Here is a 69313-nt window from a genome sequence, read left to right as displayed (position 1 = left end):
CTGGGAAACCATCATGACAAGCAGCTTACAGGCCACCGTGTAGGTGTGGGGACAGGGGCTTTTTTTCTGCTATAAATGTGGGGATTGCTTAACCCACAAGGGATTGCTGTAGTCCAGGTGTTGCTTCCCCACCTGTAAATCTGACAGCATTCCCTCCCTCCAGCCAGGAGATGGGCAAAGGGGGCTCAGATCCATGCAGCCGCTTATCCCATTCAGGAAGATGTCTTCAGGGCCTTGGGACAAATTGCTGAGCAGAATGCTGGAATGACCAAATGCCCATCTCCAGGGGAAAATCAAGGCCAGGTTTCATGCCGTGTCCCATTCACTGCGATGAGCTGCAAGATGTTCAGGTGCTTGTATCCATGCAGGGCTGGCCCAGGCCGATAGGTTCAGAGAACCCACCTTAGACCATTAAAATGAATCATTTCTACCCCACTGGCAGAACTCAGTGCTTCCACAAGAAGGGTCCATCCTTCAGCCCCACATCCCACTCCTGCGGGTGACAGGGGAATGGCCGGGTCACTCAGCACCGTGTGCCTTGGCAAGAAGGCTGAGGCAGAGCCTGTAATTAATCTTTAATTGTGAAATAGGTGAGTGTGCAACTGTATTTGGTTTGTGTGGTAAGATTTTGGTAGTGGGGGGGTTACAGGCGTGGCTTCTGTGAGAAGCTGCTGGAAGCTTCCCCTATGTCCAACAGAGCCAATGCCAGCCGGCTCTAAGACAGACCCACCACCGGCCAAGGCCGAGCCCATCAGTGATAGTGGTAGCACCTCTGTGATAACAGATTTAAGAAGGAAAAAAAGTTGCAGGGCACACAGAAACGGCAGCCGGAGAGAGGAGTGAGAATGTGTAAGAGAAACAACCCTGCAGACACCAAGGTCAGTGAAGAAGGAGGGGGAGGAGGTGCTCCAGGCGCCGGAGCAGAGATTCCCCTGCAGCCCGTGGTGAAGACCATGGTGAGGCAGGCTGTCCCCCTGCAGCCCAGGGAGGTCCACGGTGGAGCAGATATCCACCTGCAGCCCGGGGAGGACCCCACGCCGGAGCAAGTGGGTGCCTGAAGGAGGCTGTGACCCCGTGGGAAGCCTGCGCTGGAGCAGGTTCCTGGCAGGACCTGCAGATCTGTGGAGAGAGGAGTCCATGGAGCAGGTTTTCTGGCAGGACTTGTGACCCCGTGGGGGACCCACGCTGGAGCAGTGTGCTTCTGAAGGACTGCACGCCATGGAAGGGACCCATGCTGGAGCAGTTCGTGAAGAACTGCAGCCCGTGGGAAGGACCCACATTGGAGAAGTTCGTGGAGGACTGTCTCCCGTGGGAGGGACCCCACGCTGGAGCAGGGGAAGAGTGTGATGAGTCCTGCCCCTGAAGAGGATGAAGCAGCAGAGATAATGTGTGATGAACTGACCGTAAACCCCATTCCCCGTCCCCCTGCACCGCTGCGGGGTGTAGGTAGAGAATCCGGGAGTGAAGTTGTGCCCGGGGAAAAAGGGAGGGGTGGAGGGAAGGTGTTTTGAGATTGGATTTATTTCTCATTACCCTACTCTGGTTGATTGGTAATAAATTGAGTTATTTTTCCCCAAGTTGAGTCTGTTTTGCCCATGACAGTAACTGGTGAGTGATCTCTCCTGTCCTTATCTTGACCCACGAGCCCTTTGTTATATTTTCTCTCCCCTGTCCAGCTGAGGTGGGGGAGTGATAGAATGGCTTTGGTGGGCACCTGGCATCCAGCCAGGGTGAACCCACCACAGCAACCAGCTGAGGAATGGGATTACGAGGAAGGGAGAAGGACTGGATGGACCCAGGCTGCCAACACGCTTTCCAACAGCAATCAGTCTGCACCAATACATTTCAGGAGTGCCTCATTCCAGTACAAATGCCATAATGGACCCATTACACTTATATTTCCATTGCTGTACTGCCGCAGACCTGAAGCCACGCTTCCCAAAAAACCTCCATGCTGTCCCCAATTTCATCATCGTTGTAGTGGTATGAGATCATGTAGGAGGAATTCAGCTCAGTTTGTTAGTCTGCTGTCAGCAAATAACCCCAGCAACAGACTAAAACAAAGGAGCTGAGGCTCCTTCCCCTTGGGAAACCCAAACCTTCCAGCTCCCTCATAACCACCCAAGGGCACCAGGCAAGGACGTGGTCCCATCAGAGCATTGGGTGATGCAGGCAACAGGCCAAGAGCAGGAGAGACCATTTACAAGGAGCTGGAGTGGTTTGCTCTGATATTGAAAAGAGATAGAAGGTCAACAGAGAGCAATAGCCCTTCTCGGTGGCTTTATGTCAGGACAGGGACTGCAGATGTTTGCAATCACAGCTATTGAAGACACAAAGGATGTGAGAATTGATCTGATTTCTTCCTCCAGAAAAGATTTAAGCTACATGGGAACAAAACCTACTTCCACTGGAAGCTGCTGCTTTGATCTTGAAGAGACACAAAAGGCTTGATGAGTTCAGGATTTGACACAAAGCAATTTGGGATTAAAGTTGCAACTTTTAACATGCTAGAAGCCTTGTAGGGCTGGGATAGATGGGTAGGCTCTCCATCACAGGGGCCCTTTAATCAAATGCTGACATCCCTCTAGGAGATTTGCTACAAGTCAAGAGGAAGGAGCAGTCTGAAGCACAAACTAAGGGGCAAAAATGTTGTATCTGGGAGATCCAGTAGGTCAGATGAATTGTAAGAAGGATCTGTTGCGGTCACAAAACACATTACTCTCTCACCCAAATGAGTCACTGAAACATTTCATATGCCTACCTCCATTTCTGGATTACATTCTGCCCCCTGGAGAGACCCAGCAATGGCAGGCCATGAGGTTCTGGGAGAGGAGACCTGCAAACCAAAGCCAGTGCCCTGGCACGGCTGCATAGCCCAGACTTTCTTGATTGCAGCCCTGGACATTTCTGTGCAATGTTGGTGCCTGCTTCGGTGGAGTGACTTGATCCTACTGCAGGAGTAGCATTCCCAGGGATCCTTTTGCAGGCACATGAGGAGTCTCCTGTGGGCTGCAGCAGCCAGCAGAGCACCAGAGAGCCAGTGGCGTTTGCACCAGCATCCTGGGGAGGAGGTTGTCCTGCTGCTGCTGCTGGAGCCAGCTCAGCTCCACGAACCCATGGCCTGATCAGGGCTCTGGCTAGACAAAGTCACTCTGCAGACAGCACCGTCTCACTCATCCTCCTGGTTCCCCACTTGGTGGTACCCACCTCTTTCTTCGTACCAGCAGCTGAGATTGGAAACATCCTGCTGAGACCGTCTCTTTAGCCTGTTAACGCAAGATTTATGCCATGAACAGCCTGATTCTTTAACTGCTGAGCCCTCTCTCTTGCACCTCTCATTGTCTGGGCTGGTAATATTTCTCTCCAAGAAATACAGATTGGTTGCGGCTGAGCTGTCACTTGACCCCCTTGGTCCCCAGACCGCTCTGATAACTTGCATGTGAGATTTCACTTTACCCTTACCCGAAGCAGCCAAATACACCTGTGAGGAGAAATTAGCTGCTTGAGTGATGGAGCTCAGTTGCTTGGAAGATTCCCAGTGCCTCCAGCACAATGGGTAGATGAAGCAGCTCACCCCGCCAGCACCTTCCCCGAGGAGCATGGCTCAGGGCAGATGTGCCCACAGCTCGCTGCTCTGCCTCCCCAGCCATCCCACCAGAACTGAGGGCTGCGCCAAGCGGGGCTCACCTGGGCTTTATCCTACAGTGCTAATGCTTTCTCCTCGCTGCAGAAAACAATGCACTCCAGCAGGTTTGCTATGCATTCCCCTTCCTTCCTTTCTACCAAACCCGAACTGTTTCTGACTCTTCCCAGCTTTTCTTCCCATTTTGTATATTAGCAAGGAGTCTCAGCATCACCCTGAATGTCTGGGGAAAACACTGCTTGGCTGGCACAGCTGCGGGGTGTGGAAGTGTAGCCTGGTTCCTGCTACATCCCTGCGTGCTCACCTAGCCCCTAAAACAGCCCTTTTGTCCCCAACACTGACCAAAAGTCTTTGTGGCACAAGGACAGCAGGGTCACCCTGTGAGGACCCACCCAGGGCATCTGCCACTCACGTGGTGGCAGGTGTGAAACCCACCTTCAGGTTCCCATCCCAGGCTGGCAGGGATGGCTGCCAGCTCTCCTCTACCTCAGGGAAATCCCATTTTGGGCAGGGCAGTGAGGAGGACACAGGCAGGGAGGGCAGAGCTCAGCCTGAGCTTGAGGAGGGCCAAGGGAGCAGCCAAAATTTGGCCAAAATTGGGCGAGAGAGGACAAAAATTATTAGACAAAGATGATAGATACACACATCCACAGATTCATCTGAATGCATCCGCACATGCAAGTGCACTCAAAAGTGCACACTGTCCTTTTTTTTTTTTTTTAAATAGGCTAAAAAGAGAAAACAAAGAAGAAAAGGTTCACAGCTGGTAGGCCATCCAGAGGACATTTATCCCAAATTTCAGCATATCTTTCTAGACCACATTTTGGCCTCTGCCCTCTGGGCACCATTTCACTGCAAAATGCACTGTGGAATAAATGCCAAGTGATGGTGGAACACGAATAAGCCCTTCTCAGAGAGAATTACTTTTCTGGCAAATACTGGGAATAAATGCAGCTTTAAAGAGCAATAACTTGTTAAACAGACACACACAGTCACACGAGCAGACCCCATTAAAGTCATTTGATGTGAGCCAGGGAAAAGTGTCTCTAAATCACGTAATTATTTTAAGAGATGAAGACACATTTGCTTAAACCGGTTCAAATCACCTTTGGGGAGGGAGGGGAGAGGGTTTGTGTCTGCACCATTAAGTGCTTTCATTTCCTGCAGCTCACCCCAGACTCTTGTTTTAATAGCATTAAACATATGAATATGTCATAATAAGATACAGGTGGTTTCCTTGTGCTTTATTGACTTCCTATGCCACAAAGAGAAAAATCATTGCTTCCTTGTTTATCTGTTTTAGCATTTCTTGGGTTTATATTTTTTCTGTTTTGATTAATGCAAGCACCTTCCTGGCTGTCCTAGAGAGCTGCTGCAACCACCTGCTTTCACCAAAGCTCATCCCTCTCTGTTCTTAAAAAATTCCCGCTGCTTGACCACAGTACTTACTGCACCCCACGAACCAGGAGGTAGGGGTGGGTGGGCAGGAGAGGGGTGGAGGCAGATCCCTTTCTCCGTGCCTTGCGGGAGCTCAGGGAGTCAGGGGCTTGCAGGGGTCTCGGCTTTGTGTCCTCGGTGTGGCTGCAATCCCTGAGCAGCGGTCCCGCACACATTCACACTCGCCATCCTGACACTGCCCAGCCCACCCAAACATCCTTCAGACCTGCCCATCGCATGAAGCATCGGAAGATGGGACACGCCACGGAAAGTCTCACTTCTAAATACCGGTGGGGAATACTGGATTCAGAGGAATCCGCCCCCTAAATTTCTCAGGGCTGGCTTTATCTGAGACCCCTTCGGCTACATGCCGCGCCCCGAAGGACGCACTCGGGGCTGGGCTGCGCCGCCCTTCTTCCTGAGCTGCCTCCCCAGTGCTCCCAGTCTGAGCCACCCCCTGGCTAGCCTGGGGCTTGGCTGCCCGTGAGCATCCCCACCCGCGTAGGTGAGGCGGGAGGGAAGGACGTGTCGCCGGTGCCGGGTGGGGGGACCTGTTGCGCGGGCGGCGCCGGGCGCTCTCTGGCCCCTAGATGGAGCTCGGTACCCACCATTTGCTCCCGGGTGCCCCCGAAGGGCTGGCGGGGGGGCAGGCAGGGATGCCCGCCTGCAGCTTTCCCCCGCCACCACCCCGCACAGGGGCGAGTAGAGGGGCAGGGTGTTCGTCCGTCCCCCGCTCCGCCCCGGTCCTGCTTGTCTAACTCACCCATGGGTGCTCGTACCTGGCGGGAGATGTGGCCACCGGGACATCGTTTCGCTCCAGCTGGTGTGCACCATCCTGCAGCTCTGGGACCTATAGGTCACGGTGCACCAGGTTCACCTGTGAAGGGGTAGTGCCATGCGTTTTGGGGGGGGAACACCGATGGCTTTGACTCCTTTTTGTCTCAAGGTACTTGTGTGAGGGGTTATCTTGCCCTAGACTCTCTCCTTCAGGGGAAACCAGACGGCCAAGCGCCCCTCTCTCCCCCTGCTGCAGAGAGGCCTGAGGTCCCCTGGCTTCCACCCAGAAAACATCCATAGGCCCTTAAAATAAAGGCAAATAAGGAGGGCGTTGCTGAGACTGAAATGGGGGCGGGCACAAGGAAGGAAATGCAGACCGTGGGGTCAGAGCCACGCAAGGCAGCATCTCTAGCACTGCCAGGCAATACTCACCCAGTCCCCAGCACCCCATCTCTTGTATGGGGGGATCTCCACTCCTGGCATCCCACCAGGGCCAGTTTGGGCCAAGGTATCAGCCACAGTTGAGGTTTCCCCTGGGAAGGCAAGCAGGGCTGGAGCCGGGATCTACCTCCTGCAATCCCACTTGTCAGCAGGGGAGGGAGAGAAACTGGCTCCCGAATTGCAGATGTTCAGCAACAGGACACTGTTCCTCACTCCTCGACTCTTCTGGCAGCGTCTGCAGCCACAAGCTCTCTCAGGAAACCCTTACCGCTGGATAACATTAGAGGTGTGTCTGCCTGTCCCTGGGCTTTCTCTGCCGTGGCTGTGGTGTGTTTCCCCAGGAGCTGGCACACACGTGCACCCTGAGGTCCCAGCATGGGCTCTGCGCTCCCTCGCCTGACTGCTATGAGCCTTGCCTCTGCCCGTGGTGTGTGGCACAGCTCTGCTCGAGGGTATATGTGCCCACAGATCCTCAAAGGACCAGGCCTGGAGGGAAACTGCATGGGAAGTGTTGCAGGTCCACCAACAGATCCCTCTTGCCTTGCTCCCTGGAGTGCAACGCTCCCCTCTGCATCCCACCTCCTGCCTCTGGACAGGGTGGTATGAGCCATGGCCAAGGCAGCTTTCAGACCTGTCATAACAATCAATAAGGTTTCAACATTTGTTTTCACTCCTTCCCGAAATGAAAGCCAGATCTCTTCAAGTATTTTTGTGAGGACAGGGGGTGGTAAGGAATGCCCCCTCCACAGATCCCTCGCTTGCCTCTTCAAGCAGCCATGCTGGTGGGCAGGGCACTGGGGACGTGTCCCTCTGTGGTCACAGGTGTCCCTCCAACGGCAGGAGAGCACAGCCTGGCAGTGGCAGAAGCCCAACAGTGTCCTAAGTGTGCATGAAACTTCCTGGAGCTTAATCCTGGAAGGAGAGCAGTGCCCTGGATGTGGCCCAGCAGCTACCACTGTGTTCCATGCCTGTGTCACCAGGGGATGCCATAGCCAGGACATGCATTTCAGCAGCAGCCTCGTGACGTGACGTCTCCGGACCCTGCGAGCTCCTCCACCACATGCCACCCACAGCAGGGCCAGACGGGCCGGGTATAGTCCCTGCTGGGGGACAGCCTTCCTCTGCCCAACCCAGGCTCCCGCTGGACCAGGACCCCAAGTCCCAGGTGCCCCCCACTGCTCACCCCCATAGCCCACAGTCCTGCAGAGACTTGGTGCCTTTTTTTCTGCAGCTTTCAAAAGAGCATCCTTCTGGTACATCATGGCTCCCGGTGACCTGCCGACACTTCTCTTCTCCCTCGGTCTGGCCTCGAAGGACCCCTCTTCTCCCCCAGGGTCTCGGGGCTCTCCTGTGAAAACAGCCAGATCAACTGGGGAGGGTCTTACCCCTGGAGAGGTGGAACTGTGCAGAGGCCTGGCCACAACTCTGCACTTGTGCTCACTCCCTCATCATGACCCTGAGCAAGCCCCTTCCCTGCCTATACCTCTTTTTTCCCCTTTGCCACTTTAGATGGGGAGATCTTGGGGTCAAGCCCTGCCTCTCAGCACATTTACATCCAATGTACCTGATAGCCCAGGCTTGGTCTTGCTCCCACTGACCACCAGCATGGCAAACCAAATGCTTTCTAGATGAAAACCCAGAGATGAGGAATCCGGCCAGCCCTGACATGTGCCCAAAAGCCAAGCATCAGCAACTGCAGGTACTGATTAAACAAAGCGACCTTCCAAAAAATTGCTCTTGCTGAGACAGGAGACTCCCTGGGAAACGGAGCTTTTCTCCATGTTTTCATCTATCCCCATCTTTGTACTGCTTCCCAACTGTAGTTTAAAGAAGTATATATTGATTGATATTTTTTAATCACTGTTTTGTTATTTTTAGGCGGCTGCAGTCTAGAAAAGACAGACAGTTAACCGCAGCTCTCAGACCAGCGGGTTTACATTCTTTGCAGGCAACAAGAAAACGAGTTTCCTCAAGCCTTGCTCCTTCCTGCTCAAAAATTAGAGCGGGGACTCCCCATCTATTTCTGCTCGTTTTATTTTTGCTCCAGAAGCAGAAAGGCAAAGGGCAGCTGAGCTGAGGGTAAATACTGAATTCCCAGCCCCAAGGAAGTGTTTGCAGCTCTCTGCAACAGGGGATTCACACACCTTCAGCATACAGAATTTTGGCTGGAGGTTTGGCGTGTAATTAGGCGTTACACAGTTAAGAGCTACCAGAGCCAGCCCCATGCTTACCACAACTAGCTGGAAAAAAAAGGTGGGGGGGAGACCAAAAATTAATTTCTAGACTTGGAAAATTAAGATTTTTTTGGTGCCTTTGGAAAAAAAACAAAACTCTTTGAATACAGTTTTAAGTTTGACTTGACTAAATGTATAGAATCCATTTAAAACTACCAAAATAACAAGGAGGTTTTGATCAATGAAAAGGAATAGGGGCAAAGAACCTCTGTCCTAATCTTGGGCAAGCGCTGACATATCAAACAGAAATTTCCTACTGTAACAATGGCGAAAATAATAATAATAACAATAATTACAAAAAAAAAAATCAAAGTCCCAGCTAGCTTCACAAACAAAAGGTCTGCAAAAACAGAGACAATCTGCTTTGACTCCAGCAGAAGCTTGTTGTGATAATCTATAGCTTTATGTGCTTTTCTTCTTCCCTTAATATTTGTTTAAAAAAAGTTTTTTAAAATCTAATTTTTCTTCACAAATTAGACCTTTTCATTTAGAAATTTTCCACCTGAGATATTTTGATAATTCCAAATCTTATTTCACAAATGTTTTTCAAATAAGTGGCCATCAAAGCTCACTGTTGCACAAAGAAATCAGTGTCACTCAGCCAGTCTTCTGGCAGGGAAAAAAAAAAAAAAGATTAATTCAAAAAGTTCCAGCTGTCCCAGAAGCACAGACAGGGCTGGTGTTTTACTATAACCCAAACAGTTTTCAGCAAAGCCATTTTCAGTTTTGTCAGTAAATCGGCTTGTGTTTTCTACCCCATCTAGCCCTAGACTGTGCGTAAGCTGTCCTCGGCGGTGAGGAGGGGGCTGCCTCCCCCCGGGGTGGGCTCCCGCCGGCCCTGTGCCGAGTCAGTAGCCCCAGTTTTAAGCTTTTTTTTTTTGGTGGGTTGGTTAATTAGGAGCACATCCGAAAATACTGGTATACAGTCCCAGTGAGGTAATTAAAATGATCCTATATATGGGTATTTGTGGGGTCAGAGCCTCCTTTTATTATCAATTATACAAACTGTATTAGAGGACACATACAATCGCCAGGTTCTTCCTCTAGCAAATGCCACATACAGGTCACTCTTGCAGATGTTGCTGCAGGAAAAATAGCATTAAACATACAACAAACGTCCCATAGATGGGATAATGCAGCCCAAAAAAAGCTGCATGTGGTCTCTACAAGTACTCACACAGAAATTGGGGTATGCACGTACGGCAAGGGGCCAAACATGCTGGCCCGTGCCCAGGAAAAAGCACAACTGCAGGCTCCATTCAAGACAGGAGGCTCCAGCAAAGACCCTTCAGCCTTTCCCTGGGCCCGTCCCTCCTCAGAGATAAACTAACTGATCCTCATTTGGATGACTCATGTGCTTAACTAATTGGCTAAATGGGGGCCAGACCTCTGGTTCCCTCCTGCCCACATAGTTTGCTGAGCTGGGACCAAACCCAGACAACCGCAGCCCATCCAGCTGGGCTTCGTCTCTTCCAGCTCCACACAGATGTTTAATACTCTGCTTGCTCGCGCAACGATGGTGCTTTTCTGCCCCCACCCCTGATTCTGCCTTCAAAAGCTCAGCACGTCCATAGCCAACCCAACGTGATCAATAGCTCTTGGTCCCTGGCAGCATTGCGGGCAACAGAGATGTGCACGACCACGGCGCGCTCTCCTGCGATGCCCTTGTGCCCTCGGCTGCAGGTATCACACAGGCTTTCCCCCTCCAGCCCAAGTTCATTCTACCTTGGTCCATATTTCCTAGATACAGGCAAACAGTGGAAAAACATTTCTTCCTAACTCCCATTTCACATGTGGGATTCGCTGTATTTTGAGATAGAAGGAAGGGGGAAATGACTTTCAAGGTGTCTTAATGCAATTTTGTTCCTGTTGCCAAATAGATATAATAGGAAGAATTAAATCAGCCTTCAGTGAGGTATGGATGGCCCCAGGATATGGCTGAGGTGATGTCAGTCTACAAAACATACCATTATATGTCATTGTTTCATGTCATTGCTTATTGATTTAATTCCATCATATTTCAGGCAACTTTTATTGTCTAGGTACAGATCATCATATTAATAACTGGAAGCACATATGCAGATATCAAAAACACCTCCTGCCACTAAATCAATTTTTAAAATGAATCCAGGAGAAATATTTTAACAGAAAGCCCTTCCAGAAGCAATTGTTCCAGGGACAAGAAAGACCGGACGACTATTTTTCTGGTTCCAATGTTACATATATTGTCATTTCATATCAAGATTTACTTTTTTTCTTTCAGTCTTTTTTTTTTTTTTTAACAGGAAAGATTGATAAGAAAAGGAGGAAGTTAACAGTTTTGAGAACAAGGTGTAGCTAAATATTGTATCTAAACACATGCCCTCAAATGTGCATTATCATACATTCAACTTTGCTGGGGAACATTTTGGAATATGAACTGAATAATGTGGATATTATAAAATGGCTGTCTTGGAATTAAATTTTAAGATATTGATGTGTCATAATAATAAAATAGAAAACACTTTTAATATCAACAGTGAGCTCCATCATCCTTTTTTTTTATTATTTTGTGGTTGGTGCTTTTTCCTACGCAGAAACCTTGAAAACAAAAACGTACACTGCAACAAACTGTAAACCATTAAAGATTTGTACACAGCAATGTCTCCCAAAGGAGTAAGCCCTAAGCCCCGAATTATCTTTGTAGCCGAAGTTGAGCACATATTAAATAATTAGGTTAATCAGCTCCTAAAAATCTGTCTGTGGTATGAAACAGAATTCAAACAAAAGAATTCTGTGAAATTTATCTTGCAAAAAAAATACAAGGTATTTTATTTTAGTGTTTTTGAGGGGCATCTTTTCAAGATATTTCCCAAAATGTGTGTTTTCTGTATTTACTTATTTTCCTGTGGTTTATCTTTTTTTTTTCTTTTTGGCTTTTCATCTCTCCATCGCTGCAAATGTTTCTCTGTGTTCGCTCATGTATTGGACTGCAGGATGGGAAAGTCCTGCAGCACCATAAATTTTCAGCCCTACCCTGCGATAAGAGATTTTGCGTAAAGCAGGCTACTCACACACTGCCTTAAGCTCCCAGCCATGCTGCACCCAGAGGACCCAGCTTCCAGGAGCGCTATCGACCGCCGGCTATCAAAGGCTCAGGGTATTCTGTCGCCCACGTCCCACACGGCAGCCTGGCCCCCAGGGCCACGTCAGGCGGTCCCTGCCAGCGGCTCGTGGCTGGCCGCCCCTTTCAGTCCTCTCCTCCAACATCCTTTACCCAGTAATTCCCAGTGCTGGAAGGAAACACCAGGCTGAAGTCAACCCAGCTTCCCTGGCTGTGAGGCTGGGAGTCTCCCCCAAGGAAGCAGACGGGAGTTTTCCCACTGGTTTGATTTTCCTCTGAGAAAGGCATGCCTAGCTGGGGATGACGTCCCTGAGTAAGGCTGAGCATGGGTCCCTAGCATAATTCCCTGCAAGGTTGTTTCTAAAATATACTCTTCCATGTTTCTTTATAACCAAATTCCCCTTTCCATATAAAGTCTCAGACACGAACATCCCTAGACCCTCCCAGCCCAGGCAAGACCCCACTCCAAGGTCTCGTTCAAGAAATTATTCAACATGAGTTTAAGACCAAGCCCCTGCGCAATTCCTGCCACCCCCAGCAAGCCCCCCAGAAGGGCTTTGATTAAAGCGGGTGCTAAATGCACTGCTGGGTTGAAGCCTGAAAATGTTTACAGGATTGGGGATTAGAATACAGCAAATCACCTCTGGAGCTTCCAAAGCCAAGTGGACCTGAGCAAAGTCAAATGGAAACACTAACTCTATTTTCATTTTAAAAAAATAGCAGAGGCTTCAGCAGTAGTTGTAGATACGCTGTCTCCTCTCAGGGAACTAATGGGCAGGGAAGAGCAAGGCTTTAAATGATTTATTCAGTACCCTGGAGATTATTTTTTTTTTATTTTCTTTTTCATTTCCACATAAATTACACAAGCACTTTATAAAATGAATACACATAAAACACCTTATAAGTGCATAACTTAAAAAAACCAAATGAACGAATGCCTTTAAAAATCTCACTGAAAATAGGTTTTCTGATTGCTTGTTTGTACTAGCTGCTTAAATTGGCAGTGCTGTTTTAGATTATAAGTAACTGAAAAATATATACTGTATATATATATATCTATATATTCCTGGCATTTGCTATAAGAAGTGCTTTGTTTAATTTTGTCTCATTCCCTTGGTACAATTAAAGAAACAACTAAGTTAAACAGTTGAGAGTGAAACCAATTTTTTGCCATCAGGAACTGCCTTCTAAAGGGAAACAGGTAAAATAAAACATTGGACAACATTTTGCAAATGATACGGAAATAGTCCATGGAAAGAAACTGCATTACCCTCGCAAACTGCCACCAAGGTCTTCTCGTTATTAAAATACACGCTGATGGGCACGGAGTCTGTGGCAGCCGGGGACAGTTTGGGCTCTTCATACAATTGAGATATCATATTTACCGTCCTCAGGAGTCTGTCAGATCCTTCTCTTATTCCCCCTTTGCAAGAAAAAAATTAATGAAAAAGGGGAGGAGAGACAGCGAGGTGAGATCCGAAGGGTTCCCATCTGGCGCAAGCAGAAATTGCTGCTATTTCCTCCATTTGTTGCATCCCCGAGCGTCTCCGGCGCGGACGACCTGAGGAGGTTCGCGGCGGAGACGCACTTTCCAGGGAGCCTCCTCCTTTTGTTTCAAGCCGTCAGTCCAAAGTATACATATATATATATACACACACACTTTATATATATATATATGGATATATAAGGGTGACCCCAGGCTTTGCACTGCCACCAGCAGAATCCAAAGGAAGTTTTCTCTCCCCCAGCTGGGTGAACGCCGGCGGTCGTGCCTGTCAGGGCTGGGCTTTTGTCTGGCAGCACGTCAGCAAGTTCACGGTCAGCACCGGAGACTTTCAAGAGAACAAAAGGGTTGGGGGGAGGTGAGACACCACCGCTGCTCCAGCAGCCCCACGGGTGGGGAGAGTTTTTGGGGTGGTTTCCCTTCCTTTCGGTCTTCGTGGAGGCTTTCCCCGGCCAGACACGTGGGATGCACACGTGGCCGAAGGACCGTGGGGTGCCAGCCTTCCCCAGGGAGAAACAGGGATGCCACGCATCCCACCAGAGATGCCACGTGTCCCCCCGGGGACAGCCCCGCCGGCAGAAGGTGCACGTACCGCCGGCGGGTGCCAGCCTTATTCGCAAGCGGAGGCGACGGTGGTGACACTGGTGATCTTGGTGGAGTCGTCAGACCAAGGCTGGAGGTTCTGGAGGGCGAAGAGAGAGGAGTTGTGGACACAGATGGGGTCGGCTTGGATGGGCTGGTTGATGGTTTTTTGGAAGGCCTCCTGCTGCAGCTGCATGAGGATGCGGTTCGCTTGCTGCCGCTCGGCCTCCCGCTCCTCCGCCGTCTGCCTCCTAGGAGAGAGCGAGCCGTTAGGGGGGCCTGGCGGAGCAAAGGAGGGTTATCTCCAGAGAGAATAGGTTACGCTGAGTGCTTAGGGCTGGAGGGGGGTAGGAAAAGAGGGCGCCTAGCCACAGCGTGGTCCCACATCCCCTGCACAAACTGCCAGTAAATCCCATAAACTGGGGACTGGGGCTGTCTACCTTACTGGCCCCAGCAAGAATTGCTCTGATCAAAGACAGCCAGGAGCAGCCCACAGCTCTGGTTTATTTTCCGCCCATGGGAAAAATCCAAGCAGAGCCAAAACAGCCAAAGGGGCACACAACGGCATTGCAAAAGGTGCGATTCCCCGCAAACATGTTCTGTGCCCAGCAGTGAGAGCCAAGCATACAACATCCCAGTGAGGAGGATGGGGCAGGAGCAAGGTGAGACATCACTGACTGGCCGTGCCACACAACTGGGAGTCAGGCAACATCCCCCTGGGCATCCCCTTCCCAGCACCCAGGTCTGCCATCTCCTCCGCTGGGCTGCGGTGGCCAGCTGTCGAGACTCTGGATGAAGGCAACAACACGCCCACGGATGGCAGGACAAAAATCAGCAAAATGTCAGCTAAACAGTAGAAACGCATTTTTAGCAGCACGAAGAATCAAAGCCCAGAATAAACTGTCTGGGCTGGGTGAAGGAGGGTATTTTTAAGAACAGGTTGGACACACGTCTGTCTGGAATGACACTGGCGGGGCTGATCCTCCCGAGGGGGGATTAGGGGGCCTGCAGGGGTCCTTTCCAGTGCTGTTAGGGTCCCAGCTCTGGGCTGTCTGGGAGGAGGGGACGGGATAGGAAGAAATGGCCTGAACACACTTAAATCCACAATGAAAATCCCAGCCACCCCTTGCTTGGATAGCGGGTCAGTCTGGAGACTGCAGCCTGCGGTCACCTCTGCTTTTACTGTGAGCATCACGTGGCACCTCGGGTGACGCTGCTGGGGCGGCTCACAGTGCCAGTCCCAGGATGATCCCCAAAGCACCCCCTCCCTCACTCACACCCCAGGGCCCAGCTGAGGCTCTCCTGGCAGCTTCAGTGGATCAGTGACAGGGGAAACGGCAGCTTTTTAATTTAGCAGCTCAGGGGGATGTGACATGTCTCATCTTCTTTGGCTGCAGGGATTGGAAGTGGCAGCTCCGAGCTCTGCAGTGACATCTAAGAGCACAGGGCAGGGGGTCCCTAGGTCCCCACCCGGGGAAATGGGTGAGGGCTGGATGTGGGCGATGGGCCTCTGGGGCACCTGAGCCTCCAGGCGTGCGGCCAGGGCTCCTGCCCTGGAGCAGGTAGCTCAGGGCTTAGTCCCTGCTCTAATCACTGTGTCAACATCTCAGTCAGACATCCCGGGGAGAGGGGGCTCAGAGCAGCATCGGCCCTCCCTGCACAGCCCAAGAGCAGCTCCGTCTCTGCCTCGATGAATATTTAATGACTCCCTGCACAATGAAGAGATGCTCCGGGGGGAGGGAAGGAGCCCTGTGTCCAGGGCGGTCAGGAGCACAGTGGCTGTGAGCACCCGTCTCCCAAATATCCCCATGCTCCAAGCAGCTGGCCCATTCATGCATTCATGTCAGGCTGGGATTTGCAGGTTCAAATCTGCCTGGAAAGAACTAAATCTCGATGCCCGTGTCTCAAGCAAGAGCCCCAGTCTGGGGAGGGGATCACACAGCCACCTCACTCCAGCAGAGACATCCAAGCAACGAGCAGAGGGGAGACTCTCCTCCCCTAGCACGCATTTATTTAAGCAGTTAAATCCCTCAGAGGGCTTAAAGCAACTTTCTTTTCCCAGATATTCCCCACTGCCTAGCTCACACTGCGCCTGCAAGTGGCTCCTTCCAGCACCCAGCGCTCCAGGCACCGCTTAGAGCCCACTACCCTGCGCAGGAGCCTGGGGCACCGAGCCGGGCCTGCCATCAGCCGGGGTATCCGCATCTCCACTGCTACACCCAGCATGCACAGATGCAAACAAGCAGAGCTTACAAGCTCGAGTCCCTCTGGATCAGGCTGGTAGGGATTCTCCCATGTCTAATACTATGGCTGAGGTCACACTGCAGCCTTTCCCTTAGGCAGAACCAGGGTTTTGTTTCTCTTTACCCAGCTATTTTTTGTCTAACATATGAATAGGTTTGTATCCTCTGCTTCTCTGCCAAAGGGGGCTGAACTTAGCCAACAGACGCAAAGAGTATTGACAGACAGATGGAGAGCCAGCCAAGCTGCATTTGCCTCGCTTCCTTAGGAAACCAGGTTAGAAGACATAGCTGACCCTGTTTCGCAGGCCACGGCAGGAGTGCTCCTCCTCCAGGACTCTGCTCCTGGCCGACAGAGATCACTCCAGCTAGAGACTTCCTGGCACTCGGGGAGCTGATCTTCCTTCTTTAGGGAAGGACTTGCTGAGGGAGGATTCACCCACACCCTTGGATTCAAGTCCCTTGTCCCCCATTTCTTACCCAATCCCAGTATCCCCCAGGCAATCACTGTCCCATTCCTGCCTGCACCCAAGGCTCAGCACCCAGCAACACCCCCTTCTCTGACCTGCCAGGGGAGCTGCCCCTTGCCCAGTCTCCTCCCCGCCCGCAGGGTGCCTGTCCCCAGCCCGGCGCAGGGCAGGGGATGCTCCCAGGACTGGGGTGCCTTCCCCGGGGACACCCCCGGGAAGCTGCAGCCTGGGAAGGGCAGGGTCACGGCGACGGAGCCCGGGAGGCTCCGTGTGAGCCCGGCCTCCTCTTCCTCTCCTGCCCGGCTTCACCGGCACGCCCGGCAGGAGAACAAAAAGAAAGCGTTTTGGCAAGGAGGTGCCGTACACCCCGCGGGGCTGAAAATCTTCGCGTTATGCAGAGCCCGATATCCTGGCAGCAGGATCCGGCCCCAGCCGCGCTCCCACGCCGGGGTGCGGCCCTGCCCCGGCGCCGGAGGGTCCCGCTGCCCCCGCGGCCGCGCACCGGCGGGTCCGGCTCCCGCACACACACCCCCGCCCCGTCCCCCCGGGCGCACCCCGGGCCGAGGGCTCCCGCAGGCTGCTGCCAGGGAAAGGTGCGATGGAGCCGCTGCACCCACCGGGCTCCCGGTGGTACCGCCTGCACCCACCGCACGCCCCCCCGCCCCGCACGGCGCACCGTGCACGTGTGTAGGCACACATGCGTTCATCTGCGTTGCGTACGTGCACACCTACTTGCACGCAGACCCGGTGTGCTCACACACACACACAGATGGAACGCACGCTGCCCGCATGCACACCGCACATGCATCCATACGCCGGCGTCTGGTTTGCATGCACACCCCCGTGCACACTCACACACAGGCACACACACATACACGCACCGCATGTGGGTGCACCCAAGCGCATGTGGCCTTCACACAAAAGCATTTGCACACAAGGTGCAGAGTTACACATGCATGTCCTGCTTGCACACCCCCCCGCCAGTGTGCACAGACTCTCATACACTGCATGCACATACAGGTGTGTGCACACATGGCCTACACCCCACACACACTCACATCCACAGGTGCTGCACGCACGCACACTGCTGTGCATGCACACGGGCATTCCCATGCATGTGTACACACACATTCACATTCAGCCACACGTGTGACTCCCCTATGCGTGCGCTCACAGGGCTCGCACCCGAACTCGCAGCCACCGATGCCGCTGGCAGAGCCGGCAACAGCCGGGCCTGCTCCCCCAGGGCTGCCCCAGCGCCTGCCCTCCACGTCTGCCGAGCCCCCCAGCCCCTCACCTCCACTTGGTGCGCCGGTTCTGGAACCAGGTCTTGACCTGGGCGTCCGTCATCTTGAGGGCCTTGGCCAGGGCAGCGCGCTCGGCCGAGGCCAGGTATTTTTGCCGGTGGAAGCGCTTCTCCAGCTCGCAGATCTGCAGGCGGGTGAAGGAGGTGCGCGGCTTCTTCCGCTTGGGAGGCGTGCGGTTCTGGTAGGGGTGACCTATACGGCGTGTTACAGTGAAGGGTGAGAGGGCCACTGGGGGGGACACGGGAGGAGGGGGGATGAGAGGCAAAGAAGCAAGCAGCGACAGATCAGCAGAGGGGCTCCGGCTCCCGAGCGCTGGGATGGGGACCCCCCCGCTGCGAAGCCGCCGCTTCCCCGCCGACATCCGCGCACGGGCTGCAAAAATGCGGCGGCGGCCCCGGCGCCTTCCCCGGGGGCTGCGGGGGGGGCACCGGCCGGGCACCGTTCGCCTTTGGCGGCGGGGAAGGCGGCCGCTTGCCCGGCGAAGTGCCGGGGGCGGAGGGAGGGGGGGGGGCAATAGCGGCAGCCGGTCCTGGCGCCGGGCCGGGGGTCCGCGCTTCGTGCGAACGGGGCTCGGTTTAATTTCGTTTGGGTGCGGCGGTAACCCCGCCGTCCTCGGCCCCGCGTTTCGTACGCGGGAAATAACTTCCCGGGCCGGAAACGGGAGTTGCGATTCGTTGTTTTGTTTCTTTTTATTATTATTGTTTATTTTTCTTTTTTTGTTTTTCCCCACAGGAAAAAAAATAATTGGGGAAAACTTGCGGCGTGTCTCAGCCGGGCCGGGCCAGGAAGGGGCTCCGTGCAATTCAGCCCAGTGCCTGCCAGGGGAACGGCCCGTTTGTTCGCCCGCGGCCGTGCCCCAGCCGAGCGCCATCGGGTCGAAATTAAACGTGAACTTGCAAAAATCGGGCCTCGATTTCCTCCCCCGGGAAGAGGGGCCGGTGCGGGCGCTGCAGAAACGGGGGCTGATTTTTCCCCCGTCGCAATTTCGTTGCTTTTTTTGTTTGTTTGTTTGTTTTTTAATTTATTTTCGTTGTTCGAGATTTTGCTTTGTTGGCGCCGAAGGACGAGCCCAGATACACCTGGAAACGGCGGCGGGTCCGGAAAGCGGCTCCAGCCCGAGCCCGGCTCTGCTCGGGGCTGTAAAAAGTCCCTTTTGGCGGGAGAAAGGCTGAGCCGAAACCCGCAGCCGGAGAAACCCACCCCGGTTACGGTACGCACGGGAAAAACAGCCCTTCGAGCGGCCGGCAACGGGCCGGCCTTCCCGGGCGGGCGAGGGCCGGGGCCGCCGGGCTCCCTTCCCGCCGGGCCGGGCTCTGCCTCCGAAATAAGCCTCTGTTTTAAAGGACACTTTCCGCGGGTGTTGGGTCGGGTGGCGGGGCCGCGGGGAGCGGGCAGCCGTGCCCGGGACTTGCGGGAAGTGTGCGGAGTTTGCCATCCCGTTTCCTCCCTGCCGGCCTTTCCCGGGCCGTATCCCGGAAAAAAAAAAAAAAAAAAAAAAAAAAAAAGAGGAAAAGAAAAAACAACAACAACAAAACCAAACCACCACAAAAAAAAAAAAACCACCGAAGAAACAAACAAAAAGAAAACCCAAAACACCCCAAAAATAAAAACCAAACCAAATCAAAACCAATGCATTTAGGGGGGACTGAATGCGCCTGATTTTCCACCCCTTCTTGCTTCTGACCTCCTCCGGGACCGACTTCCCAGGGCGATCCGGGCCGCTCTGTTCAGCCGGGGCCGGATCTTGCTTTCCCGGCGGGCAGCGGCTGCCGCGCCGAGGCCAGGCGGCGGGGAAGGGAGCGGGGCGGCAGGAGCAGGGAGGGAAGGGGGGGTCCCGGTGGCCCGACTCACCTGTGAACCTGTCTTTTGTGTACCGCCTGTTGCTCTCCATCCAGGGAAAGGTGAGCCCCGTGAGACTGTTCATGCCGTTCACCGCCGGCACGGCGGCGGAGAGGGGCTGGTGCACGCCGCCGGCCACCGGGCGATGGGCCGGGACGCGGATCACTCCCCCGGCCGAGCTCAATGTGTTGCCGTTCATGCTCACCGCCATGTTCACGTTGTAGGAGCCGGGCAGGCCGCCCATACTGCAGGAGGTGCCGGTGTAGGCGCCGGCCGCGCCTCCGCTCGCCCCGTAGCCACCCGTGACCGTGTTGTAGGCGCTGCCCACGATGCAGCCCAGCCCGTAGTCCGCCGAGTCCTGCAGCCGCGGGTGCGACACCATGCAGCTGCCCGGCTCCGACGTGTTGAGGATCTGGTCGATGCCGAAGCTGATGGGCTCGGCTTGGCCTTGGTGCAGGTGGTGAGCCCCGAGGTGCTCCATGCCGCCGCCCGGCCCCGGCAGCGGAGCCGCACACAACGCCCCGGGGCACCGGGGCCGGACCTCCGCCCCGGGCCGGGCAGCACAGCCCCGCACCGCCCCGAAACACGGCAAGGCCACGCAAGGGAGCCGCACACAGCCGGGACGCGCCGGCTACGCGCTCGGTCCCATGGCAGGGCAGCCGCGCACCCCGAGACGCACCAGCAGAGCCACGCACGGCCGGGACGCGGCAGCCACACGCTCAGCCCGAAGACCCGACAGCAGAGCCATGCGCAACCGAGGCACGGGAGCCGAGCAACCCCGCAGCCCAGGACGCGACAGCCGTGCCCGGCCGAGGCACAGGACCTGCACACGCGAGACGCAGCCGCTCCGCACGCACCCGCTGGACCCAACAGCCTCCGGGAGCAGAGAAGAGACACCCACGCACGCCGGTCCCGCTCCGATGAGACCCGGCACCCCCACGCCGCCAAGACCCAACCAAGACGCCGAGCCGGGAGCCACTCACCCAAGACACACACACACACGAAGGTGCCCCGGGGACCCCTCGCCGCCGCAGGCGGTGGGGAGCCGAGAGCCCCGCGGAGCGGAGCGCGGCCGCGGCGGAGTGCGAGTGCGAGCGCCCCGCTTGCCCATCAATCACGCTACCCAAGGCCTGCTGCTCCCGGGCCCTCACTCTCCATTGGCTGGATGCTGAAAGGAGCCGAGTGAATGACAGCAGAGAAGAGCACACGAGAAAAGGAGTTTCTTCTTCCCCAGCTCCCCCCCCCCCCCAAAAAAAAAAAAAATCACCACCCGCCTCAGCCTTATAAAGTCAGCGCTGGGTGCACGCAGGGCATTGGGGTGGGTAAAGGAGCAGCAGGTACCCGGCGGCGGAGGGGGACGTTTTGTCTCGGAGTTTGTGGCCTTGGGCTGCTGGGGGGGGGGGGGGGGGGTGTTCCTGGCTGCCAGCCCCCGCGGGGGGGGGTTGGGCCCTGGGCCGCTATCCCCGTGGGCTGCCAGCTGATCCCGTGCGAGGCCTGAAGCCGGGGGATCCCCTCCTGGAGGGGTCCCAGACCCGCCGTGCCCCTTTTCTCCGGAGGGGGGGTGTCTCCATTTCAAAAGTCGGCACCTCTCAAAAAGCCGTGGAGGAGGAGACGACTCCCCCATCTCCAGAGCCCAGAATGGGGGCGGTCAGGAGGGCCTCCACAGGTGCCCAGGCCGGTGGAGGGGGTATCATGGGAGGAGGTGATGGGCGCCTGGGGCACACCTCCCCCCAGAGGACCCGGGTGTCTCATTCCCCCGGGACGAGGGCCGGCCCCAGCTGCTCCCCCCGGGGCAGCGGCGTACACGGCGGCGGGGCGGGGGCTGAACGGGGCACCCGCTGCTGCCGGCCCCGGCCGCGCCTTCGCCGCCGCCCCCTCCCGCGCCTGCCCGCGGGGAGATGAGTGGTTTCGTTGATAAATAAATAGATAGATAAGTAAATAAATATTTTTTAAAAATTGAAAGCCGCTGCCGTGATTTGCTGCAAAACTTGTTTTGGCCCTGGCCCGTCGGTGCTCCTGCTCCGCGCAGCTGGGTGGGGGGCAGAGCAGCCGGTGGGGCGGGGGTACGACCAGCTCCGGACCCCCACCCTGCTGCTGCCGACCGGCTCTGCCCAGAGCTCCAGCTCTGTGGAGTCGAGGGTTTCCCCACTGGTTTGTGCTCTGCCAGCACTGGGAAGCCTGCTGCGACCTCCCGGCTCCTGGCTGGGGCCGACAGGCTGTGGCAAACGCTGCCCTCTATGTCTTCAATGTGCCAGTGGTTTAGTGCCCACGGGGGACCGTGGGGGTCCTGCAAGACAGTCCGCTCTGGGGCATCCCCCATGCAATACAAATGCACTGGCATAGGAAGTCATGCCCATGCACTCAGGTACACCTCCTCACTCACCGCTATACATATACATATCCCATCTGCATTCTCACATACACACACCCACTCACACAGCCTCACCCTCACAAACACACACGCTCACAAACATCCTCATGAGCTCACAGGCACCCATGCTGCCGCGCAGTCCCACACATTAGCTTGAACATGCACCTACATTTGTGCACACATACTCACATGCCCCCCCATTCTCACAGACACTTACAACCCTCCCTGCACCCACACAAATTCACACACATGTGCATTCTCACTCACACCTTGACTGTATGCATTCACACATGCACATTCACTCCCACAACACACATCAATGCACCCCTATACCTATGCATTCAGACACCCCCAGACACACACACGCACACACACTGACACACCAGTGCTCGTGGGTTCCTGCCACCCTCACCCCAGCCACAACCCTGCTGTGACACCCCAAGACCCACCACTATCACCGCACCCACCACCATGGCCTCACACCGGGGAGGCAGTGGAGGCACAGCAGGCAGCAGCAGCTCACAGCCGCCCCTCGGCCCCATGCCCAGCTGGTGCCCAGTGCCCGACCAGCCTGCTCCCCCCCACACTGCCCAGCCTTGCCTGCCCGCCGGGGTCAGGTTTCCCCCCCTCCCTGTACCTGCCTCAGTTCTTGACTTCTGAACTCTTCAGGGAACTCGCTGGCGCCAGCTCCATCAACCAAAGTCCTTGTGGTTAGGAGGAGCTGGGAGGGGAGGGAGGGAGGGAGCGAGGGTTGGGGCCAGCCGGGGCCGGGAGGCTGCCCTCGGGCAGGGGGCCTTCTCATCCCCCAGGGCTGCAGCTGCCTTTGCCCTTGTCCAGGACCAGCCTGGGCTTCTTCTCCAACCCCTTCCCACATGGGGGATGTGGGGCAGAGCCTGCTCACCAGCCCTGAGCATGTCAGGTTGTCTCCACAGGGAAGTGGCAAAGCACACCATGCCGGCCTCACACAGTGCCACAGAGTCCCCTGGCACTGAGCCCTGACATCCAGAGGGACCCAGCTCTGCTGCTAAGACCCGGGAGGTGCCCTCTCTCCAATAAATAACTGTCTTCTGATGCTGCTTGCAGATCCCAAAGGCCCCGGTCGATGCCGGGCAAAACCTTTGGCCTTCCCTGTGCCAGAGATGCCCCAGGCTGAGCAGATGCTGAGGGGCCTGGAGGGACTGGCCCTGAGAAATCACAAGGTCACCACCAGTGAGCCAGGCTGGCTAATGAGGGTCACAGCCCCCAGCTGCTGAGCCCAAGGTAGGGGCGTTCAGGCAATAAAACAGACCAGGAGACAGACTACAGGTAAGTCAGGTCTTCCTCTGCCCAGCACCCAGTGAGGACAAAGGAGAAGGGCAGGCAGGGCTAGGTCCCAACTGGGATTCAAGCCTTCTGGAAGTCGATGGTAATTATTGATGTTTTTTGGGAGGATGCACAGCCCCAGGATTTAATCCCTGCACAAGCCACAGACCTCACCTGCAGCCTTAGGAAAGCCACACAGCTCCTGGCATTGGAAGTCTGGGCACTGCACGTCTAAGCTTCAGGACAACACCCGGTACGGATGCTCCTGTTCAAATTGCTGCTGACCTTAGTTTCCCCTTGGGCTCTCTGCGTCTGGGGCTTGAGCAGTGCTGTAGAGCACAAGGTTCTGGAAATAATCCATCTCATGAGAGCTGGCAATTAATTTATAGCCTTTGCATCCAGCTCCCTAATTTTGGGGTTAAAGAGGACTTCAGTCCTCCAAGAGGACACGCAGTGCTGCAAGCTCACACACCAGGATATACTAGGGCCAGTCTTGTTGCTTTTGGGTTCACATCCCAACGGGAGCGTTTACAAGGGTCAGCACCCGCTTGGAGGTGCATCCAATGATCCTACAAATGGATGCCCAGGGTGGGGGGCAGAGGCACCGCAGTCCAGCTGGCTCTGCCTGGCTGATGCTTGGAGGCAGATCCCCAGCCAGCGTCCTCCCACCAGCTGAGGGCTGGATTTGTCCATCTTTGCCAGGGCTCTGGATGTCAGGCCCTGCAAAAAATCAGTCAGAGATCACACTCTAAGCAGAGCCCGGGGAGACAGGCATTCTCAGGTGTTTGCCCTAAGAGCTATTTAGGGCAGTGGGGTTTCTTTTCTGGCCAGAGAAATCTTTTTCTGCCGGAAATATCAACAAGCTGGATCAGCCCTCTTCAGAGGTGGAAGAAAGTCTCCAATGCAGGAGCTGACACATGCACTAAGTTACTGCAAAATCAGTATATGGAGGAGCCCAATGCCCTTAGTTTTCACTCCAGAGCTTCTCACCCCTTTCAAGCACCCATGGCCACTTACATATTCCTGCCAGCCTTGAAACTTTTGTCCCCCCTCACCTGCCCCGAGCAGCTGCTGGGACAGGCTCATTTCTATATCAGTGGTTCAATCCTGCCCCAGCTGAGGGTTGCGGGCTTGGTATGTCCATGCTAGGAGATGGCAATGGAGACTAGGGTCCTTCCCATGCTGCGTAAGGCTCCCCTCTCCCTCCCCACGAAGGCCTGGGGATCCTTTCTCAGGTTGTCTCATTGATCGGGTGCATCTGCCTCCTGCTAGTGGAGACAGGCAGCCCAGCCAGGGCCTGACCTCCACCCTCCATTCCCCTTTTTCTTCTGCCTTACTGGATTTCCAGGGGTCCCCTTCACCACTGAGCTCCTCTACAGCTCGGGGCTCCCAGGAGCTTGGCATTGCAAGCTGCCTCCTTGCCTCGCAGCTGCTGGCCAGGAGACTGCTGTGAAATACAAGCCTTCCTGCAGGGGCTGGGGACAAAAGTGGTGTGTCTGGGACCTTGGCAAGGTCCCAGCAAAGCGCACTGGGCTCACTCCAAAACCTGCACTTGGAGCAGTGCTTTCTGGAACCTGTAAGTTCCTCCTATTTTCCTAAAAGGAGAGCTGCAGGCAGGTGCGTGGTGACAAACACACCCTCGCCCCATCAGCAGAAGGGTGTACCCCGACTCCTTCCCTTCCTCGCTTCTTAATTCGTTTAATTCGTTGGGCTGGGGACTCCCCCAGCCCCGGGTGATTATTCACCCTTCTGCACGTCCATCACCTCCCGCAGCTCTTTCTCTCCCGTCCCGACCCCTGTGAAATCAATTACGGTGGAGGAACCGGTGCCCATGGGGGGCCACGGGGGCCCGGACCGCGCACAGGAGCCGGCTGGAGAGCCCTGCCAGGCGGTCCCGGGGCACGACGGCCCCGCCGGGCAGCCCCCGCCGCTCCCCGGAGCAGGGGGACGCGGTCCCCGCTGCCGTCGGGGCTCTGCCTTTCAGCGCTGACGCTCCCTCTGAATTACTTCGCAAGTGTCGCGACAGCCGCCGATAGCGAAGCAGGGCGACCCCCGCACCAACCAGCCAGCCTCCCTCAGCAGTGCGGGCTTCCCAACACGAAATCTCGTTTCCCGCAATTCCCACCGAGACCCAGCCCCTGCGGAGGGTCCCCGGAGCCCCGCCGACGGAGGGGGCTTTACCCCGGCTCCGCGTCCGCGGGAAGGGCGGGCCGCGCTTCCTGCGCATTAAAAGCAATTAACACCATTTGGGGAATTTTTAATTGCTCTATAAAGCACGCTGTAAATAATTACTCCCAGCTCTGTTGATCCCTCGAATACGCACTGACAGTTGTAATTTATGGCTTTGGAAGCGTGGCCCCTTGTATTCAGCATAACTCCTTATTACAGTAATGACTTAGCGCCGCTGCACTTAATGAGTATAAAGTGCCTAGCGCAGCGGGAGCGGGCGGGAGCCGCAGCATCGCACGAACTTCGCCCGCAACAATATTTCTCCCCTTTATGGTTACAAACGACCGAGGGGGTACGAGTTAATACAGCGGGGAAGGAGCGGCGGGGCCGGGGGAGCACAGCAGGGCCCGGGTGGGGAGCGCGGCCGGCTCCGCGCTGTCAACGACATCTCCCGGGGGCAGTTGTTGTCTACCAAAAATAAGTATTTAGAGCAGTTCGCAAACTCTCCCATGGCCTCCTTGTAGCCGCTGGCTGCCTGGAGAAAATGGGTTCGGGAGAAGGAAGAGAACGGTCACAGCTCATCGCATCTACTGGCGCAGGCAATGCGGGTGCAGCGGAGTCCCGAAGGGCAGGTCGCCCAGCACCCACCACCCCCCCGGCTGCCTCCCTACCTCCCACCGCCCCGGGACTGACGGGCTCCGTGCAACAGGCCGGGGGGCCCGGCAGGGATGAGAGCCCCCGGCCGGGGGTACCCGCGGGAGGGGAGGGAGCGGGGTGGTGGCCGATGGGGGCCGAAGTGCCCGGCGGCGTTCCATGAATATTCAATGTTGCCGGTTGCCGGAGGAGCATCTGCCAATAAATTATTGGTCCTGCGGCACCAGCCCCTCTCTCCACCGTGCAGAAATGCGTGTAATTCCATTAGCCCCGTCCCCTTGGCCACCCGCCCCGCACCAGCCCCGCTAATGAACGGCGTCTGGCCGCCACCCCCGAGGGCACCGACGGCAGCGGGGGACACCGGCGGCTCTGCCCCGTTATTAACTCCCAGCTTAATTACGCTCGCCGTGCCAGTTAATACAGCCGTGCGGTAAGGGAGCAGACGCGTGCTGGACACGCGTGTCCCTCCGCCGCCTCCCCTTGGCTATCCCCCCGCTCCCAGAAGCGCTGACCCCTGCGACAGCCAGGCCTATCGCGACCCAGAGGGTGGCAGTCGTGATATCGTCCCCGATCCTGCGGCTCCTCCGCGCCCATGGGGGCTGCTCGCCGCCCCCGACCCCGGCTGCCGGCAGCTGCCTTGTTTGTTCGCTCGCCGGGGGAGCGGCGGCTGCTTTTGTCTCCTGCCCGCCCCGAGCCCTAGGCCTTTTCCCCATCAGACAAAGTCCTGTTTTGCCAACAGATCCGTGTCTCTCTCCTCCCCGTCCCCCCCCGCCCTCATCTTAAAAGCAGCCCTCGGGGGCAGGGGCGCAGGCAGCTCCGCAAAAGCCGTGCGGGCAGGGAGCCGGCACGCCCTGCCGTCTCCGCTAACAAAGTAGCTTTCACTAATGAACAGGAAGATCCAATAATAATGGTCTTAATTATTGCAAACATTGTTACGGGTTTAGCTATAAAAACCTCAAAATCCTCCTCGGTAAATCCTCGCGTTTATTTATTTATTCCCCCCCCCCCTTCCCCTCCCCGAGGTTAATTAGCACGCAAAAAGCAAATACAAACTATGGCAGAACCAATGGGTAAACTTAAATCTAATTTGCTGCTGTTTGCATTAGCCTTTGGAGAGAAGGGCCGGGCAGGAGGGGCAGCCCCCACCCCCCCGCCGCAGGCAGCTGCCGTACAGGTGGGCGGCTGCGGGGACGAGTCCTCGCCCTGCCCGGGGGTCCCTTCGGTCCCCTAAGTTAGGGGACTTCGGCGGGTTCAGACGCTTTTCCTTCGCCGGGAGAAATACATCCAAGTCCTGGCAGGGCGCTGACAAAACTCGCCGCACGTCGTTTGCAGCGCAGAAAGTGCGGAGGAACAGAGCGCGTTTGGGATTAATCGTGACAAAAAAAAAAAGGGGGGGGGGGATGATCTAGAAATAGAAAATCATCGGGGTTTCCAAACCCTAATCCCCACCCCACTCGCTCCCCGCGGAGTAAAACACCCAGCGAGCTCCGCCCGGGGGACCGATGCCCCGGGGATGGGGAGTGCAAGGGATTATCTGGGTTTAAACGCAATCGGCCATTTATGCAAATAGCATTCTCCACACTTGTAAGTTTAATTAATTAACTGCATTTTCCACTATTGTATTAATTGTATTTTCCACCTGTAACTAGTTGTAATTTCCAGTGCTCCCGATTCACCGAGCAAGCACGGGGCAAAGGCAGAGCCGTCTCCACCCCAAAGGTTTTGCGGATGCTGTTTCTAACCACCCAGGTGGAATCCCGAAAACCGGCTTAGAGAGTGCACGACAGAAAACAAACAAATTAAACACGGTGTGTAAACATAAGTCGGGGAGAAGAGCGGGTGACACCGGTTTTTCAGTGCCATGCACATCACCGGCGGCTTTGAATCGCCAGCCGCAGTACCGAGAGGGTCGGGGGTTTGCGTGAAGTCGCTGTTTCATGTCGCTGCTCCCTCCACGACTTTGCGGAGCGGGAGCTTGCGGGACCCTAGCAGAGCCCGCAGTGCCTCGCTGGCCGGTGAGGGTCATCCATGGACACCGGGGGCACGAAGGGACGTGGGTGGTTGCAGGTGGGGAAACGAGCTTTGATTTCTGGGGACAAGTGCTTGAAGGCTCCGAAAGAACGGAGCTGTCCGAGGCGTTAAATAATCTGCCAAGACGGCTGCCTCCTTTCTGTACCACTGCTATAGCTAAGCTCCGTACAGCAAGCCCGAAGAAACAGGGGCAACTTCCAGCAGCTCATACCCTGCTGCAGATTTCCCCCAAAATTGGAAGTGGCAGGAGCCGGGTCTTCAGATTTGGGGCGGGGGGGGAATGTGCACACCCAGATCTGAGCTCCCAGGGTCGGGATGCTGTATCCAGGATAAAACTCTGCTCCTCAGACCCTGCTGTCGGTCTCTGAGGTCCTGCACAGAAATGCAGGGCTGGTTGTGTGAATTTCAGTGCTGCGAGAAATCCTAATTAGTCACTGTGCTTAGCGGGCAACATCTCGGAGCTGAGCCCCGAGTGCAGCCTCACCGGAGAGCCTCGCAGGTGGCATTAGGAGTAAGAAGAGGTAACGCAAGGCAGCGAGTGAGCTCACAGCAATATTTGCAGAGAGATGCCAGGAGAGAGCTGGGGTCTGACAGAGCCTAGTGCAGGAAGAAGAGCCCTTGCAAAACCCGGACCATACCCCAGCCTCGCTCAGTTCCAGGAGCAGCTCAGTGGCAAAACTCAAGCTTAGACAGAGTCCCATCAAACACTGAATTTGCTGCAAGGGAAGCAGCAGGTCTGACATCCCCTTCTCAGGCTCCCGCAATCCCCCCAGCATTTTTTTTTTTTTTCCCCAGGATTTTTACTGCTCAGAGGAGATGAGTCAAGACGTTTCCTTCTCCCCTTTCATAAATATTGCATCTCCCAAATGCAATTACCAAGGGCGAAGCAACACAAGTGTTTGCTAAATAAGATTATGTGATAATGTTAATGTATTTTATGCCTGTGCTGTGACACCAGACAATCCCCTATTAATAACAGCTCAATGAGATGTGGAAGTTCTTAACAGGGTGCTTTGGGGGATTGGGCATTTTTTTGCACCAGGGGGAAGGCAAGCGCAGTACTGTGGCATCAGTTGCAAGGGAGGAAGAGCCGTTCCCAGGGATCAACTGAAATGGCAAGTGGAGCCCTAAGTAGCTCAGAGGGTCTGGTTGTGCTGTAGGTAACACACAGATCGGTTAGCTGCTAACAGGGTGTAAATCACTCACAGGACATCATAAAGCAGCAGGCCTAGGGAGGTTCATGCACAGTATCATGATCCTGTGGTTGAATTTGTGCCTGGCTATCAGCCATGCATTACCCAGCATTTGGGGGCCCTGTGGGCTCATCAGAAGTGCTCTGTGCCAGCCCACGCATATTCAGCTATTAGTAATGGGCAGAGCCTCACCTCTCTCCCAATGCAAGACCAAGAAAAGCAACAACAAAAGCCATCCCTCAGTCCAACTTCCCTCAGTCAGAACAAAATACCCCCATCAAACCTTAGCTCTCCTCTGCTGATCTCCACCTCTCACCTTTATCTGCTTGTCTTCCTCTGTCCAGTGGCTGTGTCCATCTGCCATGTCCTATTGACCCATCCATCCCTCATGGTCTTCTGCCTCTATTGGATGACTGTCAGCCATGTGCCCATTTGTATATGGTCAAAAGTAACTGGGGAAGTTGGCTGCCCAGCCTGAGACATTTAGATGTGGCCCCTTTTTAGAAAGTCATTTGAAAACTCCGTACTGCACAGCCCAAGTTTTTCCAGCAGTCCCCGCTCCCAGTGCCCACAGGTTAACAGAAAAGCACCAGCTTCCAGGTCCATCCATCTGCAGGGCACACAGCAGCCCCACGATGACTTTGCAGGACACTGTGTGAAACGCAGCAACTTGCTTGTGCCAAGCCGCCCACGGGGCACCATGCTGAAAGCGTGAGCAGCCCCAGTCAGCCCCAGACCCTCCAAGTCAGGGGTTTCCCTGTAGCCCTCTCCTTCTTCAGCCCTTGAGCGGACACACCATCCCTCCCAGACCTTGGTCCTCTGGGTGGCAGGGCCATCATCCCCATGTTGATGCAAACAGGGTGATACACAAATCCTTTGCCGCCTTTGATGCTTCCAGGGCAAATTCCTCCAGAGCCTGCAAAGTTTGGCTCTCTATTTCACATTAGCACTAGTTTGTAGCTGCCCTCTGGCCCCTGGGGTGGAAGGTCAATCCTTTATTTACTTAGTCTCTCACTTAGTTCATTTGCAGCCCTTTCAGTGCTTTGGATAACAGACATAAAGCGGGCTGCTAACCTGCTCCCTGGCCAGGAGCCTCCACTCCCCAACTTCTGTGCCAGGGAGAAAAGCATTGTCTTCTCCAGGCGATACCAGTGCAGCACAGCAAAGCAGACTGGGTGGGGAGCAGCTCTTTCCTACCCAGGGGCAAGATCTGATTCAGCATGGAATGAAATGAGGGATGCAGATGCTTCCAAGCACTGACATGCTCAGGTGAAAAATTGTGAATGGTAGGGGAAAATTATATCCCTGACATCACCTCTGTTCTGGCAAGTCCTGCTTGCTGGTGCCTCTGGAGCTGGTTGTACCAAGTCCTTCGCTGCCCTGTGGAACAGCAGCATCCCTGGACATTGCAGGATCCTTGTCCCATTGCCCTCCCGGACTGACCCAGGCCCTGTCCTGGGCCCATCAGATGCTGCTGCACCCGCGAAAGCCTCAGCAGGCAAAGCTAGAGCCCCGTGCTGAGCTGGGGAATGTGCCAGCTCCAGGCTCTGTGCCCAGTGCAAGAAGCCGGCTCCCCCTTGCTTGGTGCTGTTAGAGCATCCCCAGGACGCGAGAGCCCAGTGGGTCCCAACCAAGCCCTGGACCCACTGGAGCGGCTGATGGGTGGGCTCAAAGACAGAAAGTCTCCCAAAAGCAGAGAGGTGCAGCTCTGTAGGGCAGCCACAGCCCCCAGCCAGAGCTGGCCACAAAACCAGCAGGTTTCAAACTTTGTCTGCTTGCATGAGCCCAGGGAGTGGCATCTTCCCAGACCTGTCCCACCTGGGGAGAGCCACTGCTGAGCATCTCTCCCCTCGTTTGGGATGCTGCAGCTTGCTGTGGGGTGACTGAGCCTGCCCTCAGCCCCCCATTGACTGTAAGTAACATCAAACCAAAGCAATCAATGGTAGCAAACAAGCAGTATTAATAACCAAATAGTTATCAAATCATTACTATTGAATAATATTCATATTAAAAGGGTAAATTAAAGTACTTCTCAAGCACACCCACACTTGTGCAGGGTTTAGGCTCTGAAGAAGCAGATGAGGGATCTTGGCTCTCTCAGAGAAGACCATGCACCAGATGTCTGCACAGGAGCTGGAGGACAGTCCTGTCCCACCCTCTCCCAACAGCAAGGGACCTGCGGTGCTGCTGCAGGCACCACTGGCTGCAAGGAGCAGAGGTGGTTTCCGAGGGTCAACTGAAGGCAGGCACACAAGGGGTTTCCTTGAAGGCTCTGGGCACTAGGAGGGAAACGTGCCCTTTGCCTGGGTGCCCCAGGCTGGGTGTTTATTCAGGTCCTGCAGAACAATGCTGCAGCCAGAAAAGCTGGGCTCCCCCCTCCACAGGCCCAGCCAGAGGGGACACGCATGCGTCAGTCTGTCCATCCATCCCCCCAACCTTGTCCCCCGGGGTGGGTGAGCGGTGCCTTGGCGCACAGCCATGCTGCTCCTGTTTGTCACCACGGTGGCTTTTTTTTTTTTTTTAAATCGTTTTGTTTCCATGCTCTCCCATTTCTTTGGAGGATGGGAAGCAGCAGCTTCTTGGAGAGGAGGTTGGGGATTTGGGGAGTTTCAGGCCAGGAGGGAGCATGAGCTCATCCGTCCTGACCCCCCGCTGCAGCCCTGTCCAGCCCATCCAGACTTTCAGAGGACAGAGGCTTCCCAAGACAATTGCAGCCAGGGATGGTGGGGTTTCAAGGCAGCACTAAGCTAAGCTCTAGCATCCCCTGCACAGCCACCTTTTGCTGGGCAGCCAGGAGAAATCAGCCAAACAGGAGCTGTGCCCCTGCTGAGGGTTATGGGGCCAAGGCTGAGCTGTGCCCCAGGTGCTCAGCATTTAGCAGGATTAAACTCTCACAGCAGTGGGGAGTTTTTATCAGCTAGAGGATGATGCAAGGCAGTGCTCTGGCTCCCGATTGAGCACTCCACCTCCCAGTTGAGTGCTCCTTGTGTTCCCTGAGCGAGATGTGTTACCACTTTGATTGCATTATAGGATGTGACAAGCTGATCCCTGCCAGGAAATTAATAAGCCCCAAAAACCTTGCCCATCCATCACCATCCCAATCAGCTACCTAACACGCTACCCACCCTGGCCACACACCCAGCACTGCTGGGCACTGAAGGTCACCAAGATCCTGGAAACTTCACTTTCCAAGGACTTAATGCTGCTGCCAGGCTGGCAAGGGGCCCAGATCACCATTGCGCCAGCACATCCCAGGCCCTACCCACTCAGTAGCAATGGCTGTTTCTCCTGCTGATGCCTCCTTCCAGACTGCTGTGTTTGACCAGTGCCTGTTTTACCTGCCTGTTGCCCATTGGACCCCCTGAGGCCATCATGGTCCCAAGTGCCAGGGCCATGGGGAAATGCCCTATGACTACCAGCAAACTCAAACCTCATGTTCAGCAAAGGCTGGGACTGGTTAACATGGAGTGGAAAATGAGAGCAGAACACCTGGGAGAATGGAGAAGTGTCTCCTCACTGAAACGGAGCAGGGATTTGGAGAAAAAATTGAAGGAAAATGAATGAAAGTGGTTCTAGGATACATCAGCGGGGAGAGCATCATGCCAGGGCTGCCTTTCCCAGACCAAGGGTGCAAAGGGGCACTTGCAAAACACTAGCAAGTGGTAACAGTTTTCAGAAAACATGATAAAAGGAGCTGGAAGGTCAAACGGATGAAGGCAATTCCAGCTCCTGAGGGCTGGCTGGCTGTGCTCCCCAGGGTCTAGTCCCCGCATGCTGGCGTACCAAAACTGGTACTTAACGTGCTCGCAGCCTTGCAGAATTTTTTATGAGACACTGGTGCACCACGACACATTTGCTCATGCTTGCAGCTTACAGGGTGGATCCCCTGAATCTGCTGAGGGTTTTTGGGACACTGATGCTGAACACCTGATGCTTAGCAGCATGGCAGCAGCGAGATGACAGCTCCCTGGGCTTGTGCCAGGCAAGCAGCCATCCTACCTGGCACCGCAGCATCCCACTCATGTGCCCCACTGTGTGCATATCTGGGGCTGGTGAGGGGCAGAGGGGTGCTGGAAGGTGGGGGAGATGGGCGTCCCCACATCCTCAGGAGGAGATGCTCTGGAGGGGAGGACCCTGCTGAGAGCCCCAGTACCTCAATGTGTCCCTGGGGAAGAGAGCCAGGCTGGTAGCCACTTCTCTCCTGCAGCAATGGGACTGGGGGAGCTGGAGGGCACTGAAACCCCAAAACCTGCCCAGCAACGACTGGTGACAGCAGATGCAGGGAATGAAGCAGTTTGCATGACAGGCAAGGTCAAGCAAAGCCCCTGCCGGTCTTCATGGGGTGAGGGCATTCGCAATGTCCTTTTGCACCTCCCCAGCACAGGGAAAGAGTCTGGGTGGGAGGCAGGGGGTCAGGTCCTGAGGATGGGGTCAGGTCCCAGGGATGGGGATGTCTGCAAATGCTTTCTGATGAGCTGTTTCTTTCCCTGAAAAATGGAATTTCATTAAATCAGCTTTGAAGTAGTGGGGGAAATTCCCATGTTGTGCTTGCACTTCTCTTTGTCTCAATTGGATAATTATGAAAAATACAGCTTTCCAAGCATGTCACTTGTTCTTCTTCAACTTAAAAATTTCTCTTCCACCTCATTCTCCAGGCAGTATTTTTTACTTCGTCTCAGTTGTGGGGGAAAAAAAAAAATCTTCTCTATCTGGTACTAAAAGAAAAGAGAGTCAAAACCTCTCTGATTTAAAACTTTCTCACCAACAAAATAAGGACCAAGTGAAACATTTTTTTCCCAACCATCTTTGTTCCTCTTGAAAATTTTCAAAAGGAAAAAAGGCACCAAAACACAAAAGCTCAGTAGTTTCCTCCCTGAGCTGATGGAGATCTCTCTAGAGGAAATGTGTCCGATAAGCTAAAGTAAAGCCGCCTCCCCTGCTTTATCTCAAGCAGTGTCAGATGGGTATTTCTAGCAGGATCTCTTCTGGACACTCAGAGCATTGAATTACTCTCCCATCCCGTACTCCTCCACTGAACTGTTTCGGAGCTCCCGGATCGGCGCTCACTGGAGATTCTGGGCAGCCATGCTGCAGTGGGATGTGGTTTGTGGCTGGAGGGCAGGCGAATGTGCATCTCTATCCTTCAACCCACCTGCTTTGCTGGAGAGGGCTAGGGATGCCCCAGGAGCTGCACCTCTGCTATGCAGTGTGGCTGGGAGGCCTCCTTTTCATCAGGGGTTTTTCGGTCTTAGGAAAGCTGCTTCGGTGCCTCAGTTTCCCCATTAAGTGTTGTAAGCAGCCACCTCACTGCTACCTTTCCTAAAGCAAGCATGGACCAGAAATATTTGCATTTCCTGGCACTAGAGGCATCTCAATTCACCTCTAAATCCAAAGCCAGCAGCCCTTGCTTCTACACCCACACAGGGCCACGCAGGGAACTGAGTCCCTGAAAGCATCCAGGTTCCAAAACACCCCATGGCTCAGACTGGACACCTGCTGCCAGCCTGGCTGGGGCACAGATGGCAGTGTAAGTGCAGGGCTGGTCATGTCCTCACCCCAGCTGGGTCCATTTTCCCCATCTCAGGTTTTGCTGCTAATATTCCCACTTGCCCAGGGAGATAACCCCCTCGGCTGCCATCACTGGGGGATCAACCCGCACCTTCATCCACCATCTCCCTCCGGGCTTTGCATCCAGGCGCTGCAATGGGGATGCCCATCCTTGCAGTGGAGAGAGGGCCAAAAGGAGCCCGGCCCGGAAACCCTGACCTAAAATTGCCTATTAATTGATGCCGCTCATTCCCCAGTGATTAATTGTCAAGAGAAACCATGTCACATTTTGCAAGCCCAGACTCCAGCGCAGCGACACCATGGGTCCTTTATCAGCCTCGGGGCCCGCCGTGGCACCAGCCTGTCTGAGCCAGCCAGGTACCTCCAAGTCCCAGGGCTTGTTTGTTTTGGTGTAAGCCTGAGCATAATTGGGGCTAAAGAAAAATACCCACAGCAAAACAAATGCGGCGCCAATGACGGACACAGCCCTGCAGCCAGCACGAAGACAGATGGGAGGACAGCCTGTCCCAAGAAGCCCAGGTGGAGATGCTTGGAGAGTTCAACACATGGCTGTCGACCGTGCAATTAATTTCCAGTGGCCCCTGTGAGAGCGAAGACACTGGCCAAGCACCTCCTGCAGCCTGGACATGCCGAGGGCCGGAGGGAGAGCCCCACCGCATCCTGCTCTGCCCTCCCAGCCAGGGGAGAGGGGCCGCCTGCGCCAGCCACGGGACTTTCTTGTGGCTTTCCTTGCCCCAGCTTCCCCCAGCACCGCCCTGAATAATTCATGTACGAGACAGAGAAGGGGATAAATCACAAGCAATGATTAACATGAGTTATTTTACGTGCTGGGAAGATCTATCGGCCTGGCTCTGCCAGGTTGCAGTGATTAATGCAGCGCCGCTCCCCTGGACAGAAGCTCTTACATTCAATTACAGATGCTGGGGGGCTCCCAGGCAGCAAGAAATCAAACAGAGACGAGACTGACTGGGGAGACCCCAGGCCACTGTAAGACATTTCGAGTGGATCTGCCCCATATTAGCCTCAATCAGGTTTAATGGGGTTCAGACAGGTTAAGGAACCAAACACACACAAAAATCAGGCTCTGACATCCCCATGCATTTGTGATTTAGTGCAAAGCCATCAAAGCCGGTTCTTAGGTCACGTCCATCATGTGAGTCTGCAGGTTTATCAGGCCAGCCCTCTGATGCTCTGGGAGCAGACTAGCCTGGGGTGCAGAGGCTATTTTAAAAATAAATTAAAAAAATGCAACATCCTGGCTTAACTATCATTAATTAATTAACAAACTGAATGTTATTATGATTCCTTGGTAACCACTGACTCTAAATGCCCTTTTTCACCCTGTCCAGGGCTGCCTCTTGTGATGCACTTGTTTCCAGGCCAGCCTGGGAGCTTTGCTTTTTTGGGGCAGGAGCCCTCCTGTGCCCAGTGGGTACCAACTGATTTGTTTCTGATGACAAGCAACCTTACAGAGATGCTTCTGCATCTGCTGGAGGGTCCCCCCCCATCTGCTGGGGGGTTGTAGCTGAGCCCTTACCAAGCTCATAGGTGTCAGATGCGATGTGATGAGGTTTGAATCCAGCTCCTGGGCTGGCTCTGAATAGTGACTATTTTTTGCTGTTTGATCTCTCTGCTGTAGTTATACCTGACTCCTTCCTCTCATGTCATTGGCCTCAATAATAAACTGCCTGTTTATTCAGACCTAGATCTTGTTAATCAACACAACACCAAATTTAGGACCAGAAAAGCCACCACTGATCTGCCTCCATGCAGCTAGGCTATAACTATGTATTTTAGAGCATTGATCACATCAGACCCACAACACCCATTGGAAAGAAGGGGAAAGGCTGTGATCACAGACCTCTTGGCAGCAAAGCCCCCTGCCCTGCTCACTGGCATGCACAGCTCCAGTTCCCTCCACAGCCTGGCCGGGCTCTTGTTCCCCCTGGCACGGCACAGCGATCTGCCTGGAGGAGTTATATTAGCCCAAGCCATTAACATAGAAAGTTATTAGTAGACTCTTGGGCAGAGTCTATTTTCATATTCATTTGGCTAATTAAATGTAAATCATTGCTCAGGATTACCACGAAGGATCCCAAGCCCCATTAGTTATGCTGTATTCACAGGGGAGAAAGGGTGTCATCCCCGTGCAGAGGTGATTCATGGTCACACAGGACATGCCCTGTCTGCTGTGGCTCTGTCACCCATGGACGATGATAGACACAGGGGTTGATTTGAGTTATTTGGGCTCCAAGGAGCAGGCACCTCTTCTTTCCACCCACAGGGTCTTTAAAGAGGTGACATCTGGCCGTGGCTTTCCGCGACGGCAGGGCTTAGAAGATGCTCTGTGAGCATCCCGGCCATGATCAATATTTGGAGCCTGCTGGCCCTGGCTGCCCTCCCCAGGGCCTGGCAGAGCATATGGGTGTTCCCAAGCCACCGGCTAGTGTTGCAGCAGCTCTTAAGATGTCACTGATCTCCTCATGGGGACCCTCTGCCGGTCACGTAGACTGAAGCGGTGGGAGAGTCCAGGGACCTTTCCGGGGTCACACCTCCAGCCTGGTCCCCGTGCCTGTGTTGGCACCTGGCACATCAAATGGCAACGCTACAAAATCACCAGCAAATGGGATTTTCTGCTCCAGACAGGTCACTGAAGGGCTGCAGGTGGGGATAAGAGGGGCAGAGATGGATGCCCCGAGAAATGGCATGGAGTCACTTCCCAGTGACCAAGACACTCACAGGAGGGACATGGTGTCTCCGGTGAGCACTGGCCTCCCGTCTCTGTTTACTGTGTCCCCCATGTTTGGGTCCAGGCCTCGCTGCAAACAGCAGCACAGCTGGATCTGGTTTCACTCCTTTTCTCAAAGCAAACAAACACAGACAGCGTTACCCGCTGTGTCAGGCTGGGGGGCACCAGGGAAGGCGGGCAGGCTTTGTCCTCCCATGGATGCTGCACGCAGCCAGCCGCAGGCTGGGTTGGGTGCTCCAGGCTGCACCCACCATGTCCCCCCCTTCTCAGCCCAGGCACCAGCTCCTCCTTGCACCCCGCTGGTGGGAGAAGCCAGCCCGTCTCTCCACACGGCAGAGGGTCTCAGGGCTGCCATGCCCCTCACACAAGGATGAAGTCACCCTTTGTGTGGTACAGGCAGGAGAGAAGTCAATGCCGTGCATGGGTTTGGCTAGCAGGGCTGCCTGGAGACCCACGGGCACAGTGCTGCATCCGCAGGGTGCGCGAGGGATGTGCAGAGAGGGTCAGAGCTGAGCTGCAAAGCCAAGGGCAGGGGGAAGTGGGGGGGGTCCAGGCTGGGGGAGAGCACTGGGCAGAGCTGACGTGCAGTGGTGGTGGGACAGCCGGTCCAGCCCCGCTGCCTGGTGTCTGCATTTTGGTGCCCGTGGCAAAATCCACCTGCCGCGCAAAGCAAACCTGTATCTGCCTGTCCCGCAGCCTGGGTCCAGCTGCATGTCCTGGCTGGTTGCAGAGGGATGGGCTGGGAGCAGGCCAGGAGCAGGCAAAGGAGCTGGGAGCCGGGGGGGCTTTGCCCCTCTTTGGGGCAGCTCACCTGCAGAGCGAACCCGGGCTGCCTGTGTGCCACTGACGGGACAGAGCCACAGGGGAAGGCAAGTCCCTACGTTCTGCCTTCAGCCCCATCTCAAGGTTGGGCAGGCGGCCGGGCCAGCACTGCCAAGGGTCCCTGGGTACTCTCACTGCCCAGCAGCTGGGAGATGGCTTTTTGCTGCAGACAGAGCTGCAGCATTGAGCTCATCCTCTGAATTCCTTGTTTATTTGTCATACGCCGCCCAGCTCCCTGGAATCCAGCTCGGTGCTGGTAGCTGGCAGCATCGGCCAAGCCGGGCACACACCTACAACAAGCCCTGTGAGGTGGGGAAAGCAGGGGATGGCTTCTCTGGGAGTTCAGGGAGGACATACTTTGGGCAGCCTGTGCCACTTGCCTGCAGTCCAGCGGGCAGGGAAGGAGCAGGGAGCTTACTCCCCATTGCTCCCAGGTACCCGGCAGCCTGCTGCCCCATGTCCTGCCTCTGTGTCGGCTTGCAGCCCCGCTGCACACCAGTCTGCACCGCCTCCTGTTATCAGTCACTGAAATCCCACCTGTTTTCCCTGCCGTTTGTAGTAGTAGCCCTGTCCATATTAACCCCTGACCCCACCGAGCTGCTCTTTTCTTCTTTCAACAATTGTATTTACCGAGTGCTTGGAGGTTGGCTTTTTTCTCCACACCAGAGCTCAGCCATCCTGTCTCCAGCCCAGGATGCTTCCTGGCCCTTCCCAGCTTGGAGGGTCCATGACGGCCACAGCCCGGTGCAGGGATGCCACTCCTGCCAAGCCAGCCAGTGAGTCAGAGCAGCCCCAGCATCCCTGAAAAGCCCAGCAAAAACTGGTGCTCACTTTTTGCTGGGAGATCTTTGGAAGAAGTCTCCCATCCTCTCCGGTCACCGTCCCTGCCGAGTTCCCATGGGACCCCAGCCTTGCTTGGGTATTGATAGGGAGGGTCCCAGCCTCACCCCTCCCAGGACCAGCTGTGCTCCCGGCTGCCCCAGTCCCAGATGGGGAAAAGTCGGACCTGTCTGGGACCTTGAGAGCCCAGACAGAAAAGGGTTTGGGGGTGAAGGCCAAGGGCAGAGGGTGTGGGGTGGAAGAGCTTCTGCAAACCCTCACCAAGCGAGCCCACCTCAGCCTCAGCAGACTTCCATTCACCCTTCTCCCCTCACTCACCCTTCCTTAATTATTCTTAATGGGCAAGCTCATAAGAGCTTCTATTAACTTTATTACCAGATCAATTAGTGCTTTCTTTCCCCCCTCCTCCTACCCCTGTGCTAATAATCCCATCAAATATGAAGACAGCATCCGCACCGGTATCCAGCAACCTGGAGAAGGTGCTGGGAAACACGACCTAGCCTGAGCTCCAGATGCTTTGTTGGGCACTTCTGAGATCGATGGATCCTCCCCAAGACATGGCCCAGCACGGCGGGGAAGGAGCCAGGGAGGGGGAAGATTAATTGGAGAAGACTTTGGCACCAAGCAACTCCAAAATCCGCCGGCGTGAGCTGAGCGGGAGCGGTTTGGCACCAGGATGCGGCCCTCTTGCCTGCAGCCCTGTGAGCTGGCAGGGTTGGTGCAGCCGGTGGAGGATACAGGTGTTTGTTGGCAGGTCCGGGGGAAGGAGCTGTGGCATCAATCAGAGCTCCGCAGGATTGCAGCGGTGGGGCCATGGGGACAGGAGATGGGGGAATGGCTGTGGCCACGTGCTCTGAGCAGAGGAGAGAGGACACCTGCCTGACCCGGGGGAGAGAGCAGTCCCAGCACCTCTGCTCCACTCTGTGGGGGACATGAGGGAGGATGGGGACACACCAGCCATCATAAGAAGGCTCCAGGGAGCCCTGCATTCCCTTTGGAGAGGGAGGGATGCAGAATACAAGTGCTGGCACCGAGCACATCATCCAGCAATCCTTCCCCGACCTCTGCCCCCTTTGGGGACCCATCCCAAGCACCCTGAAGACGAATGCCCCCCTCAGCCCTTGGCACAGCCCTTGCATGCACGCGTGTGCCGGATGCACAGATACGGGAGCTGGCTGCGAGCTGCAGCCATGCTGGATGCCCTGGCTTGCAGCAGGGCTATCACAGCCTGACTGACAGCCCCTAAAGGGGATGTGCATGGAAACTGTGGGAGCGAAAGGATTTTGAAATATTTGACCGGGGGACATTGCTTGGAAAGCAACTCCTCTTGCAGAGACGCCAGCTCCCACCCCAGACCATTTCTCAGCGACCCCTGGGCAGCCCACGCAGTTTGTTCCAGCCTGAAAGGACCCACTTGAGCATCCCAGAAAGGCCACAGCATTCCCAGCAGCCTGAGCCATGTGTCCTGCTTGTGTCATGCTGACGGCTTGCAGCTTTGGCACTTAGAAAGGACTCCAGGGCCACTGCAAAACTCCAGCCTGCCTGGGCCACGGGGCAGCACTATGAGCCCAGGGGCTCAGCGTGGGTTCTCAGCCCCTTGCCCAGCTAGGACAACCAGAAGGGCTGCAGTACGAGGAGGACTCATGCCATTTTCACTAAACAAGCACTCCACTTGGATGGAGTCCACGGGGCCACCGGGAGTAGGACCCTGCAGAACCATTTCCCAGTCCCCATGCATTTGGGCCATGCTTAGTACTTGGGTTCAAAGCTAAGAGCAGTATGAGCTGATTCACCTGGCTAGGTCCCCTCCCAGCTCCTGGAGGGTGCCAGATGGGGCACAGTGTGTTTGGCTTGGCAAAAAAATAACCCAACAGGTTTTGGTGGCTGCTCACAGCGGCTTCTTCAGGGAGTCATTGCTCCTTGACTACATCCCCTGAGATGTCCCCAGCCAGAGAGGAGTTAGCAGGGGACAGTATCCTGCTCTCCTCGTGTAAGGAGGTCCCACTGCCTCCTAATGTCACAGGTAGTTTGCTATGAAAAACCAGCAATTGGGTGCACATTTATAGTCAACCATCCCACAGGGCACTGGGGGTCTCCCAGACCCACTGCAGTGCAGGCTGCTGGCTGAGCACCCCAAACTCCTGCTCTTTGTCATCTTTGCAACTGGCCCAAGTTTATCCTCCTCCTGAAACAGCCCGTTCCTGGGTCCCTGGCTGGACTTGCCCCTGCTCTCACCTGCGAGTCTCCTTCTCTCTGCAGAAGTGATCCAAGACTCTTCAGACTCCCAACCCTGAGCCTGTAGGACCTGCCCTGTCCACCTCTGAGGCTGGACCAGACAAGGTCTCTGCACACCACCTGGCCAGTACAGGGGTCTCCAGCCCATACAGGTAGAGCCCTCCTCTGCTGCCTGCGGCGTTGTCACTCCCAAGGCTCAAAGAGGGACCTGCCCAGCATTCACCAATTCTAGTCTGCTTCATTGGCACCCCATTCCTAAGGAAGACCTCCAAAGAGAGCTCCTGGCCTTCATCCGCTATGGGCTCTGCAGACTTACCTCCAAGAAGCTCCAGTCTGCAGCTGACCTGGAGCATCTCAGTGGCTCTGTGACCCTCCAGGGACACGTGGGGACTGTGCCTACCTGGGGGGTGTTCGGGCTGAGCATCACAAGCCTGGGACCAGTCCCAGCCCAGGGACTGGAGGGCAAAGGTAATGCCACTGCCATGGGTCTGGGAACAGGAGGAAACCCAGCCTGAGTCTTCTCAGTATCAGGCAGAAAAGCCAGTGTTGTCCCTTGGAAAACTGACCCGAGAGGCTTCTAACTTCATGGCCAAGGGCTTCCCCTTTGCACGTGGAGGTGGCGGGCCCATGAGGCGGGAGAACGATGCTCCACTTGGATGGGGCTATTGCTGCCGGGGACGGAGGAGGAGAGAGCAAAGCCTACCCCCCAGCCCTTCCAAAGTAAACAGGCCTGGGAAATAATAGTCAATGTGAAAGGAATTAAAAAGGCTTCTGCGTGTGTGCGTGTGTATGTGTGTGCGAGTCCTGCCAGGTTAATACTGCTGCCTATTCGCCTGACAGCTCCAAGATTGATTACCCGCCTCAGCGCTCTTTATAACTTGATCAGTCGAATTAATCTCTGGCTGCGGGCCCATCTGATGCCAGGCATCACAAATTTAATTTGGAGGTGTACAGGATCTTTTATTCCTCCCTCCCACTGCCCCCCCCCCCATCCCTGTCCCTGTCCCTTTCTTCTCAGCTCGCTAGCACGCGTGGTGCTCCCACCACCATAGGGATGACCTGGGCTGTCAAAGCTTCCTCAGGGCTGCAGGGAATAACTTCATCAGGTAAACCCATGCTACCCACAACAAAAAAAAATCAAAAAAACCAAAAAGGAAAAAAACCTAAAAAAAAAACCAAACAGAGGCCAAAGCAGACACTAAGTAAGACATATTAATGTACTAAAGACTTAATGAAGTTTGGGGGGGGGGGAATGGAGGGGAAAGTGCTTACTTTATTAGTTTATGGCCGATTAATGGGAACGGTCATTACAATGATGGAGATGGATTGCTCCTATCAAACACAACCACCAGGCCCTTTCAGAAGGTAGAGGGGTGCCGGTGTTAGCGCCTCGCTGCTCGGCTGGGGTTTGGGAAGTAAGGTGCTGGGGAGGGAGAGGAAGATGGGCTCAGGGTGGGCAGGGGGCTGAGAGGATGCCAGGGGGGGTTTCAAAGATGCCATGAGCTGAAGACTGAATGAATGCAGGGTTCAGATGGTGGGACTGAGGGATCAGTGCTTTGGAGGAGGAATCTTGCAGAGGAGAGGACAGAAAAGGGGGAAAGCGAGGAGATGAAGGAGACTCCACACCAGCATGCACCCTGGAGGCGATTTCAGGGCCCCAAAGGTGTGTTCAGCTTCCAGGTCCAGAGGGACAGCATTTCAGGTGCGTTAGTATCCAGCTCCCAGCCAAGGAGAGCACAGGATGGACAGACAGAGTGGCCAGGAACTTGGGACCTCAGCTCCATGGGTGGTAAGCAGCTCTCACCCCCTGCCCCTCCTGGGCTCTGCGCTGGGACCCCCAAGCGGGGTCTGCAGGACCAGGTGCTGGCCAGGATGTGAAAGTCACTTTGGTTCACTCCAGAACACAGTTAAATACCTGCTCACAGCCCAGGTGCCCCATGGCGATGACCCAGAGGTCCCCAGACAACTCATAATAATCAGAATTATCCAATAACTCTTCAGCCGCTAATTGGTAGTTACCCTTTAGCTCCCTGGGGCAGGGCAGTAATTCTCATCCCCATGAGCCATGCTACAAGGGCCATTTACTAGGGCCGGGGGAATAAATGCAGTAGGGAAACACTCGCACTTGCATCCGCTCAACAGCCTTCGATTCCTCCTGTACAGTGTTTGCAGCCCCTTTCATTCACCTCGCACCAAAATTTACACCAACCATGGAGCATAATTTACTATTTTTTCCTTTAATGGCCAGAATATTCACACTGAAGACAGGAGTTGGGAGACAGGAGGGAACATCTTAGACATTTGTGCAAACTTCCCTGTTTGTCTGGAAAGCTAAGGTCTGTTGAGCTTCATACATGGGGGAAAGGGACAGAGGGAGACAAGTCTCTTGTCTTTCTCTTGGATGCCAGGGTCCCAGGGCACAGCCAGGACCTGCTCTGGCAGCCTCCTGACCCATCTGCCCTGGCACCAGGTGGCAGAGGTGGAAGTGCATCTGCCAAACCCTTGGAAGAAGCAAATGTGCACCCAAAGCAGCTGCCTTCCCCGTGCAGCCTCATCCGTGGCTGTTCCAGCTGATGTTATACCCGAGCTCTGCCCCAGCCTGGGGCACCAGCCGTCCCTTCACCCACTCCCCATAGCTCTGCTTTCACAGACCGTGGCCTTTCTCTGCAGGGTTGGGACCAGCTTGTTGAACACGGTGGTTTGTGGGCTCGCAGAGCAGTGGGAGATTGGTTTTGCCCAGCAAGATTACTGTACAATTAACCCTCAGGAGCAATGCAAAGCTCTGATGGAGCAGAGCGGGGCCATGGGTTTCCATCCCTTCAGGTCCTCTCCCAGCCCAGCAGCTCTCCATCTGCGTGTGTTACCTGGTGCTTCAGCCAGTTTCCCATCTGACTGCTCAACAAGCCTAAGATGACTGGATCTCCGGAGCTTAGTAGAGCAAGCCTAGCTTGCAATTGGGTGTTATGAAGAGATTGGGATTATCCAGGAGCTCACTTGCCATCCCCACCAGCAGTCAGGCTCAGCGGCGAGGGAAGGGCTCGTGGCCGCACGCCGGCATCAAGCAGTGCTGACACTCTCCAGCATCCACGCAGACTCGAAGCCTTTCATCATTCCCGAGTGATGAATAACCACCCTAATGAATGGAGGGAAATTGGATTAGTGCTGAACACCCATGTGCTTAAACTGTGCCTGATTAAACCCCCATCTGTGCAGGGAAAGGCCAAGCCTCGCTGCCGCTCAAAAGCCAGGAAGCTGGCAGCACTTGTGCACAGCCTCATCTGCAGCCTTTTTGGACATTTCACGTGTTCAGGAGCATTTTCCCCCTCTACCACTGGCAAACTACCCCTTGAAGGCTGAGCTGGAAAGTTTGGAGCTGGTTTATTTCAGTCTGCTGCCCTGCTCCCAGTGGATGCTTTTGCAACTAGAAGAGGGAAGCTGAACAAGACTTCAAGTCATCTCTGGGCTTCCTACCAGGTCTCTGCCTCAGCTGGAAAAAATCAGTCTCATCCTCCATGCCTCAGTTTCCCCATTTCCAACTTATACGAGCAACAGCTTCTTACATGCAGAGACTGTCTCCCACTAGGAATTTGCCCCAAATTCTCCCTGTGCAGAAGCCACTTCTACCTTTCTTGATGGTTTTTCATAGACCCCTTAGAAACAGCCTGGGGACACTGATGGGGCTGACAGTTCATAAAGACATGGGTGCCAGGACACAGAGTAAGAAGCCTGCCAGGACCGAGGCTGCAACTAAAGAATTCAAGTCTAGGAGAGATGCCAGGATCCTCTGCAGTTGCCTCTGAAATTACCCAGGCCAGGTCCTATCAGCCTGCCTCCAAATACTGACAGCTGTAACTTGGGGTTGCTTAAAGCATCTCTATGACAAAAACACCTGGAAAAGGATCCCAGTTTGCTCTGCAGACAACCAGAGCAGGCTAAGCCACCTCCAATCTTGGTGGATGGGCTTATTTCAGCCCCTCTCACTGCTAAAACAACTGGAAAACAAAATGGATCTTACTTGTAAGATGTTTTTTCTTGGTTTGAACTCAGGTCCAGATTCACATTTTGCCTTTCTCAGTTTCATGAGCCAGGCCTTCAGCACTTGGTGATTCCTCCTCACAAAGTGACCAGGGGCCCTCACGATCATTTTAATAAGCTCAGTCCACCAGACCCTACAAGGCATTTCCTCTGGGCCCGAAATCCCATCGTGGCTCTTCCCTGTGCCAGCTCCAGTGGCACCTCCATCCTCCCACCCAGAAGATTGCGCTGACCTGCTGACCCTCTGCCCCTCCATCCTGGGAAGCTCACAGCCCTTGGATGGCTGTCCCTTGCTGCAGACCCTGGGGACAGCAGTGGGACCTGATGCTGGGCTCCTGCCCACTGATGATCCTGGCTGCTTGGGACCATTTTTGGGGAGGAACAGCCGCTGCAACCCATCTTATGGGCAAACAACATGCCAGTGCTATCCCAAAGACACACCCCAAGGAGTCCTCTCCACTCCCCTCCCCAGACACAGGACCTTCCATGTCCAGGGCACTGCAGAACACTGCACAACAGTACATCCCACACAAGGATCTGGCCCTACACCCCGTCCCCATCTTTAGCCAGTGCTGCCCCATCTTTTCCCAGCCTCCACACTCCCGCATGGAAGACCAGGAGTTTGATACATGACCAGTCTGAGCGTGAGCCACTTTGGATCAGCACTACCCAGGGTTTGGCTGCCAAGTGCTTTTGGCATTGATTTTCTCTCACGCTTGTACAAGATGAGGCTGCAACATCTGCTGAACGGGCATCGGCATGTACTGAAACACAGTCACTGCTCTGATTGACGGCCCAACAATCCTGCAGAAGAACCGAGGAGCAGACAACCAAGCCAGACACCAGCCCCTGGGTGGCTTTTCCCAGTTTCCATGCAGGGTCAGGCTGTGTTTGTCCCCGGGCTCCACTGGGTTCACAAGAATGACTGTTGTCTTTTCATCTCATGGAGCTTGGGCACTAATGCTGCTTTAATTGCTGGGCTCCTTTGCTACCAGGTCCCAAGCAGGCAGTTGAGTAGCTGACTTTGTCAGCTGTGCAGCGTCACTGCTGTCCCAGCCTTGCTGGGAGGTGGCTGTGGGGTCACCCCACCCCAAGGGTGCCAGCACAGGGACCCACAGGCACCCAGGGCAGAGGGCTGCAGGGACCCAGGGGGATGTTCAGCACCGTCCCTTGCCAAGATGGCATTACGGTCCAGCACAGCATCACAAGGGAGCCCAAAAGCCCCCAGCCCCACTTCAAGTGTTCATCGAGGAAACTTTCCAGTTCAGGACAAGGTTGCCACCACGGGTCTGTCACAGGTAACGGGAGCTCAGTCTCCATAACACCCGGGCTCCTGCCCTAGACTTCAGACACATCCAGGCAGCTCACCCTGGGGCTGGGACTACTCATCCCAGACCACCCTGCCAGCTCTGCTCCTGCATACCTGTACTCCACCTCCACCAGAAACAACTTCAATCACTAAATCTAACCCCCCCCCAAGGACTGCTCCATGAAAACCCCAACTCAGCCTGCCTGCAAACACCCCAAATGAGCTTTGTCCCCCAGCTCTGCAAGCAAGGGTGGTAGGGAGCCCTTGGTAATGCACCCAGCAGGGAAGTGCTGCAGGTGCCAGCAGCTCTTCAACCGTAATGAAAGTCTCAGGTATCCCAGCCCAGCCAAATCACCTCCTACAGACGCAGCACGGCGCTGGAGTAGCAATAAAAGTGTCAGGGACGTCTCCTCGTGCATCACCAGACTGCAGCATTTTGGGAGCGGCCTGCACAGAGGTTAATTATTACTTCCCTCTCTTCCCCTCTCGCTCCCAGTTCAAGATGGATCTGACTGTCAGGAGGGGTGACAGATGAAGACAAAGCACAGGTACGGCTCCCATGAACTCTGCGCCCGCCTGTATCATCCTAGAGCAGCTGGGAGTGCATGGAGCAGAGCCGGGGGGAGACAGAGGAGGGGGGAGACTTGAGAAAGCAGCAACCCTACCAGTGCTGGAACAGATCTGCTGTGGAGGACGTGGGGTTGCTGGGCTGGGAGAAGAGAAATTACAGCTCCTTTCACCCAACTCTTATGGGAGAATGTTTTGTTTCTTCCTTGCCTCTTCACGCAGCTTCAGGACTTCACATAAGATTGGCGGAGACCTTTCCCCAAACATCAGTGAGAGCATGAGAAAGAGCATATAGTCAGATGCCTTCTGCTCCATGGAGTTCCCATCATTGCAAGCACAAACGTATTTGAGCCTCTCCCCCTTGAGATTTAATGTAAGAAAATCTAGGATCAGGGTCCGGCTCTGCTACCATCACAGGTCTCTGAAGTCCCATTCCATAAAGCAGCCTCTAGTTGGAAGAACACTCAAGTCTTTTGGGTGGAAGAAGGCTTGGAGGCACTGTTGTGAGCAGTCCCCAGCAGGCAGACAACTCTGAGCATCCCTTCTCCATGTGCAGTGACAGGTGACTTGTTCTTCACTTTCCTCCCTGGCCAGTGGCTTTACTGCTAACATAATAATTGCCATTAAAACCTTGCTTCGACCACTGGAGGTGGAAGAGATGACTATGATCTTTCTCTCTGTTTCCCAGGACACGTCCCTCTCTCCAGAGAAGCTTTCAGATTTGCTGGCATGTTTTGACCACCTTTGTCCTCCCAGTGACCAGACCCACTGCCCAGGAGGCACCCAGCCCCACTGTCACCAGCGGGGACAGGACACAGCTGCCTTCAAAGTAGTTCCTCTCAATTTTCCAGCCAGATGGGGAAAATCAGTTCCTATACAGCAGACAGCAACATGTCAGGCTCTCCCAGGAAAAGCCAGCTGCTTTGTCTCCCAGGCAGTTTTTTAGTAGTTAAGGGATGCTGTGACAGGGGAGCACATGCCCCGCTGTTGCTGGTTTTCCCCGCTGCCCCCACGCAGGAATTCCCCAGGCGTCAGGAGCAGGGGCCAGCCTTTTCTGCTCCAGGAGGGTTTGGAGGGGTTTGTCAGGAAGATGGATTCATGCCCCTTCCCCTGGTGCTCCCCACAATCTGGTTTAGCTCTCACCCATGTGGAGGGGCTGCCAAAGCAGCACTCAGCATCTGGCTTCAGGGGGGCTGCAGGCTGGGAACTACAAGCCTGGGAGATGAAGGGCAGAATAGCACCCAGGTCTCCATCTCCTGCCTCCCCCTTTCCTATGAGCACAGACACTGCAGCCAGGTCAAAGGGGTAGAGCCACCCCCAGGCACCCAGGGTAGGAAATTACCCCCATTCCCATTCCCAAAAGGGTTTGGATTTTATCCCATGCCATGAGCTGAGGGATGAGAAATGCCAGCGTTGGCAGTTTTCATCTGCATGGAAAGGCTTTCATGGATGACCCCAATGGGAAGGTCTGCCTCAAGCCGTTCCCAAATGGTGACTTTCCTTTCCAGGCTTTCCGGCTGTTTCAGCCTTGTTTGATGCCATTTAGCTGCAGTTGCTGAAGGAAACATCACTTCAAATTAAACCAAAGGGGAGCACTTCAGCTGGACAACTTTGAAGTAGGAGGTTTTGATAAAAGCCTGTATTTCCTCCCCCTCTTGATCTTTTTTTCTTTCCCCTTTCCAAATGGTGAGCTTTGGCATGGCTGCTCCCACACAGCCAAGGGAAAGGCTGCAACTGTCCCCCAGGGGCCTCTCCCCCAGGACAATGGGCTCAGCACCAGCAGCTGAACCCAAGTTTAATCCCTCCATATCATCCAACAGATTTAAAGCAAAGCCACCCAGAGGTCCTTTCTCCCTCCATGTGCAGCCTGAACAGGCCAGCTCCCTGCTACTGGGATGGTACAGAGCCCAGAAGATATTTCCAAGGACTTAAGTTCCTAGAGGAGAGGAGCAGCACAGTTATCCTAACCCACTGCCAGCCTTCCCCATGGCTTATACACTGAGGTTACTACATTGCAACCAGGGTAGGATGGCCTCTTCAGAGCCAGAAGTGTTCTGCTGCATTTATGCCATGAGAATAAATTAGAAGGTACTTTTAAATGGCCATTTAGTTACCCCCCATCTTCCAGGCAGCTCCCATGCCTCGAGGAGGCTCCCATCCACCCCGCTGCTTTCCCGAGCCCTTTCAAACCCCAGGGCTCAGCCCTGGGCAGGCTGGGCCATCAGTGCACCGAACAAGCCAGGGCTCTGCCCAGTCCCTGGCAAGCCCCCAGTGTTGTCCTTGGATAGAGGCTCATCTCCCACCTTCTCCTCGCCAGCCCTCCTGGAGGGCAGCGGGAGCACCAGGGACACAGGCAGCACGTGTGCCTGCCGGGAAGGACATATAGGGAAGGCTGAAGAGCTCAGAGCACATCCCTCCCCATGCGACAGCTAAACGAGCCGAGACAATTAAATGTGCCATTTGATGGCTGCCTGGCAGAGCCGGAGCCTCTCTCTCTTTTAATAAAAGGCCTCTTTCCTGAAGTCGCTCAGGCTGCAGCTTGTGAAGTGCGAGAGCCCTTCACATTTAATTAAACAGCCCATCCAAGCCTGCCTCATGTCGGCAGAGCTTGCTGTGCTGCCAGAGATGCCCTGGCACCTTGCTCACACTGCAGCCCTCACTGGGTGAAACGCCCCTACCTGGGCTGCTTGGACACCTCCCCCCTTCCATCTGGACCCCCAGCACGGGCAGAGCCAAGCCCCAGCTTGCCTGGACTGCACAATGCCACCCCGAACCAGGATGCCATGCCCTCAGATATCAGTGCTCAGAGGGTACTTGGACCCTGCAGAGCTGCCATCCCCTGCAATGTGAGCCCTGCTCTCCAGAGGAGTTGAGACCCAGAAGCTCGTTACATGCATACTACAGAAATGAGGTTCCTCCAGGGGTCTCCAGGGTACGAGACAGACAGGGATAGGAGACCTCTTCAGCGGCTCCAGCCCCATGGTGGACCATACCTCTCCTCCACACCTCTGACCTGCAGCTACAGAGGCCACCCTGCAGCCCAGACGCCACGGCCATGGCCTCCCTAAGCCCTGCACACAGTCAGCACCGGCTTCCGCCTGTCGCCAGCTCTGGTCCTCATCAGCCCGAGGAGGGGAAATGCCCTGCTCTTGCCCAGGGCAGATAAGAGAGATGGATAAGGGTGGGGGCAGAGGGGAGGCCAGCATTTGGGTAGCTTGGCTGGCTTTTTCAGAGAGCACTTGCTTTGCTGAGACCTGCAGCTTAACCCTTCCTTCCCCAAGGCCACAGCAAGCTGGCGGTGAGAGAGAGCTGGAGTTTGGGACGACTTCTGAGGACACCATCCTAATGTGCTGCTTTTGGCCCTCTCCCCATGTTTAAAAGTGAGGCCTGTTGAGCTGGAATCAGCAGCACTTGTTTCTGGCTCCTCCATCCTTGGGCAGGACAGGTAGCATCCTCCCTCCCAAAATGCTTGCAGGGGAATTGCCACTCCCATCCTGCAACTGCAGCAGCCCAGTGACTGACGGTTTATTTTCTACAGACATGGGGGCTTCAATCCACTGGCTGCAGCTATACTTGCAGGACACACCAGACCAGAGCTCCAAGAACCTCTTGGTCCCACTGACCCCAGCCAATATGCAACAACAGATTCCAGCCCCCCCCCCCCCCCAATTTTTCCTCCCTACCTGAGCTCTCCTGGCAGGGAAGGAGTGGCTCCAGCATACGTCCTGGAGAGGTGCCGAATAGCCGCCCCAGCCCTCCACCACACACAGTAACATGTGGCTGCAAAGCAGGAAGGTGGATGGGAATGGGAGATGCGAGTCTCCCACTGCTTCTGCGTCTCCTCCCAGCTGTGGATGGGAGAGGAAAGTTATTAAAGGGGAGGGCTTAGACTGTGCTTTGGATGTGGACATCCAGCTAGGTGAATTTTGGGGGTTCTCACTAGTAGCCCAATGTTGCTGTCCCATGCTCCCCTCCTGCATTCCCAAGCCAGCTGAGCCCACGCAGCCAGGGAGGCTGCTGATGGGTCCGAGCACTCCGCAACCCACCAGGGCTCAGGGGCTGTTCTGCAGAGACCCCATCACTCACACTTTCAGGCCTGCCAAGCCAAAGGCACAGTAATTGCAAGCCAGATACCCCCCCACTTCCGAAACAGTGTGCTCCAACAGGGACCAGGCACAGGGGCTCCCATTTCCGCCTGCCTCCGGCTGTTACGGAGAAGAGAAGTGACAGAGAGCAGCCCCAGGGCAGAAAGGGCTGCGAGGAGAGACAGCAACCAGCGCTCCGATAAGGCAGGTCCCTGCTGAGCACCTCCTTGCTTCCAAGATAACCCGCCCCAGATGCTCTCTGAAGGGTACCTGTGCTCTCTGCAGGTTGTGCCCCAGCACGGGTTATTTGGCTGCTCCAGCTCATCCCCCTCTTCCCATGGGGTCAGACCCCAATCCCACACTCCAGCCCCACGCAGAGGGGAAAGCCCAGCCTACGGGGAGCTGTGCTGAGCACAGGGAGCAGAACCAGGATATCAGATGAGCACGAGCCAAGATATAACCAGGACCATCTCCACACCATCCCCACATACCACCAAGAGCAGGTCTTTCCCCCCATCTGACCATGGGTAAAGGTCAAAAAAGCTATCTGTGTTGCAAGGAGACTCCACTCTATGTGGAGAGCTGGGGGGCCCTCCAGCCCTCCTTGGGCTGGTGCCACTCTTGATGGCCCTGCACAGGGATTGTCACCTCAAGGGGACAGGCAAACACCATGTCCCTTCACTGGATCCAGGTTCAACATCCCACTGGCAGCCTCAGTAGCGGACACACACAGAGTCACATCAGCAGCCCTTGGGCTTTTAAAGCCAGAGGCAGTGGAGCTTTCAGCAAATACAGCTGAGAAAAAAAGCAGTATCAAGTTAAAGCCTTTTACAGGCTCCGCCGGGCACCAGTGCTGGCAGAAGCCAGAGGGTGTTACGCAGCATCAATCCCAGCATGAACCCTCTGCTGTCAACACCAGCTAAAGAGCCTGCAAAAGTTGCCCCATGCACAGCCCTGCCATCCCCTCAGCCATGCTGGAGGACAGAGGCTGCCTGTGTGGCTTTATCTAGCTGGAAAGCCCTCCTTAAGATAGGATGCTGCTCACACTGCTGGAAGGAGCTGCAGGTGCCCTGGAGTCCCTGGCTCAGCTCCAGGCTGTCATTTGGCTGGACTGGGACACAGCCCCACATCTCCCACAGCCTTGATGGGGAAGGGACTCTCTGCGGTCTAATATAGCACAAGCAAATCTTGCATCCAGGGAACTGCCTCTCCTTGAGGCCATTCCCCCAAGCCAGAGCACAGGGCAGTCGTACAAACCCCATTTCCATGAGGAGCCAGCAAGGGCAGTCCCTGCACCACTTCTCACCTCTCTTCCAGCTGCTGTGCTGGTCTCTGCAGGAGTGAGTACCGGGGTTTGCGAGGACCCTTCCCAAACAGAAAGAGTGCTGCTAGGATGCAAGACCAAGGAGAGGAGGCAAAAAAGCCACATCCCTGGGGGAAGTGTCAGCATTCAATTGCCCAGGGAAGCCCACAGCAGGAACAGCGAGAAAGCAGTGCCCAGCTCTGCTAGGTGATGAGTGTGGAACGCTGCCACGTCCTTCACCCCTCATCTGTGTACAGAGGTGCCTGTAGATGTAGCTGCACCAGCTACCTCACACCTAGCTCCATCCCTCAGCTGAGCCACCTTCCCACAGAGCTCCTGCTTTTCACCAGCCCTTGAGCAGATCCATGGCTCGAAGGGACAGCCATGCAGTCCGGTGGGCAGCACACATGCTCACCGCAGCACCAGCCACAAGCTCCTGTCCCCCACACCTTGCAACACCTCATTTCACAGCCACACTGTCCCCAGGAGACTCAGCTACCCCCTCTGCCTGCTTTTATAGGCAGCCCCAGGGGCGGCAAGGATGGAGCAGGGCAGGGCTCCATGTGGAGCTGAGTTAGGAAGAGATGTGGGTGAGAAAGTCTTGGGAGAGAAGGACTAAAACCAAGGCTTTAATCTGCCCTTACAAGCAAGCTGTGATGCCAGGGCAGAGCTCTGCCAAAGCAGAGTGCAGGCAGTAAGCGGTGTTCTGTGCCTTACCTCCGTTCGTGTAATAATCCCCGTTTCCCCCTGGTCTGGCTCACATCTCCATGCCCTGCCCGGGGTCCCTGTCATCCCAGCTCAGGGGGCACATGGCAAAGCGAACCCAGCTTTGCGTGCCCCTGCGGCCAGCTTGGCCAGCCTCTCCCCACAGCTAGCACCCTGCCGCTTGCTGTGACTGATACAAGGAACCTGGTGCTTTTATTAAACTCTTTGCTTCCTGTTTTAAGCTTAATAATAAATTGCATGTCACATTATGGCTGTGTTTATTAAAACCCATTGGCATGGGCTCTGCTCTGCAGCGGCATTTGAATTATTGAAAGCAACCCCCCATGGAGACCTATTTGCTGCAAACGCAGGAGGATTTATTTCTATTTTGTTTATCAGATGGCGTAAATGCTGGGTGGAGGCAGGGAAGCGGTCTTGCTCTTTTTTATTTTCTCCCTGAGCCAGCACAGCAGGGTGAAGAGGTGCCGTGCAGAGGGCACAAGGGAAAATGCCACTGCCCCCAGGGATGGGGACAGGTTGGGGATAGAAGGCCCAGGGTGTAGCTGGCCGTTCTGCTCTGGTTGTGTCTCTGGCTCTGGTTGAGTTCCCCATACCTGGTTGCTCTGTGCCTCAGTTTACCCATTAGCAGAGTGAGGTTACAGCGTTGCAAATTTCCATCCAGGCATGACCAGCATTCAGGTCAGACTGGCCAAGACCCCTGCCAGAAGCCATCAATCTCCCATGGTATATACCCACGGTGTGGGGGGACTGGCAAGGTGGCCATGAGGGGTTTTGACCCTTTTGCAGCCCCAGTTAAAGCACACCCCCAAGGACAGCGGGTGAACATCTCCAAGCTCTGCCTCATCCCAGCTGTGCCTGCCATAGCCATCCAAAGCTGGTGTCAAGAGGATGCTCTGGCTCCTGTGATCATCCCGAGGGACAGTTTAGCACCAATGTCCCTTGGGATGGCATCGCCCCTCCCAAGAAGGCAGAGCTTCTGCCAGGGGCAGGAGGAGGGCATGGGGCAGGCAGGGCTGGATTTGGGGGGATCGGGATGCTCCAGTGGTGCCCAAGACCCTATGTGCCTTCACCGGGCGCCCAGCACGGTGGCAGGGCTCGGCGTGGCCGGTGACTTTGCCAGGAGATGGCACTGTTTAGCGGCTAATCACGCCGGTGGCCCAAATCTGGACTCTGGGATGGAGGTGCAGATGTGCCTCCTGCCCAAGCCCAGGCCGGGGGCAGGTCCCGGCACCCCGAGGGCAAGGAAGAACAGGGACAGCATGTTTTCGCTGCTGGCTCGTATTTACCTGCCAAACCTGGTGGGGTTTCCCTGCAGATCGCAAAACCCTGTGGCTTGGCAGCTGCTCGAGGTGCCTGCTGCCAGGCAAGCTCTGGGCAGCACTGGAGGGTGCAAGGATGAGGGAGACACCGGTGGTGTCAGGTCGGCTGTTGGGGGGAGCAGGACACCCTGGTGTCATCTCTGGGTCAGCTGCCAACCGTCTCAGTGGCCTTCTGCCCCATGGTGGTCGCTGGAGTGGTCTGGGGACCTGGATGGTGCCCCCGCACTGAAGGCTGGAGCGGTGGGAAGAGCCAAGGTCCCACCAGCAGCCTGCAGCAGGGCCTGGGTGCGACACACACCTCAGGTTTGGGGCAGAAAACAGCTGCTTTGGAGGCTGGGGGGGTTGTTTTACCTGAATTTCCCCCCCCCTAGCACCCAGAGCTGTGAGTACACAATGGTGGTGGCCAAAATGCTTGATGGTGGCAGGGCAGTGCCAGGGCTGTTGTGTGTCCCCCCCGGGGACTGGGGTCCAGTGAGTTTTTAACCACCATCTTTGGCTCTGTTAGCATGCATCTTCAGGGTCTTTTGGGTGCCAGCAGGACAAGCCCCCCTTTCTTTGTCCCCAGCCTTGCGGTGTCCTCCTGTGCCCGGGGAGGTACCGGCACCCTGCTCACCCTGGGTGGCCGGGACGTGCCGGGGACAGTGTGTGCCCAGGGCCGGCGGCCACGTTAGCGCTTCCCGGTCCAGCTGACCCCGTCCCTGACGTCAGCCCAACATCTGGGCCGAGCTGCTGCTCTGAGCGCAGGCAGCTGGGCTGGCAGGAGCCGCTTGGGCCCCTCCATCCCCACTGTCCCTGGAAAACAACTGCCCCAAAAATTGGCCAGCAAAGGGATTTGGTGCTGCATGCCACGGGGGCACGCTCTCTGTCCCCATACTGACACCAGGTTTGGCCAGCTCCCTGGGACCAGGGCTGAGGAGAGCATCTGCAGAGCCCGGGGGAGACCCTCTCCCTGGGGCAGGGGCTGTAGGAAGCATCCGAGCAGCCAGCAGCAGAGCTGACCAAACGTTTTTAGAGCCAACAAATAACCTCAATTAAGCTCTGTGGCAGTGACCAATTCCAGCCATGCAGCGATATTGGCTCCTTTAATTTTTAAGAGGCTGGAAATGGCAAGACTGGGAGCTGGGGCAGGGGGACACCAGCCCCCTCTGTGCCCCTGGGGCCACTCTGCTGCCCCTCGTCTTGGGTGGAGTGGAGCCCCAACACTGGCCAAGCTGCTAGCCTGCAACTCAGACAGCCCTCTCCTGCACTGGGATCTGAGGAAACTGGGAGACACAGTCCCCAGTTTGGTTAATTTTGGCCAAGGGCTCTTGCTCAAGTTCCCCCCTCTCTCAACCACCACATCCCTGCTGCCTCCCCTGCAGGGCAGGAGCAGGAGCTGACAGCATTCCCTGCTAGGTACCCGTGGGGTACCACAGGGACCAGGTGCGGAGATGAAGGGGGCAAGGACTGAGATCAAAACACGGATGCCCACCTGTGCCCTGGCAGGTCATCGCCCCGCAGAGCACAGGGAGAGCTAGGGACAGGGGTCCGACTCATCTGATCCCCCCAGCCAGCCCAGCGCTGCACCCACACCTGGCACGACCTGGATTCATGCCGATGTGGGCAGGGCGGGCAGGGGGGGCCTGGCCCTGGGGAGGGTTGGCATGGCAGCCCTGGCTGGGGGCCAGCCCCAGGCACCGGCAGGGAGCCCAGCACGCAGCTCTCCTCGCCTGCTGAAGCTCCGGGACGCTCTCAGGTTTCCCCGTGGCAGCCTCAGCCTGAGTTCGGCAGCCCAGTTCCACCAGCCGATTTGTGTACCAAACAGGGAGGGGATCAGGTTGGGTGAAAACACCCCGGCTCCTCTGAAAGCAGGTTTTGCACCCCCAAAAAGGAAAATAAAAGCCAATGGCACGTTTCTGTCCCTGGTCCCTCCTGAACACGCTCTGACTCTGATGTTGCAGTCCCAGGAGGATGCTATTACACTCTTAGATGGAAGGTGAAACTGAGGCACGGGTGCCTTTTGTATTGCCCCAGCTGAGAAGGGGTTTAGTGCCAAAGAGGACAGGCAGCCCAGCAGGTGGGCAGGCAGGCAGGGCGGCAGTGGTGCTGGCTGTGCCCTGTCAGGCTGCAATGCAGGGGCCAAGGCTGGCCCAGCCTCACCGGCTACAGGAATTTTGCTCCACTGCCAACTCCAGACAAATCCCTTTTATTTGCTTGTTCAGGTTTCGATGCCGTAATTGCGTCATCTGAGCCAGCTCTCGAGAAAAAGAAGAAGAGAAAAAAGAAAACAAGGGAAGGAGAGCAGTGCGGCGCCCAAGCCGCCAGCCTCGTCTCATCCTGCCTGCTCCTGCCTGGGGACTGGCCAACTCCTTACTCCTGGGTTCTGGCTCCCTGCCGCAGCTCCAGACCTCCCTGGAGCTGGGACCCAGTAACCAGGAGCAGTTTGGTCCATGGGGATGTTTTAAGTCCCAGAAATCCTGTAAATGTTGCTGGTTTGGGGGGGGACAAAGCAGTCCTTGACTGTGAGCTCAGCCCCGGGAAGCCCGTGGGAAAGGGTCCTGCCAGCCCTCTACAGGCATGGGGCAACACAGCACAGCTCTGGGCTTCCTTCCCACACTCCCCCAAAATGACAGTTTGCTCTAAATCACCAGCTCTGAGAGGCAGGTGGGGGTTTATTAAAAAATGGAGCATTTCCAGTGGAAACAAGAGCTGGTCTGCTGGGGGCCCCCATCCCTATGTGGGATGAGAGGGGCAGGACCCACACCAGGACCAGCTGTAAGCACCGGGATGGGCAGGAGGGCTCCTCAACCCAAGCACTCCCACAATGGACAAGGTAGCATCCACAGTGTTTGCACCCTCCCTCACCCCCAGAATAATCCTTGTGGATGCAGGACAGTCGACTGGTCTGTATAGGCTTTGACCTATGTGTATATTTTAACTGAAATGGCAAAGTAAAGAGCTCTGTGGAAGGGAAAGCACAAAGTTGGTCCAAAAAGGACAAAGTGTTTCTGACCACATGGGCGGTTGGGCCAGAGAAAAGACAGCACTCTAAACCACAAGTGTCTGGTTTCCTCAAATCACTGCTTTTCTGGTTAAAAACAAAACGTAAGAGAAGGAGGTTTTGGCAGCAGGTTCCCTGGGTCCTGGGGAGAAGCCTGGCTGTCCCTGTGCTCAGGGGATGCAGATCCCCTGAGGGTGGTGAGGCACTGGAACAGGTTGCACAGAGAGGTTGCGGATGCCCCATTTGTGGAAGTGTTCAAGGCCAGGTTGGATAGGGCTTTGAGCAACCTGGTCCAGTGGAAGGTGTCCCTGCCCATGGCAGGGTGGGTTGGAACTAGATGATCTTTAAGGTCCCTTTCAACCCAAACCATTCTATGATTCTATGATCAGCCCCAGGGGTAATGCACTGGGTGTCACAGCCAGGTTCCAGCCCTCCGCTCTGGCTTCCCCAAAATGCTTCGCACAGGGCAGAGATGCCCCTGCCCTGGCCTCCCTCTCCCAGGGGGACTGCCTCCAGCCCCAGCACCAAGTCCTCATCACACGCGGTGTGGCTGTCCCCGCAGCGTCCCACCTGCCACCGCATCACTGCTCGGCCAGAGGACAGAGCCATCCCACCCCAGGCAGAGCCACCCCCAGTCCCAGCCCTGTGCCACCAACCAGCCAGCGTCCCCTTCCCGAGCACCCCCCAGCAAAGGGATGTGTCACCCTGTCCCCACCCCAAAAAAGAGGCTGCTGTGCCAAGACGGTTCAGAGAAGGAGTTTTGGGCTGGGGGTGCTTGCTCCGGTGATATCCCCAACCCCCGGGAACAGCCACCGTGGGCAAGGTGATCTCTGCAGCTGGACATCCCGTCTCCAGGCTAGTAATAGTCCTCCTCACTCTCCCCGTAGTCCTCGGGCGTCGTGCGGGGCTTTGGCGGGGAAAAGCCCGTCACGTTGAGCTGATCTGAAATGGCAGTGTGGGGACAATGTGACATTGCCGTCCCCAGTGCCTGTCCCCTTCCCCACCAGGACCAAAGCCAAACCGTGCACGGCAGCTTGCTGGGGCATCCCCAGCACAGCCCTATACTCTAGCAGCTCCCACCATATCAGCGCACCCTGCCCAAACATCCCCTCTCTTGTCCCCATTAGAGCGTGGGGACAAGGACGTGGTGCTTACCGGGCGTGAAGACAGTCAGGCTGGCTAACGCCACTACCTCCCCGACCCTGTTCCTGGCAAAGCAGCGGTAGGTGCCTTCGTCCGTCACCCGCACACCCTGGATCTGGAGCCAGCCCGTCACTTCATATTTCTGGGGGCCACCTCTGAACTGGAGGAGGGGGGGGATTTCGGTTAGCGCTGGGGCCACGAAAGCCTGGAATGGGGCTGGGATGGATGGGAAGGGGGACACAAGCCCAGGGAAGCTCTTTGCCCCCCCACTAAGTACCACTCTGGGGGCAGGTACAGATCCCCTGGCTGCAGGTCCCCCCTTTTCCGACTACCCTGGGGAGGCGGGGGCAATGGGCACCTCCTTGCCCTTAGGAGGGCCTGAGACCCCTGCTTTGGGCAGGACCTTGCAGACGTGCCCAGACTCCTGGTTGTGCCCCAGTGCCACCGCGGTCCCCAAACAGCGGGAGGATGCTGGCGTTGGTGCTCTGCAGGGTGGCAGAAGCAAGGGGGCATCTGTGCCATGAGCACAGCTAGCCCGGGATGGCTCAGACGAGCCCCGAGCCGCCTGTTTCGGCAGGCAGCAAGGTCCCAGAATTGCTCTGGCGCCAACCAGGCTATTTTCTGTTTGTCCCCAGCAAGAAATATTCTTTTCCTGACCCAGCTGGGCTGCAGCTGTGTTTGCAGGCTGCTATTATGGTGCGGTGGCCAGGGGCAGAGGACAGCTGAGTCTCTTCCAGCCAGGCAGGGTAGCCCTGCTTGGGGTGAAGGTCCTCGGCCGGACCTTGCGACAGGCTACAGGGTGGCACAAACGCCAGAAAGATGGAAGGGGACCAGCACGTCACCCCGCAATGGTGCCGGCTCCCACCTGCTCCCCTGGCTCCCCCCATGCATCCCACCACAGTTTCCTCCCCACCGGTGCGTGGCTGCAGTGCACGGCTCCTGTGCCTCTGCCTACACCCTCTAATAGCTGGGTATGCCTGGCTGGGCACTATATTTGGGGCCGACTGTGGGCAGGATGCTGACCCCTTGACCTGCCAGCTCTGGGAGGGGAGCCCTGCTCGGAGCAGCAGGCAAAAAAGGGCAGGGACTGCCTGACTCTGCTGATGGGACCAGAGGATAACCCATGCTGGAAGGCACCTCAGGAGGTCCTCTCCTCCAGCCCGGCCAGTGGGGCTGTGATTAAAGCCAGCAGGCAGCGAAAACTAAAGGCAGGGAGGTGGGAAACTCCCTGCTGCAAGACTCTGCAGGTCTTAAAACATATAAGTTCAAAAACTATGGGAGAAAACTGCAGAAGAGAGCTACGCTGATGGATCCTACCACTGAGACACCAGCCCTGGCTCAGACAGTCCTCGTGATGTGTAGGGCCCAGTCACCCCTTTTCATCCCCAGGCAGCCAGGCTTGGCCACCCCCAGAGGATGACTACCCTCAGGTCTGGTTGCCCATGAGCTCTGGGAATGGCTGGGTCACCCTAGGGCCATGTCCAACACCCTAGGCACACCACTCACCTGGACAGAGATGTGGGGGTCATCTCCAGGCAGCAGCATCTCCATGCCATCCTTCCTCCACTCGATGGACGCCATGGGATAGGCAAAGACCTCGCAGCCGAAGATGACATCCTGCCCAGTGATGTTCCATGTGTCATAGGGAGGAGAGGTGATCTGGGGCTCTGGGGAGGGGGCACAGGAGAGCAGGGTGGGCTCAGAAGAGGTCCCACCCTCAGCAGGTCCTGTGGGCTCTCCTGGGCTGGTCCCCTCCAGGGTGGCAGCATTCAGCTCACGTAGAGATGCTGGGACCCTTCCCATGCCCCTCTCCTCTCCTGCCCACAGCAGACCCTCACCTTGCCCCAGGACACAGTCCCTCCTTGCAGCTGGGACTAGGGGCTCCCTCCCCAGCCCCCCTGCCGTACGGGGGATTGCCATCCCTCCTGGCCTCACTTTCCATGCCTGCGCAATGATGCTCAGGGACACACAAGCAGCCGGAACAGTTCAGTAACAGCAGCACTATAAAGCAAAGCTCTCCTGTGCAAATCAGAGCATGCTCCTCCTGTGGGGGAAAGGCCGAGGGGCACTCATCCAGCCCGAGGCTGGTGGGGGTGGATGAGGTGGATGAGCTTCCAGCCAAATGAGGCCTCTCCTCTGGCATGGTGCTTGCACCAGCAATTAAGGGAGCCAGCAGGTCCCTGGCTGCTCTGTGGAGCCAATACCTCCAGGTCCCACATCCCTTCCCTGGAGGGATGCAGTGAGGACTACCCTTCCTACCCACACCTGCTCCAGGATCTGGCCCATAGCGTGAGCCAGAGGCCAAGGGAAGGCCTCTACTTCCAAATATACCTGGGGGAAAAAACTGAAGGACGTTATGATCTACAGAAAATAAAGTCAACCTTGATGCCCCTCATTCTGTGGTGACAGCACTGGGTGACCTATGCTGGACAGGGCAGGCTGGGGCATGGCCTCTCCACCGCTGCCTGCCCCCCCAGCTGGGTTTTAAATGGGAGATGGAAATCGCACTGCCAAGTCAAACTGACCCAGGTTTCCATTTGCAGGAGGCAGCCACATTTCTCAGGAGCACTGGGCCAGCATGAACCCAGCACTGTCGCCAAGAATTCGCTAACAAATCCCTGGAACTTCCCCATCTGCTCCAGCAGGATTTGCTGCTTCCCATAAACCCCGTTCCCACTTGGCAAAGCTGCTCCCAGACCTCTCCAGGCACTGGATCCACAGGAGCTGCCCTGGAGCAGCAGAGTGGGGGGACCAGGGGGGACCTGCCACTGCATGGAGCAGTCCCCAGCACTGCCGTGTCCCTGTGGACACCATGCGTTTGCTGCCAGGTGAAACAGTTAAGCCAGACCCCCTTGCTTGTCCCTTCCTGAGAGGTACAAGCCTCCGTCCCACTGCCCCCACAGCTACTCCCGGGGCACTACCTGACTCGCAGGGACCCTCGTGGTCCACGGTGAGGTTGGCGTCAGGGTGGGCACGGGCGACCTCCAGGAACCTGCAGATCTGGGCATAGGTTTTGCCATCGGAGCCACAGAGGGCCAGGTGGGAGAGGCAGGCGCACTGGGGCTCGGGCACCTCTCCGTGCCGCAGGTCCCCGGCATCCAGCCGGCACTCCAGGTGCTCCCCGCACTTGCCATAGAAGTGGTTGGTGTTGTCCAGGTCGCAGATCTGTCCCTCCAGGTTGGCACACTCCCAGCAGCAGTCACAGGCATCCCGCACCGTGCCAGCCAGGCACCCGCGTGGTGCTGGGCACTCCTCCGGCCGGCACTCGACGCAGCCCTCTCCTTCCTCCAGCAGCCGCTGCCAGCCCCGCTGGAGGTAGTCGGAGGTGCTGGGAAAAGCCTGGCCCAGCTGGAGCGAAGCCCAGTGCAAGGAGAGCAAGGAAAGCACGAGGCAAGAGGAGCTCAGGGTCTTGGCTTCAGACATCCTCACAGCAGCTCCTCTATCCTGGTCCCACCATCACTTGGACAGGGATCTCCGGCACTGCTCTGGCCTCCCTGGCTAGATCTGAGGAGCCATCCTGGCCTGTGAGGAGGGAGGATGTGTCTTACCAGTGCAGGGAATGTCTCCCACCCGTCCAGCTCCCAGCTGGCTTGCCCTGAGCAGCAGCACTGCAGGATGTGTCCCAGCCCCTCAGCCACATTCTTCGCACCCTGGGGCTCCCTAACCAGCTCCCGCCCCAAGATGCTGAGCATCCTCTGGTGGGATGGGGCTGCTGACCCCAGAACCACCAGGCTTCAACCTTCTTCCCTGGCAGCCCGGCAGGCAGAGCCCAGCCTGCTCTGACCCCACCATGGCCTGGGGAGCCACAGGGCTGGCAGGGGACCAGACGGGCTGCTATACACCGTCATGGCTCAGCTGGTTTGTACCCTGCTCCTCACCTCCTCTCAGGAAGCGACTCTAAAGCCAGGCGCCCCATTCGTCTCCCCATCGCTTTGCAAGAGTCACGAGCCCTTTTTTCCTCCCTCACCATCCACACAAGCGCAGTGGAGCGGCTGATCCTGCAGACAAGGGGCTCTTTCCACGCTGGAGGCAGCCAGCCGAGAGGAGCTGAGCCAGGAAGATGCTCCCGGTCACGCCTGGCTTTTGTCCTCCTCCCCTCCCTGCACCATAACCCCTCTTTTTGGGCACTACCTGCCTGAGCAGGGGAAGAAACACCCCCCAAGAAAGGTTTGTGACCCCCTCAGTTATCACGCAGGCAACTGAGGCTGAGCACGGGAGAGCTCAGTGCACAAATGGGCAGTCAGTGGACTGGCAGCACGCCCAGCGTGGTCAGCCCATACGGGCACAGCAGGGTCCCTGTCCCCAAACCCCAAGCCTGCATCACCCCCCTACCCTGGGTAAGCAGAGTGGCTGATCTACGCCAGCTTCCCATCTCTGCTGGGAGGACACGTGGGGTCTCGGAGCCTGTCTCCAGAGGGGGTGATGATGAACCAAACCCCTTTGCGAACACCCCCCAGCCCCTGGTTACAGCCGAGCTGCCTTCCCCGAGATGGAGTGAAATTATGGTCCCCTGCCCCACGGCCACCCAGCACGAGTGAGTGGGGCTGGGACGGGGACCCAGGCGGCCGGGCTGCCCCCTCCCCTCCTGCTGGGAACGGCACCGAAGGGCAGGCTGCAGCCACCCCCCCTCCCCATCTGCACCCTGCAGACCCCCCACCCTCCGGGGCTAACGCAGCCCAGAGCTGGGGTGGGGTGATGGGAATGGCCAGGTCGGTGGGTTACACACACACGCACCCCCCCGGATAACAAACTGCGAAGCTTTGACCCGTTTACCAGAGACCACCGAGCCCCCCAGGGGTGGAAAGGTGCAGGGGGTCCCGGTGCCGAAGCCCCCCGCCCCTACCCTCGCTACCCCAGGCTGTACGGACCAAGGCTCCGGCGCCCGATGGACGTGGGGGGCCAGGGAAAGGGGGGGGGACGACGACGACACATAACTGCAAAGTCGGTCTCTGGCTCCCCAAGTCCGGGGTGCAGGCGCTGGGGGTCCTGGCTGAGTCCTGGGGTCCCCCGGGAGCCACCCCGCCGTAAGGCGCCACTTACCGGAGGTGCCGGTGCCGGGGAGCGGCGGTTTCGGGGGCGCGGGCGGGCAGGCGCGGGTGCGCAGCGGCCGTGGCGGCGGGGCTGCTGGCCCCCGGCTGCTCCGGCACCCGCCGTGATGTCAGCGAAACGTGAGTCCCCCCCGCCCCTCTCCGGGCCCGCGGCCCATCCCTGGACCGGGACCCGGGCTGGCCGGCACCCCTTCCCTACCGGGGTCCCGCCACCCGCTGCACCCTGGCCCCGGGGCTCTGCCGCTGCGGCCCCCCCGCCCCGGCACCGGCACCTCCCCGCGGACCCCGACACGGGGGTCGGCCCAAGCCGTGTGTCGGGGCCCGGGCTGATGCTCAGCGCCATCCGTGGGGCAGGAGGGGAACGGGGTGGGGGGCAGAGACCCACTTTGCAGGGGTCTGTGGAGACAAGTGAACGGAAGGGAAAAAGCTGGGGGTGGGCACGGCTGGGGAAAAGGGCAAAAGCATCTCTCAAGCTGTAATTCGGGTGGGAAACAGGCTGAAACACTGAGCAGCTGCTGTAATTAAACAGGGGGATAATTCCTTGGGGATGTCTGTGCTCAGCGCACCCCAGGAGCCGGGTACAAAGGGGGTATCAGGGTGCAAGCAACAGCATTACCTTGGCTGGAGCAGAGCGGTTGGCAGCAGTGGTGGGGCTGCTCCACGCCATGGCAGTGCAAAACCTGCGTGCACAGGGCTGGGGCTCCAGACCCCCCCCCGGCAAGCTGCCTCGCTGCTCCCTGCCTCAGTTTCCCTGGCCCCGAGGAACGGGGGACCCAGCATGCCTTTGCAGCACAAACACACTGCGCATTTGCATCTTGCTCCCGCTGCTGTGCCGGGGGGATCCCACAGCCCGCTCTCCTCCTCCAGGCGAGGAATTTGTGGGATTTGCTTCCCCAGCGAAGCTCAGGCAAAGCAAAGCTGTTGCAGGACCCCTCGGAGGATCTGGTTTCCTTCACCACACTGCAAAAATCTGCTTTTGCTTTGCAACACCCTCCTGCAAATTCATTCCGGGCTCTGGGGCTTTCGCTCGGTCACATTGCGAATCCAGCCATGGCTAACGATGGAAAACGCGCCAGGCTTCGGCCCCCCTAAATCCGCCTTTGCTGGCCAAACCCCCCCCTCCAGTGCCCCGCTGCAGAGGGGGGTTTCCTGCCGGCTCTGCCTTCAGCCTCACATCCTGCTCCCCCTCCGCGGCCCCCAAACCCTTGGCTCAGGGCTGCCTCCCTCCCCGGCTCCCCTCGCCCGGCCCATCGAGCACAGTCCCGGCGTGCCGCAGGTTTTTGGGCCCTGCATTCACAAGTCACAGAGCAGCTGGGGCTGCAGCTGCTTTGGGAGCAGGGAAAAAGTCAGTAGGGGCTGAGGGTTTCCTACATGCACCCCCAGAGCCGGTTCAGAGCCTGAGCAGAGAGGGGACAGGCTGTATGTGACCCAGCCGCGGTGCTGAGCTTCCTGGGCTGACCCCACCGTGCCCTGCTTCCCCACCTTGGGACAAAGCATTGCCTGTGCATTTGGGCATCCCTGCAGCGAGCACACCCTCTCCCACCCCTGCCCCACACAGGGGGCAAAGCTGTGGGGCGAGCCTGGCCCCAGATGCCACCTTCAGCCCACACAGCTGCTGGCCAGTACAGAAATAGAGCCAGAGCTTAAATCCTAGACACTGCTGAAAAGTGGGGCCAGCAATGGTCCCTGGTTATTTGCTTCTCTTGCCCTTGGCAGGGAGCAAGGGGGGACAGGCCCCAATGCTGCTGTCCTTCCCCACACGTGAGGACCCCAGCCCTGGCTCCTTCTCCCACGTGCCATGGCCCAGGTGCCTGGCATGTCCCCGTCCCCATGGGGTTACCATGGCCTCTGGGTGACTGGATTCCTCCAAGCATCACTACAGCATCTGCCACTCTCAAGGTGGGGAAAGGCCACGTCTCCAGTTGGAGATCCCCTGACCAGAGGTGAAATCCAGCCACAGATCTCAGCAGGGAAAGCACCAGCCACAGTGCAACACAACCCAAGACCTGGAAGCCATAGGCAGCTCAGCTCAGCTAAACAAGATGGAGCTCAAACCTGGCAGGTAATTAAACCTCCTGCTTAATGAGACTATTGAATGTGCTAATAAATAGTAGCAGCTATGAATGAAGGGTGGAAGAACTAAACCTGTGCTTAACAAGGAGCTGTGCTCAATCACACCTTGATTCAATCAGCACACCCCCGGCTGCAACTGGGACTTGTGGCTCCAGTTGCTGGGAGCCGATCTGGGGGGAAAAGGGTGGTTGCAGCTCTGCGTGGCCTGGCACTGGGGTAAATCCCATTCATGCGTCCCCACTCATGCTAGCCAGTTATCCCTCCTTTCTCCTCACTTGCCCCAAGCCCGTGAAGCTCCTGAAATTGGGCTTTGAAGGTGCAGTGAGCCTCAAGCACGGAAGCCCCCTCCTTCCTCCCCAGCAGGTTGCTCCCCATCATCATTTCCCCCCTCTGTGATGGTCCCATTGAAGCCAGGAGTCTGTGGATCCTCCTGGCAGACCCACAGCCATGGCATCCTTCCAGGGCTCTGTCATCAGGATGTGCCCCTGATGGCAGAGCCGTCACAGCTGGTCCAGGGTGCCCCACTGCTCCTGGCCCCATTTCCCCCACCCTAGGCCCCAGGCTGATCTCCTGGACCACCCCACAGGGATCAGGGGCTTCCAGCACTTGAGGCCAAGTTAAAAACCCCACCCCGGAAAAAAAGCCCCAGGCCAAGTGACTCAATTCACGTCATGTCAGGGGGGGTTGGTGAGCCATGTCAGGGCTGGCCGGGATGGGAAGAGGGGTTATGTCACGGCAGAAGCAAGTGTCACCAGGAGATGCTGGGGCAGGGGGTGCTGCCAGCACACTACCTGGGGCCACGGGGGTCTCATTCTGATAATAAACCAAATCTCCCCCACTTCACCTCAAACCCACTGCTGCTCCTTTCCATTTCCTCCTGTTTGGAGCAGCCTGACACAGCCGGGATCTGGCCAGCCCACCCCAAGGCTGTGTGGCTCTCAGGGGTCCCAACCGCATTCTGGGGTTCCACCACGGGGACAAGGGATGGGCAGCAGGCAGGTCCCTCCCCTCCCGCATGCCAGGCAGCACCCATGCTGGGAAACAGCCAGGCTCAGGTTTCTCCAGGCTTTTCCAGAGCAAATTCCTCCCAAGAACAAACCTGTCAGCAAATTCTTGGGGAAACGGTTGCAGCTGTTAGCAGAGGGGACAGGCGGCTCTCAGGCTGGCCCTGGGCAGTGGTGGCCAGGTAGTGAGGGATGCTCTGGTCCCTGGTTGGAGGCTGCCAGGCCCTTTCTCCCGCAGGAGCCGTGGCTCGGCAGGGCTGGATGCGGCTCAGCTCCTTCCCCGCAGGAATCCCTTTGCTTTCACTGTGTTTTTTTCCACCAGCTCCATCCAAGAGCAGGTCATATAACCCGGGGCCAGGAACAAAACGGGCGGCGGGGCCTGCATTCCCAGGGATGCCCCCCCTCTGCCTGCCACCTGGCCCCGCCGGCCAACACGGCCGTGCCAACTTTGGCACCTCGGTGGCAGGTTAGCACAGTTCCCGCCACCCCGCGACATGCCAGGCTCCCCGCGCACCCCTGACCCCACAGCAAACAGGAGCACCCCCTAAAAGTCCCTACCCCCCCGCAGTCCCCGCCTGCCCCCCGCACTGCCTGAGGGGCTGACCCAGCAGAGAGGTGCAGGCAGGCGGGTGCAGGCAGGCGATGCAGGCAGCAGGCTGCGGGGTCTCTGCTGCCACCTCCAGGGTACTGCTGGTCTCGTCCCCGTCCCCTTGCCGGGACAGTGTCCCTGTACCTGGGGTCTGTAGATCCTGGAGCAGTGCATGGCCACCTCAGTCCCCCCCCCCCCCGTCTTCTTGCACCTCAAAACAAGCCCCCCCCCCCCCCCCATGAGCCCACTCCCGCGGACCCCCACCGCAACGTAGTGTCCTGAGGGGCTTGGGAACCCTCCTGGGGTGCTGGGACCCTCTGCTCAGCCTGCCCTGCGTGCACGGGGCTGCACAGTCCCGCCGGCCAGGATGAGTGCTCCGGAGGGCGCTGCCAGCTCGGTGGCACCATGTCCTGTGCCCGCTGTCCCCTTTGCCACCCTCCCTTTCCCCAGCCTCCAGCAGCGCCAGCGAGGCTGGGATGCAGCCAGGGAAGGTGACCCACTGCCAGCGCCCCGGCATCCCCTGCCACCAGGGATGGGCGCTGGGGAGGGGGAGCCTGCCTGCCGCCCCCCCTGCAAGAAGCTGCCCATTTCCAGGCGTCATTAAAGAGCAATTAGCTGGAAATTAAGCTGAGAACAAGTATTGATTAGCTCATTAAGGCTAGGGGAGCTGGCTGTGGCAGTAGGAATTGCTGCCGCTCGCCCTCATTATGGGCAAGGTTAAAGCTTGCGGTCGGGCAGCTCATTAAAAACGCCAGGGACCAATCGATGTCCCCGGCCCAGCACCGCCCAGCACTCCTGGAGACACCCAGCTGCTGCCTTTTGGGAACTGGCCTGTGACCTCTGGGATGAGCCAGCTCGGGAAGGGACCGAGCATCCTTGCTCCCCTGCATCCACTGCTGCATCTTGGGCTCCCCCTCAGATGCAGCAGTGTCACCTTTGGGCTTGTCAGCCCCCCCCCAGACTCACTGGCCAGGGGGTTATCTTTCTGCCCCAACCAGGGGACGCAGTGGAACAGGTGCCCCCTAGCCCAGCGAAGTGAATGAGTCTGTGGGCTCACAGCACCAGGAGAGGACAGCCGGCATGGCTGGTTGGCAGGGCAGCACCCCAGACCTGAGCTGAGTTTGCCAGGTCTCAGCCTAGCAGTGCCAGCTTGTACAGGTGGGGGACAGACCAAAGGGGATCTTAGGGATGGGATGAAAGCAGCTGGGGACATGGGGACAGGTGAAAGACAGCCAGTGGCTCTGCACGGCTGAGTGCTGCCATGCCATGCTGCCCTGCGCGCCAGCTCCACAGCTCTGGGGGCTGTTGGTGTAAGCCCAGACCCTGTCTGGCAATCTGGCCAGACCTAGCCACCCTGAGCCCCCGTGGCTCCAGTCTCCTGTCCTCTCCGGTCCCTCCCATCCCCATCTCTGCCTCTCGCAGCCACCAGCAGCTCAGGGCCAGCTCCCAGCCAGTGCATGCACGGAGGGTGTCCCCACGCAGGCTGGTGGTGTGGGGGGAGGCAGGTGTCATCATTATTTTTGTTTTCTTTGCACTGCCCTGGAAATATATTGTATTCTCAGCTAATCCCGTTCAATTACACCACAATAAAACACATAATAAAAACGTAATTCATTTTTCC

General features: G+C 56.6%; 2 protein-coding genes across 4 annotated transcripts; both read right to left on the bottom strand.

Annotated features, from left to right (window-relative positions):
* Window positions 1-13338: 13338 nt before the first annotated feature.
* TLX1 (T cell leukemia homeobox 1) lies at window positions 13339-20095 on the bottom strand. The gene is made up of 3 exons (XM_030030765.1): window positions 19590-20095; window positions 17729-17930; window positions 13339-13972 (listed from the first exon to the last, which is right to left on the bottom strand). Exons 1-3 carry the CDS (start codon window positions 20056-20058, stop codon window positions 13750-13752), a joined length of 894 nt encoding a protein of 297 aa, XP_029886625.1. The 5' UTR covers window positions 20059-20095; the 3' UTR covers window positions 13339-13749.
* Window positions 20096-43763: 23668 nt separating this feature from the next.
* On the bottom strand, window positions 43764-64211 carry KAZALD1 (Kazal type serine peptidase inhibitor domain 1). Of its 3 annotated transcripts, none has more exons than XM_030031294.1 (6): window positions 64019-64199; window positions 61900-62500; window positions 60485-60645; window positions 58991-59138; window positions 51106-51270; window positions 43764-44644 (listed from the first exon to the last, which is right to left on the bottom strand). In XM_030031294.1, exons 2-6 carry the CDS (start codon window positions 62399-62401, stop codon window positions 44619-44621), a joined length of 1002 nt encoding a protein of 333 aa, XP_029887154.1. In that variant the 5' UTR covers window positions 62402-62500; window positions 64019-64199; the 3' UTR covers window positions 43764-44618. The 3 variants fall into 3 exon arrangements, with proteins under 3 accessions (XP_029887154.1, XP_029887153.1, XP_029887155.1); XM_030031293.1 differs by lacking the exon at window positions 43764-44644 and adding an exon at window positions 47823-48024 and having other exon boundaries at window positions 64019-64211; XM_030031295.1 differs by lacking the exons at window positions 43764-44644; window positions 51106-51270 and adding an exon at window positions 57284-58777 and having other exon boundaries at window positions 64019-64166.
* Window positions 64212-69313: the final 5102 nt, after the last annotated feature.

The sequence above is a fragment of the Aquila chrysaetos genome, chromosome 11, assembly GCF_900496995.4.
Source record: "Aquila chrysaetos chrysaetos chromosome 11, bAquChr1.4, whole genome shotgun sequence".
In the NCBI taxonomy this organism is placed as follows: Eukaryota; Metazoa; Chordata; class Aves; order Accipitriformes; family Accipitridae; genus Aquila; species Aquila chrysaetos.
Note: the sequence above shows the minus strand (reverse complement) of the source record. Positions and strands in the feature narration are given on the sequence as shown.

Coding starts and splice junctions, on each gene's coding strand:
- TLX1 (XM_030030765.1), bottom strand. CDS start 20,058: ATGGAGCACCTCGGGGCTCACCACCTGCACCAAGGCCAAGCCGAGCCC. Junction 17,931..19,589: donor CACAAAAGACAGGTTCACAG/GTGAGTCGGGCC, acceptor CACGCCGTATAG/GTCACCCCTACCAGAACCGC. Junction 13,973..17,728: donor AACCGGCGCACCAAGTGGAG/GTGAGGGGCTGG, acceptor GCTCTCTCCTAG/GAGGCAGACGGCGGAGGAGC.
- KAZALD1 (XM_030031293.1), bottom strand. CDS start 62,401: ATGTCTGAAGCCAAGACCCTGAGCTCCTCTTGCCTCGTGCTTTCCTTG. Junction 60,646..61,899: donor CGAGGGTCCCTGCGAGTCAG/GTAGTGCCCCGG, acceptor CCCCCTCCCCAG/AGCCCCAGATCACCTCTCCT. Junction 51,271..58,990: donor CCTGACTGTCTTCACGCCCG/GTAAGCACCACG, acceptor TCCCATCCACAG/CTGGGAGGAGACGCAGAAGC.